The 61,480-nt window shown below is 49.9% G+C and overlaps 2 protein-coding genes across 2 annotated transcripts in view; one reads left to right on the forward strand and one right to left on the reverse strand.

Moving 5' to 3' along the window:
- KCNG4 (potassium voltage-gated channel modifier subfamily G member 4) overlaps positions 1-107 on the reverse strand; it is a gene marked incomplete at both ends in the record, with an annotated part of 11,027 nt that extends 10,920 nt beyond the window's left edge. The window contains one exon of the mRNA XM_084256841.1: positions 1-107. This exon is cut by the window's left edge and continues 643 nt beyond it. Coding sequence (XP_084112967.1) covers positions 1-107 — 107 coding nt within the window.
- Positions 108-36,167: 36,060 nt separating this feature from the next.
- On the forward strand, positions 36,168-51,772 carry WFDC1 (WAP four-disulfide core domain 1; the record flags this gene model as incomplete). The annotated part of the gene is made up of 6 exons (XM_084256842.1): positions 36,168-36,311; positions 45,515-45,698; positions 48,725-48,808; positions 49,805-49,945; positions 51,188-51,229; positions 51,714-51,772. 6 exons carry the CDS (start codon positions 36,168-36,170, stop codon positions 51,770-51,772), a joined length of 654 nt encoding a protein of 217 aa, XP_084112968.1.
- Positions 51,773-61,480: the final 9,708 nt, after the last annotated feature.

A 61,480-nucleotide genomic window follows, 5' to 3' on the forward strand; every position in this document is an offset into this window, starting at 1 on the left:
ATGGACGAGGCCTTCACAGGGCCGGACAGGAGCCGACTTGAGGCGCTGCCCGAGCAGGAGTAACCGTGTCCTGGGTGCAGGCCCCTGCCTCTGGAAGGCACCCGCATCTTTGAAGAGGTCCTGGCACCCAAAAGGAAAAGAGCAAGAAGACGGGGTGGAGGGGCCAGTCTCAGGGCAGATTTGTATACATCATGGACATTTCCTTAGGTCTGCTTTCCTGCATCTGTGTCATTCATTCATCGGTGTCAGATTTACTGAACACCTACTTTGGGATCCATCAGTGAACAAAAGGAGACAAGGACACCTCCCCAACTCCCTGCCTGGTGGAATATATGCTTTTATCTCAAAAGAATCTCCCTGGAATGGACATTAGGTAAACTGGACTTGGGAAGCTCAATCCAGAGCTGCCCCACTTCCAGGCTGTGTGGTCTTGGGCATGTGGCTTAACCTCTCTGATCTCAGCATGGTTCAACCCAATGACAAGACTTGTACTGACCTTGCAAGGTATAGTCAGTAAGAAAGGAAGAGGCTCCCATCTACTGCCAGGTCTGGATCCCCGTACTCCGCCACCACAGGTGGGTCACTTATTCTCTCTGAGCCTTTTCCTTCATCTGTGCAGCTGGGGTGCTTTGAGTGCTCACCTCACTGGGTGTGGAAAGGGTTACATGCAGGTATATGTTCTTAGATGCTTCTGATGAGCCAGGCCCTGGCCTTCCTATATTAACAACTCATCACACCATTTCCATGAGGTTGATATTAGTTTCTCTGTTTTATAGATCAGGAAATTGAGGCACAGAAGGGCAAAGTAACTTGCCCCTTGTTAGCAAATGCCTGACATCTGGTGAAGCCCCAGCAGGCTCATTTATTGAGGAGGGCTGAAGGAAACGAGAATGTGACAATAGCTCTCCCTATTGCTCCAACCCACCCCCACCACCCTCTGCTTCCTCATCTGGAAGAATTTGCTACCAATGACAGCACTCCTCTGTATTCTGTGGGTGCTTATCTCAGCCTCCCTTGCTGTGTGACCTTGAGCCAGTTACTGATCCTCTCTGGGTCTCAGTCTTTTCTGCAGAATGAAGGGGCCTCACAGCTGTCTAACATTTCAGACCAATGGGGGCATTTGACTTAGAATAGGGTTTTAGATTGAGCCCAGGCAATAATAAAAAAAAACCTCCACAATATTTCGCATCCTTAGCATCCTGCAGCCATTTCCTATACTATGCATTCTAGCCAGAATGGTTTCCAAAGTATCTATAACCTTACATCCCAGGATGCATTCCAGTCAAGAGTAAAATTCGGTGGCTGAATGGAAATAAAAGTTCGTCTCAATTTCAGAGCCAGCTGGATTCCGGCAGACGGCAAGGGGTTGACTCACAGCTCATGTACTTCACACTTGCTCACCACACACCATTCTGTTATTCTGCATGCGTTACTTCGCTGACAACAGCGGGCCCCAGGAAAATGAGCAGCCTGCAGAGAGGAGTATTTTGAAATCTGGGGAGCCCTTCCCAAGCATTCTCATTTCCCAAATGCAAAAAAAAACAAGACCCAAGAGAGGCGATGACTTGTCCAAGGTCACACAGTGCCTCAGAATCCACCCAGCACTCTGTTTCCTAGCCTGCCACTCTTTCTCCAACCCCCTCCCCAAATGCCCCTTCTGCATTCACTGCACAAACCCCACTTTACAATCCACTGGCTGCCTGACCCCCAACCACTCACACACAGAGCCCCTTCTGGAGCTGGGGGTTGGGGTGAGGGAACTTCTCAAAACAGCACTTTGACCAAGCTTGTTTACCATCACCCTGCAAAACCCCAGCCTCCAGCAAATGCTAACTTCTTCCCCAAAGTTTGACTCACCCTCCTGTCTCAGGGAGCTGTTTCTCTGCCAGGCAGAGCCCATGTCTCCATGCCCAGGGAAGAGGAAGTTTTGTGGTGGAGATGAAAGGGAAGAAAAGAAGAATCCCCAACACAGCAGTTTCTGGCAGAGTTAGTTTCCAACCTCTCTTCCCTTGCGCCTCCTCCAGAAACCAGAAGTCCATTCACTCTGCATCTCCCTCTCCAGTAGCTGCAGAACAGCCAGGTGTGTCTGGGGTGGTGGTGGTGGGGTGTTAAAAAGACCCTCCTTCCCACGTGAGAGGTGAGGATCTAAGGGGTTCATGCCAGGAGGGAGCCGGACAGCTGTCCTGCTTCAGCAGCGGGCTCTGCCCTCCCAGCCCCACGGGGACTGCCACTGTGGTCCTGCAAGGGGGGGGGGGCGGGAATGGGAAGGGCTTAGAAATAATCTCTCCATCAGTCAGGCAGCAGGCAGGAGCAGCAGCAGCCGCACTCTGCCAACAGCCTGGAAGGCATAGAGAGCTGTCCTCACTCCCCGCCAAGAGGTGCATGACTCTCAGAAGAAGCAGAGGCCAGCTTGGGGACGGGGCATCTGCAGCAACTGTTCCTGGCATCCTGGAGGCAGCTCAGGGTGTGCTGATGATGGGGAACTGCTCAGGTAGAGGCTGCAGAAGGAACTCTGTGCTGCTTTTAAGCAGCCCAGGCCCGGAATGGGTGCACAGAGAACCCAGCCTTGGAGTGCTGGTGGGTGGGAGCAGGGAGCTCTGGACACACTGATGGACCAGGAAGGGGTGTGAGTTTGTAGTCACACCTGACTCACCTGCTGGGGGGAAAATGGCCTGGTGACCTTGAGCAGGTGACTTTGTGCCTCTGAGTGCCTCTGAGCCTCAGTATCCTTGTTTATGAAAAATATAGGAATGAGGGGAATTTCCCAGCGGAAGCCACAGAGCAGTTTCCTTCTGTGAGTTTAACTGTGCAATAGATGTGACAAGGAAGAGGTATAGTTCTAAGGCAGGTCCCAGCCTCTCCTCTGCGCTGCCATGCTGTGTGTCTTTGGTGAGTCACTTCACCTCTCTGGGCCTGTTTTCTCAGAGCACAAAGGAGATTGAGGAAGCAGTGATGGCTGGAGATGCAGAGCCATCTTCTTGTTTAGGCGCTCAGAGTACATGCCTTAATTTTTTTTAGAGGTACTGAGGCCCAGTCTCTTGGCTTCCCAAGTGAGTTATCCTTACTTGGGGCCTGACGGTCCAAGGGAAAGTCTCCCTCAGAGTCTCCTTGGGAGTGGACTAAACAGCAACTAAACAGTAACTTTGAGTTCTGATGAAAGGATCTAGGAGTGAGGAAGTTATGAATTTGAACTTCCTCGCAGATTCCTGGAGGGGGTGCAGGAGCTGCTGGCCCCAGGGGTCGTTCTATGTCCTGAGCAACCCAGGCAGGAGATGAGAAACCAAAAGAATGAAGTTTTTCAAGTGGTATTGCTTGAAACCCAAGGGTTCTGTAGAGGTGATTGAGAATTCTGGAGTGGGGGGTGACCGGAGGGAAGACAGACACATGAGGCTCCCTGCCTGCCACCCTGGCCTCCCCAGGACAGCACCTCCTGATCTGTTTCCCATAGTGAGTTTATAAGTGTAACATCCCAAATGCCACGATGCACAGATGCACAGACCCACCATCTCCACACAGAGACTCCAGGGTACCTGCTAGCAGTGGAGATGCCATGCCCTGTCCCCTGACCCCCAGTTCTCTCAGATTCTAACACCTGTCCTAGATTAGATGCCCCAATTATCTCTCCAGATCATGCTATTTCCTCTTCTCTCTGTCTTTTCACTCCCTCCCCCGCTCCAACTCTTTATTATTTATTTGACATAACCCTCCCCCAGTCCTATCCCCCTGCCTCTCAGTTCTCTTGGGATCTGAAGTGTGTGGGTTGAAATCAGGAATTTTCTACTTCCCTGCTGGATGACCTCAAGCAAATTTCTTAACTTCTCTGTGCCTCAATTTCTTTATCTGTGAAATGAAGATGACCGCACCCGCCTATTGATGTACCAGGAGCACTGAACACAGGAGGCACTTTGAAGAGAGTGAGGCGAGAAACTAGTCCCCTTTAAGTGCTTCTGTGAGTGTGCTTGTTCACAATTTTGTCCAAGTCACCCAGGAAAGAGTGTATTTGAAGAAATGCATTAACAGTATTTTCACAGCTATTACAATTTAAAAAAGAAAATGGACACTGATCTAGTATAAGCCCTGGGAACCCCCAGAGGAACTTTCTCTGACCGGCCAGGCTCGGTCAGGACTGCCGGTTCAGACTCTTGCCTAGATGATACACAAAGGTATCATCTTGTGGTTCTGGAATCCAGAAATCTGAAGTGGGTCTGTGGCACTAGAGCCTGGCCTGTGTTCTGGCTGGGGTCTCCAGGGAAGATCCCATCTCCAGCTCCTCTGGGCTGCCTGCAGTCCTTGGCTAGTAGCTGAGCCCCTCTGACCTCTGCTTCTGTCCTCACCTCTGTCTCTGAACTCCTGCTTCTCTCTGATAAGCACCCTGGTATGACCTTGAGCTCTTGCATCATCCAGGATGGCCCTAATGCAATCACATCTGCAAATCCCCTCTTGCCATGTAAGGTGGCACATTCGTGTGAAGGATTTAGGAGTGAATGTGTTTTAGCCCAGCCAGAGCTATGTTAGACCAAGAAGCCCCAGGACTGCAGGAGAATATACATCTGTGCTGCACTCGGTTGCTGAATTTTTGGTATTTGTTACCAAAATGGGATACGAACAGCCACGGGAAATGAAGCTGAGCCTGGCCTGGGGAAGGGGAGGCAGGTTGCAAGTAACCAGGAGAAATATTTGCACAATGTCAAGGGGAAGCTCCTGCCTTGTCTGTGCGCCAGGTCCCCACACTTGCTTCCAGAGAGTAGGATCCAGCCATCCATGCAACAAACATTTATTGAGGACCAAAGCTCTCAAGGCTGTCACATGGTGGCTGTGTGACCTTGGGAAGTCAACTTTCCTCTGTGGGCTGCAGGAGAGTCAGGGGATGCTAGTTCTGGGATATCATCCAGTGTTGTTGTCAGGAATATACAAGTTCATGCACTTGAAGCGCTGATTCCAGTGCTGGGTACACAGGAAGACCTGGCTAAGAATTTGTTTTAATTGAGGTACAATCGACATATTGCACTGTTTCAGGTATACATCATAATTATTTGCTATTTGTTTACAAGCCCATATGACCAAGATAATGAGTCTAACATTCGTCCCCACATGTAGGGACAAAGAGTTTTTTTGTGTGTGTGACCAGTTTTTTTGTGTGTGTGACTTTTAAGATCTATGCTCTTAGCAATGTTCAAATGTGCATATGGTATTATTAGCTATAGTCCTCACGCTGTGCATGACATCCCCAGGGCTTATTTATTTTGGGACTGGAAGTTTATTCCTTTTTCCCATCCAATAAATTATTATTTTCATCACTGCCATTACAGAAGCTTGAAGTCTCCTGATAACAGAGCATGAGAAGAGCTGATGTAGATCCATCCCCGGGTGCAGTGAGCCAGCTGAGGTGAAGAAGAAACTACGGTGTGGTAATAAATGACTACAGCTAACTCTCTGAGCAAAAGTAAGTCTTGATTTTTAATATTTGCCAATGACTGTGGTGAAAATAATTCTGCCATGGCCAGTTTCTTGCAAACCACATGAAAGCAGAGCGAGGAGGAGATGCTAGTGATGGACTCTTGCAGACTGTGCCAGTAGGTTCAAGTCCATCTATGCAAACAGCAATCATGGGAGGCCAGGGAAGGGCAAATCCTGATGGGCGAGGAATGACCCTGACAGGCAAATCAGAACCAGAAATGATGGGCTTCACTACCTTGATGAGGGCAACCAGGTTTACAGTGGCACGGGGGAGCCACTGAAGATTAAAGTTGAGGTTCTCCACCCTGGAACATTCTAGCATCACCCTGGGAGATTCAAAAAACCCCAACCAACTCCAGTGATGGGGCCACATTCAGATCAGAACTTCAAGGTTTGGCATCCACACATAGGATTGCTTTGAAAGTTCCCTAGGTGACTCTGATGTGTGGCTGGAGGGAGTGAGTGATGGGATGTGAGGGCATTTTCCAGAGCACATTCTCCCTCACTCAGCTACTGCTGGAGGCAGTGTAACTAGGCACAAGCCTTCGAAAGGGTCATTGGAACTCTTGCTGAAAATCAGGTATGTAGACACTCTCTGACCTACACACTCTCACATCTAGGAATCTGTTCTGTGGATACACTTGCACATGTGCACAAAGACTGTATAAAGATACTCATTATGGCATTGTTTTTGATAGCAGCAGATTGGAAATGGCCGAAATATCCTCATCAGGGGACTGGTTAAATAAAGGTCATAAAGGCAAAAGGAAGTTCTGCAGCTGTTAAGGAGAAACAGGGGGATCCATATGCACTGAGGCAGAAGGGCCAGCAAGAAGGTGCCCAGCATGTCACACTGAATGCCCCAGTTTGTATAAAAATAGACAAGAAGGGGGCATACGTGTGCATGCAAGGAATGTTTATTGCTGAAAAATGGGTAAAAAACTAGAAACCATGGTTGCTTCTGGGGAGGGAACCCAAGGGACTTTGGGAAATAGTGAGAGGAAAATTTCCTTTTCATCACATTTTATGGGATGGCATTTATTGATTCAAAACTTCTTTTAAGTTAAATTAAAAGATATCTTGGCAGCAGTGGGAGGAGGAGGCAACCTGGAGGAAAGAGATCATTTATCAGACCTGGCTGGAGGAGATAAGGAAGTGACTAAGACAGTGGCGGTGGGGCTGGAAGGCAGGGAGGGTGGGAGAGGCGCCCCATCAGGAAACAGGGGGAAGGGGCTAGAAACAGGCAGCTGGTGGGTCCTGCCTGTCCTTCAGCTATTTCAGCCCCAACCACAAGATATCAGGGAAGTCAGGTTAGCGTCCAAGGCCCAGGGCCCCACTGGAGTGACCAGATCATGGTCCTTGACCATGGGGTCATTCAGAATGACATGATTGGGGAAACTGAGGCATCTCAGTAATTTCCATTATGGAGTTGAAGTAAAATCACACTCATATCATCTACCACTGAGAGTCCCAATGTCAAGTTGCCTCCAGGAGGATGATACAAAGCAGGTGTGTGTGTGTGTGTGTGCATGTGTGTGTATGGGGTGGGGAAGGGTGGGCAAAATGAGGAACGCAAACCCCAGACTCAAACTTGGAATGTGGGTCTTTGCACTTTGGAAGAAGAGCTGTAAACCTGATTTTTATGCTAAAGCTCCCACATTGTAAATGTGGCTAACTATGTAACTAAATTTATGAACTAAATATATAAACTAAATTTATAAAGCACCATGGGGCTAAATGCAGGGTCGCTTAAGAGACCCAGCAATTCCTCTCCTAGGTGAATTCCCTTGGGAAGTACTTGCACAAAAGCCACAGGTGACAAGGCTTGTCCCAACACTCCCTACAGCTGCAAATTGGAATGTCCACCCATAGGAGAAAGGAAATCATGGAAGTCACCCAAAAGGGTGCATGGCGTAGCCAGAATGGCACCATTACAACATGGGAGAATCTCACGCTCCCTAATGTGAGTGAAAGAAGCCAGACGCAGCCTGGTCCCAGTGATTCTCAAAACAGCAAAACAAATCTATGCTGATGAAAGTCAGGAACACACTTTGGGGGTGCACAGTGGCTTTTGGGGGCTGGTTGTGCTGTCCCATCTATTTCTTCTGGGGGCTGATTACAGTGTGTTACATGCAAGTGACTCATATACTTTAGCATTATCTTATATTTAAATTTTAAAAGTGGTATTGCTTTCAGCATCTGTCCTCCACACCCTGTCCCTCCAACCCCCAGTCTCAGAGGTTACAGCCTGGGCTCCTGCTCCGGGTTTCAAATGGGTTGAATCTGGCAGACTTTCAAAGCTGTTCCAGGTTCAGAAGTCTAGTTTTGGGACACCACGCTGAAATCTGCAGGTCTTTACCTGGACCCGGTCAGCTTGCCCGCCCTCCCTCATGGCTCCTGAGGTGCTGGGGGAGAGAGTCACGGAGAGGTTTGCCCTGCTACCTTCCACCTCCCGTCAACCTTCCGTTTCTGGAACAGAGGAGATAGATGGTTGAACCACTTAGAGCTGCTTTAGCTTTCTGTTTAAAAATATTGCTTCTGCTGTAATTCCCTCGTGAAAGATCCCAGATCTTTTGGAAAGCATCTGCTCTTGGGCAGTTTGCAGGAGTTGGAGACTGTCCGGGAGAGGCCCTGCTACAAGGGGACACGCTGCTGTGTGTGAACACTGGCCGCTGAGCTCTGGCAGCCGCATCTTTTCTTTGGAGGAGGGTCCCCTGGGTGACTGGAATATTTTATATTCCAATTGGGGGATTACAGTGCAGAAAAATGCACTGGGGACTCAGCTCCCTGCCCTCCCTCACCCTAGGGCTTCTAGTTTTTTATTATGACATTTTCAAACAGGAGGGGAAATTGCAAGACTAGTACCCTAGTCACAACCCAGGCTTGTGATGACTGACGTTTTATCAGATTGGCTTTCTATAGGAATATGCTTTTTTTCTGAAACATTTCAAAGTAAACTATAGTGTCTGTGGTTCTGAGATCTTTAGTATAGACATCCAGAAAAATAATTTTCTACATAATTGCAAAACCAAAACCACTATCACATCTAACACAATGAATGATAATTAACAATAATTTCCCAGTAGTGTCAAATACTGAGTCCATAATCAAGTTTCTCTGTCTCCAAAATGTCTTTTATAGTTGCTTTTCAAAAACCAAGATCCAGTTAGGGACCACTTATGACACTTGATATTTCTTTACTCTTTTCATCCCCAGCAGTCCTCTGTCACCCCAGCACCCTATCCCTCCAAACCCAAGAAGCACAAGTCTCTGCACACATCCCAGGGAAAGGGTGCTATTCCAGGTAAGTCTGGGGGTGAGTCAAGTAGACTCCTCTCCAGGCAGGGCGTGAGAATTACTGAGCCCAAGGCCAGGAATCTGGGCGCCTCAGATCCCACATCTCCTTTCAGAGCCTGACGTGAGACGTGCCTCCTGAGACTGAGGTCTGGCTCTTGGAGCTAGCTGTGATTGCTCTACTTCTTGCCTCCTGGATCCCCCATTTCAAAGGTAGCTCTGTACACCATTCTGGGGGAGCTCAGCCTGGTTTCAGTGAGTCTCTGCACCTTCACCCAGGCCCCACTTAGGGGGTGATGGGAGTCTTGGTGTTGTCATGGCCTAGTGGCAGAACATTCTTCTGCAGGAGTGGAGACTCTCCAGGGTTAAAGGGACAGGAGGTCAAAACTCCAAATAACAGGGGATGAGACTTTCTGAGCCTGAGGGCAGCCCTCTGGTGCTGGAGTGCTCGGAGTACTCCTCCCAGGAGACACAGGCAAGAAGAAAAGCAAGCCTATTCCTCACTCTGGAGACCTCATCTCCCAAAATACCCTGTTTCTCAAATGCACCTCATCCCAGATAAGAAGTATTTTGCTTTGCAAGGATATGGGAACATATTTATTTATTATTATGCTTATGAATTCGTTTGGCTGTGAGGAGCTCATTTAATTGATAATTGGCACGGCTCCTCAGCTCACTGGACTCCCAAATGAGACAATAAAGTGGCATATCGCTTTTAAATGTTATGAAATAGTTTGGATGTAAAGTTGGCCGATGGACAGATGAAAGGTTAACCACTGAGATTTATATTAATAACAGTTGTTGTTGCTCATGATTTGGAAGATTCGTTTTCAGAATCATGCTTTTTTTAGTGGGCTTAAGGATTCTGACGTCTTGGAGGCCCTGGGGGCCTGATGGAGGCAAGAGAGGATGGGCCTGTGGGAGCCAGCAGGGGCTGAGAGCCTCAGGTCTCCAGGAGGCAGTGCCCAGGTGGGTAGACAGAGACCAGGTTCAAGTTCAGGATGTTGGGTGGAACAATTTTAGAAATGCTGAGGTCCCAAGCACCTCTGGCAGTGTGTGGCCCAGGTGACTAGGGTTCCTCCCTGTGTCTCCCAGGAGTGTCTGAGTATCCCCAGAGTGTTGAGCTCGGGCTCAGCAATTCTCACCCATGTCATTTGACATCTTGACCTCCTGCCCCTTCAACCCTGGAGAGACTCCATTCTTGCAGGATAATGTCCTGCCATGAGGCCACGGTACCACCAAGACTCCCATCATCCCCTAGGTGGGGCTTGGGTGATGCTGGCATCCTCCTGCCAGAGGCCCACTGAGTGGTGAAGCACTGGAGTGTCAGACAGTGGGTGCTTGTGTGTCCTTTCAGTGTCTCACTGTGGCTTCAACTACCAGGCCAGCCTGGGTGGTACTGATATTCCATTCTCTAAGGAAGCATGCTTTTGTTTGATTGTCTTTTTACTGTTCATTACTATTCATTCATCCTGAAGTGAACATGCTAACTTGCAAATTTGTGTCTGGGAGAGACAAACATAATTTCTGTTGGTAAGAAACCCCCAAAATGGTACCTCCCTGGTGGCCAAGGAGTTAAGCCTCAGCATCATCACTGCATTGGCCTGAGTTCAATCCCCAGCCAGGGAGCAACCCACATGGCGCAGCAGACCCCTCCTGTCTCACCCACTGCTCCCCTCAGCAGTATATTTCAGTCAATCCACCTGATCTTCTCCCCATTCTGTCTCTGGTGAATCCGCTCACCCCCCCACACCTCTGGGCTACACCCCAGTTTTTCTAAGCTAAAAAATTAAAAAAGAAAAGAAACCCCAAATATGATGGCTCCAATTCCCCGCCAACACTGGAAGGGAGGGATGTCACATAACTTGCAGTCATGACAAAGTGCCGGGTTCCTGCACAATTTCCTACCTCTGTGGTCACTTCTAATGACTGAGAACAGCTCACATCTCATAATAAGCTGCCGGGCTTTGTGAGAAGTCCAGGACAGAGTAGGCCTCTGGATGCAATTTTGTTCCCAGGTGGCCCTTGGGGACTCATCCAGTCTCAATATCATCTTTTTGTTGTTCTTCCAGTCGTGGGGTGGAGCTTCTGGTAAGGTGAGTCCATGAACCGAAAAATTCAATAAGAAAAGACGATTCCTGCTACCTTGGGTAAAATCAATGGAAGAATATCCATCAAGGTGCCCAGTTACATCTGAATGCTGTCTGGACTTCTATCATGTTGATGTATAAATGATTTTTAAAAAATATACAAAGCTCAAGTATCATATGGAGATTAATCTTGCAAGCTCTGGAGCCTGAGTGCCTGTGTTTAATTCTCAGTTTTTTTCACGATTATTTTGATTCTCTGAAAACTCAGCTTCCTCAACTTTAAAATGGGCCTAAACATAGACCAATAGTAACTTCCTCAAAGGTAGGATTGTTGTCAGAATGAAATATGACAATGCCTGTAAAGCATTTAGCATCGTGTCCTGCATAAAGGAAGCAGTCAAGGTTAGGGTTATTCTCATGGAATTAGTAATATAATTTAAGAGATAAACTGGCTTTTAACTATTTCTAATATCCTGACAACAGCTTCTTGAGTGAGTGAATGAGAGAGTGTGTGTGTGTATGTGTGTGTGTGTGTGTGTGTGTTTGTGTGTGTTTGACCAGGAGCATAAACCCAGTTTTATTGCTGGAAAAATCCCATAATTTGCTTTCCACACCCTTTAAGAGCTATTTACTCCAGACATATTCTGCCTTCATGAAGATTTGGAAGAATCTAGGGCAGTGATTTTCCTCAGAAGGGAGCGAGAAGGTCACCAGGAAAGTACACCATCCTATGGATCCTCAATATTCCAGAGAGAACACTTAATCAGGCAAGATTGAGAAGCTAAAAGCAACAGAATAATTGACCTGGTTAAAAAAAAATACAGAAGTTTCTCCTCTGCTGGAACACAATAACATTTGTTATCCTAAAAGGAAATGTCTGTTTGCCTTTTTTGGCTATCAGCAGAAATTCTGGCTTTTGTACCCAATACTCTGTCTAGCTGAATAATAGGAAGGACAGACAGACTATCAGTTGTATAGACAGAGCAAGTCTGGATGAGCAAACAGTGGTGGCGAAGTGGAGTGATGGTCTTATCTCAGTAGAGTGGAAGATGGAGACCTTGACAGCACTGTCGTGGGGGCAGGGCTGGCCTGGGTCTGATGAGGTGGACTCAAGTCTAGCTATAGTGCCCTAGTCAGAGCTGGAAGTTTGTCAGTTATGCTCCAGGCATGAGGGCTGGCACAGAATGGGCATAGAATAAGCACTGGGTAGGGCCTCCCTGGTGGTGCAAGGAGTTAAGACGCAACCTATGAAGCTATCCACAGCCACTGCAGTATGAGTTCAATCCCTGGCCAGGGAGCTACCCACATGGCACAGCAGACCTCTCCTGACTTGCCCGCTGCTCCTCTCAGGAATGTATTTCAGTCAATCTGCCTGTTCTGTTCCCCACTCTGTCTCTGGTGAATCCTCTTACCCCCCACACTTCTGGCCTATACCCCAGTTCTTGTATGCATAAATAAAAAATCTTTTAAAAAAAGAATAAACACTGGGTAGATGGATTAGTAGATGGATGAATGCATGGATGCTTGGATGGATGGATGGATGGATGGGAGGATGGGTGGATGAAGGGTTGAATGGATTGCTATGTGTCTGTATGAATTAATGAATAAATGTGTGCATGCATGTGTAAATGGGTAGACGAATGGATGGATATTTGTATATAAGAATAATGGATGGATAATGGATTGGATGGATGGAATGCTGTGTATATGTATGTATGAATGGATGAATAGCTGGATGGATATTTGGATGGATGGATGGATATTTGGATGGAAAGATAATGGATGTATGCCTGGATGAGTGGAAGCATGCATGCTGGGTGAACGGATGGATAAATGACTGAAGGGATGTTTGGATGGGTACATGGATCCATGGTTAGGTGGACACCTGAATAGTGGCTCTAGCATTATTTTCACTACCCAATGCTGCCTGAGGATCTTGAGTCTTGGGTATTCTTGCGAGCTCCAAGACCTGTTCAATAACTAGACTAACTTGGACATTTTTGGGCTAATTGAGATAACTGAATATGTCTTGACATGAGAGGAGGTGAAATCTTTCTGGAATGAGAAGGTTGAAATCTGTTAAGCAGATTTGTTAAGGTTTTTTAAATATGGGTTATGTCTATCTATATACTTAAATACAGATTCTCCAAAAATACTACGAAAATAAGCTATTGAGAAATCAAAAGTGTAGTTGAGAGCACCACCTTGGAAGGGAGAAGGCAAAGATATAATTGTGATGTTTAATTTTATATATCCACTTGACTGGGCTAGGGAATGCTGTTAGCTCAGTATACTGAGGCAGCTAACAAGCAGAACAGCAGCGCTTTCCTAACTCCAGACCCCAATGTACAGCTTGTCCATGCTGTCATTTGTCATTTCCAGAGGAACAGCAGTCATTTTGATGACCTCCAATTCTGTTCTCCAATCAGTGAGGGGAGAATCCAATTTAGCTGTGGTAGGAATTTAATTGCTTTCAGTGGTACCCCTGTACTCTGACTGCAGGTGTCAAGGCCTTTGAAGATTAAAGCATGAAGAGAAATAAATTATTTAAGAAAAAGCACCTTAACTTGAGACAGATGGCAAAACCAGGAGGTCCAACTTGTGGAATATCAGCGGCAAACTCTTTATGTTTGATAACAGATGGAAGCAGCTTATGTCAGCATAACACGTCATTTAGATGTGTGTTTCAGTCTAACTTGAATCGGCAGTTCTCTGATGCAGGTATAGCATCCAGTCCTATAGGTAAGGATGCCCAGACCCAGAGAGGCCTGCCTGAGGTCACACAGCTTCAAAAGACTAGAGCAGGAATTTGAACCCAAGTTAAAATTCTCTATGTCTTTTAGGTCCACTGTTCCTCCATGTTGGGGCTGATTCTAGGCATGATATATTCATTCCCAAGGAAGGCATTCAGGGAGGCGCCCCCAACTCTCACTTTTCCTATTGAAGATTTATCGATTTGAGGCTGAGAAGCAACCATTTGCAAATGGATTTAGAAAGAAAAATAAATCCCACGATGTTGATGGGGTCACTTCAACTATCAGAAATTTCACAGAAGACTCACTGTTGCTTTGGGTGGAACATGGGCTATTAATTACGGAATCAATTGGTCATGACAGCATGGTAATGAGGCGATGTAATGGGCTCCACAGTCTAATTCTGATCCTGTGTGTGTGGAGAAGCCAGATTTCCATTGGTTTTCAAAGTCATCAAGTCTGATTGTCTTCCCGGCTTCAAGTTATTAGACGCCTGGGGTTGATGTAATTTTGAGAGGATGAGCTGGTAACTGGGGTTTAATGGGGCAGCATTTGCAATTTGGTTAAGCACTGGGTAATTGGAAAAACCCACACAGAAGCACCAGCACAGCTCCTCCGAGTGGTATGGTTTCCGGCTGGATGCTTCACCTTTCCAGCTAAGTCTTCATTGCCTCGTCGTCCCAGTGGGACATGTGTCTCCAACATGGCAGTGTTGTGGCAGAGAGGCCTGCCATTGCATCCTGGGTGCATAGCAAGTGATCAGTAAACATTCACTGCTGTTTTCCTTGTGCCAGGTAACAGGTTGTATTGTGCGTGCTTGCACACGTGTGTGTTTGTTAAGGTCACAAGATCAGTTAGAGATTAGGAATGGGATGCCAGAGAACCCACTTCTCATTGTAGTGCAGTTCACTGATGATTCTGAAATCCTGGGAAACTTGTTTATCTTCTTTGGGCCTCAGTTCCTCTGTCAATAGAAAGGGCTCAACCTAGATTATCTGTAAACTTCCTACTTATTTAAGACATTCTTAGAATCTATAATTCCTATCCCAAATAATACCAATGGTATTATTCTCATCAATAGAGAAGGAGCTGGTCACAAACACAGATTGGCTGGGTGGAAATGGGAGGCAATAGGGATTAGAGGGGATTGTGGTGCATATAGGAGGATGAGTCTTATTTTGGGGTTACCCCTACTTAGGAACAGCTAATGGCAACCCTATGGGAAACAGGCTCCATACTACCCAATTTTTCAGTTGGTCCAAGAGAAGTCATGAATGTGGATTGTTATGGAAAAGTTTGCCATTTTTAAATGTCGGCAACTAATTAAAAAGAAAAATGTAAATACCTGACATCTCAAACAACATTGTTTGAGCATCAGATTTGGATTCAGCCTATATTTGTGACCTTGAACCAGCATGACTCCAGGCCAATATAATGCTCTTGGCTGCTGTGGACACGGGTGTACAGATACTTACTTGTATTCCTGCTTTCAGTTCTTTTGGATGTATACCCAGTAGGGAAATTGCTGGGGTTTATGGCAATGCTCTGTTTAATTCTTTGGGGAAACACAGATTTAGGGGAAACACAGATTTAGGGGAAAAGCATTTTTTAGGACTTCTTTTTAAAGATGAACTGCCTATGTCCCCTCTGCTGATATTTGTTGTCTAGTGGTTTATTAAATGTAGTGGACCAGATGTTGCCAGGATTACTTCGCCTTCATGGCCTGGCGGCTCTGATAGCCTTTAACTTTAATCAGCTTCCCAACTGCTGCAGGTCAGAGAGAATCCATGACCCCATGGAGCCAATTTTCTTCTTCTACCGTAATATCCGCTGAGCACATGGCCACCCAGAACAAAGACTACGTTTTCCAACCTCCCTTGCAGTGAAGTGTGGCCATGTGACCGAGGTCTGGCCAATGGGATTTTGTGGACAGTCAACACGGTGGCCTCTGGGAATCTCTTTTCAGTGATGTCTGGCCCGCTTGTCCCCTCTGCTCCCATTTCTCTCTTATCCCTTTCTCCATAACATTGTCTGCAGTTGTCACTTTGGACTGAGGACATGGTCCAGTGTTAGGGTTGGAGGACTGGAGCAGAGCCACCACACACCCTGCACTGCTAATGTTTAGCTTTTGATGCGAGGGTGAAGCAAGCGGCTGTCTGGTTTAAGTCAGTTATTTTGGAGTCACTGTTGCTTGTATGCAAATCCAGTCCTGGCTGATGAGCCGGTCATGCTAGTGGCTAACTCTGTGTCAGATCCTCTCTATGAACTGTTGACCCTCAGAACAACCTTAATAAAATAGGTGTTCTCAATTAGGGATGATTTATGCCCTCCTCAAACCCCCAAGGGATATCAGGCCTGTTTGGAGATCTTCCTGAGTGAGGAGTGCAGTGTGCTCCTGACACCTGGTAGGTCGAAGCCAGGAGGCTGCTAAACATCCTATGTGCCAGTGACAGCCCCCATCACAAGAATGAATTTGGTTCCAAATTTTAATGGTACTGAGGTTGTAAAGCTCTGCTTTTGTTTCTTTCTTTTGTTACAAATAAGGAAGTTGTAGTCAAAGGGAGTAAGTCCTTTGTAAGTAAGGCACAGTGTGTAAGTGGCAGAGCTGGGATTCTGGCCTGGCAGTCTCAGTATTGATGGAGAGATGGTTGGCATGCACCATGAGGCAAGGCTGGGCGCACTCACTGGGGTCTTCCTCCAGCTCCCTCTTTTCCACATGTCTGGCAGCTGCTGCGTTCAGACCCTGGCTCTGCCACTCACTGGAAAACTGACTTGAGCTCGTCCCCAACCCACTCGATGCCCCAGTCTCTTCCACTCTACAAATGGTGGGAGGAGATAATGCCTGAAATCCTGTCTTGAACCACCACCAGGTCAACGCAGCCTCTACTGCACAGAGTGACTAGTCGGGGTGGGCCTGGAGGGGAGCCCAGAGCCCCCGCTGTCTCAGGTGAGCCTTCAGTTGCTGGAAGTGGGGAATTTGAGAGGAGGAAATTTTTCTAACTGAGCTAGGGGATCACTTAAATCACTGGGTTAGATCTCAAATCATTAACACCTCCCTAATCCAGAGGCAGCTCAACCATGCCAGGAGGGAGTGTGTGTGTGTGTGTGTATGAGAGAGAGAGAGAGAGAGAGAGAGAGAGAGAGAGAGAGAGAGAGAGAGAGAGAGGCTAGATGAGGGACTTAGGTGATTGTATGGAGAGGTTTCAATATCTTAATGAGCTATATGGCCACTTTGGAATGCTCAGCCCACACATCAGCTTGAGGAGATGTAGAAAATTCTCAGATCAAGGAAAGGACTGACTTCATTTAGAATCCAAAGAGTCAATTTCCTTTAACCTCTGAGTTATCCAACCCATGTTGGCTTTAATGAAATTAAAACACATCCACCATTAAGATGAAAGGTGAAAGATGAATCCCGAGTGTTGACTTAGACCAGGAGCTTTGCTATATTATTCATGTCATTCCCACTTCTATATTGGGAATGTTATTTGCCCCCATTTTACAGATAAGGAAACTGAGCCTCAGAAGGCTTGACAGCACTTTCAAGATTTTGCAGCAATAAGCAAAATCAGGAGCTTATTCACATAACTACCCCCTTAAACAGACTCATCCCATTTGTTTCCTGCCACCTACCTCTCTGGGACCCCTGGGGACCACCTACCCCAATTGCCCTGCCTGACTGGTGACCTCTGTCAGCCAGCATCAGACCTAGGGTCTCTTCTCTCTCTCTCTCTCTCTCTCTCTCTCTCTCTCTCTCTCTCTCTCACACACACACACACACACACACACACACACACACACACACTCCCTCCTGGCATGGTTGAGCTGCCTCTGGATTAGGGAGGTGTTAATGATTTGAGATCTCTCAGCCCAGGGATTTAATTGATCCCCTAGCTCAGTTAGAAAAATTCCCTCCTTCAAAGAACTGTTTTACCTTCCCACCCCGCCATCACTTTAATTACACTAAGTCCTAATCAGATGCCTTAAACCAGAGAGAATTAAAAAAAAAAAAGTCAATACATCAGGTCCATGCCTGCTTTTTATTCCAGACCATTTGGAACACAATTGCATGTTATCACCCTCCGGAACATTAGCTTTCACCTGGAGAAGAAATGGTGTCTCCCAAAACTACTTGAAATGAACAATAGGGTGCACAAAAGCTGAAGCTTCTCCACGGCTATGAAACCTGGGTTTTATGGGCCATTGTCTCCTCCAGTTTCCAATTTCCCTTCACAGGCCGTCACTCCCCGTAGCAAAAATGGTGCCCTGGGAAAATCCAGTCCTCCACAAAGTGGTTCATGGCACTTGAGACAATTTCAAACTGTAACTAGAATGACATGTTTTCCAAACATTAACCCTTGGGCAGAAGGACGCCACCACTAAACTCAGGATTTATGAGTTTCAGAGCCTTGCAGGGTGAATACTTTTTTTATATATATATATATATTTTTTTTTTTTATAGAGGCATGCTTTATTTATTTGTTTGCTGGTTTGTTTGTTTGTTTTGTTTATACATGCACTGGGTACAGTCAGAAGCGCGGGAGGGTGAGAGAATTCACCAGAGCCAGAGCGGGGAGCAGAGCAGGCAGAAGGACCGAAGTACACTGCTGAGGGGAGCAGCGGGCGGCAGGAGAGGTCTGCGCGCCATGTGGGACCTTCCTCTGGTGGCCGGGGAGCAGCCGGGGATCGAACCGGCGCCGCAGAGGCCGCGCGCAGTTTCGCAACCCAGCGCTCAACCGCTGCGCCACCGGGGAGGCCCCAGGGTGAATACTTTTGTTTCATTTCTGTCAACACAGGCCACAGGAGCAAAACAAACCAGTGGGACTGTCCAACTAAAAAGCTTCTGTACACCAAAGGGAACCGTGAAAATAATGAAAAGGAAACTGAGTGAACGGGAGAAAATATTTGCCAATCATCTATATCTAGTTAGGGGATTAATATCGAGGATATATAAAGTACTCATACAACTCAGCGGCAAAAAAGCAATCAAACAAAAACCAAACCCATGGAGAAAATGGCCAGAGGATCTGAAGAGATATTTTGCCAAAGAAGACATAAAAATAGCTCCAGGCATTCTAAAAGGTGCTCAGCATCACTAATCCTCAGGGCAATGCAAATCAAAGCCACAGGAGATGTCATCTCATGCCTGCTGGGATGGCCATCATCCAAAAGATAAGAAATAGCAAGTGTTGGTGAGGATGTGGAGAAAGGGGCCCTGTGCTCTGTGGGGGTGTTTTGTAAATTGGTGCAGCCTCTATAGAAAGCAGCATGGAAGTTCATAAAAAACCTAAAAATAGCACTACTATATGACCCAGCAAGTCCACTCCTGGGTATTTATATATAAAGCAAAAAAACTTGAAAAGATAGAGGTACCCTCATGTTTATTGCAGGGTTATTTATAGTAGCCGGGATATGGAAACCTGCCAAGGGTCTATTGATGGATGAATAAAGAAAATGTGGAGTGTGTGTGTGTCCATATACACACACAATGGAATATTGTTCATCTACAAGAAAGAAGTAAGTCCTGCCATTTGTGACATTTTGGATGAAACTTGAGGATGTTATGCTACGTGAAATAAATCAGACCAAGGAAGACAAATACTATAGGCTCTCAGTTATTTGTGGAAATTATCCCCCAAAATAAAAACTCCACAATCTCAGAGGAGGGTTTGGGGTGGGAGAAATGATTAAAGGGGGTCAAAACATTCAATCTTCCAGTTATAAAATAAGTCCTGGGGAACTAATGTGCAGTATGGTGACAGTAGTTAATAATACTGCACACGTATTTACAAGTTGCAGAGAGAGTGGATCTTAAGTGTTCTCATTACTAGGAAAAATACTTGTAGCTCTATGTAGTGATGACTGTTAACTAGACTTCCTGTCATCATCATTTTGTAATATATAAATGTGGATCTTTATGTTAGTCTTGAAACTAATATAAGGTAATAGATCAATTGTATCTCAACTAAAACAAAAAAAAGAAACTGTCAATGCTAATCAAATGTTTGTCTTTACCTGTTAGTGTATGCCAACGGGAAGGCATTTTGATGAAAGGGGTCAGACCCAGGGTCAGAGAGCCTGATCAATAATGATACCAGCAGCAACATCTATTGAGTCCTCACAAGCCAGCTCTGCACAAAGTGCCTTCTAGGCATTTTTTTTTTTTACTCAATTCTCCCAACAACCCAGCGTAATAGATGTTATTATTGCCCCATTTTACAGATGAGAACATTGGAGTTTGGAGAGTGCAAAAACTTGCCCGTGAATATGTAGCCCTTGATTATGTTAATGTAATTTGGCCTGAGTCCTTACCTGGCCGTAAGTGTACTATAGATAGATGCACAGGAGGAAGGAAAAGACAGATACCCGCTAGCTGCCACACCCCTTTCTCCCCCGCACCTTCCCGCACTCCCAGTCCTAGCCCACAACTGATCTGTGGTATTGGAACCAAGGGTCTTTGGGCTCCTGACCTGGCCGCCTCTGAGCCTGTGCCACCCTGGTGCACTGGTCCCGCCTCCCGGCTTCCTTCCCTGCTCAGGCGCAGGGAAGGGGTCATGCGGGGTGCCCTGACCCTCTCCACGTGGCCGTCACGGCCGTGACCTGGCTGACATCTACCCAGAAGCCCCCAAAGATGGCGCACCCAGGGTTTTCATGGTTCTCAGCTGCTGCCTCTTGCAAGCTTTGAAGCTTTAAATAGGTTGGAACTGCGCTTCGTGACTCATCCGAGAACCCGGGTTTGCAACACATCCAGGAGGAAAATCAGCAGCGTGGATGCCCTCCCTGGCAGTGCCACCTCTGCAGGTCCTTCCTAGGCCTCCCACCGAAACTTCTAGTCCTCTCCGCTCTCCCAAGTGGAGAAGGAGCATATTGGGGTGTGAGGAGGGGGCTGCAGGACCCACCCAGGAGGGTGGCAGGGCGCCATCCCAGCTGGAGACCAGAGAGACTAGAGGCGGGAGGACACAGCAGGCTGGCCCAGTGGGTGAGAAGACCTTGCCTATGACGCCTTCTAGAAGGTGCTTGTTTCTCTCTCACTTTTGATAGCTAAATCACTTGCATCGTGGCGGACTTTATAGAAGGGAAAAGTCATTTTAAAGGGATAATTTGGTACATTTCAGTAATGTTTATAGGTGGGGACCAACACCCAGATATTGGGGTAAATAACTTGACACCCCTTATTTCCTTGTAGCTCTTGGCAGTCACACTTCCCCCCGACCCTTCACCCTGGACCATCAACCACGGAGCTACGTCCATTGCAATAGCTTTGCATTTTCTAAAATTTTATGTATCTCATAGAGAGTTTCCTCTTTCTCCTTGCTTCTTTCACCCATCTTTGAGATTCAGGCTTTTTTTTTGGGGGGGGGGGTAGTGGTGGTGTATATCGTTATTGTCTTTATTCCGAAGTAGTATTCCTGTGTGGCTCACACCACAATTAGGCATCAAGATGCCAATTGATCGTTATTTATGATTTTTCCTGTTTGGAAAAAATAAAGCTGCCATGACAGTTTAAGCACAAGTCTTGTGTACACTTTGGTTTTAGTTTCTCTTGTGCAAATACTAGCAAGTGTGGTGGTATTGGTCTGATGGTAACTTATGAGAAGTTGCCAGATGTTTCCGAAGTGGCAAGACCTATCTGCACTGTTGTTACTGCATAACAGTTCTAGTTCTAGTTGTGCCACATCCTCACCAACATTTACTATTGTAAGTTGCATTTTGTCAAAAATATTTTAGTAGATGTCTTTGTATCTTAATGGTTTCAATTTGTATTTTTCTGATGGTTAATGAGGTTGTTTGACCATCTTTACAAGTACATCTTGGTCATTAATGTATGTTTTTTGAAGTCTGTGCAACTCTTCAGCCCATATTTCAAATAATTATTTTTTAGGGAAATCTTTTTGAGTTGAAAGAGTTTTTTAAAATGTAATCAATATATGAAACCATTATCAAATAAATATTTTACTAATGTCACTGCCTATCTGTTACTTGCTCTCACTTCTTCAGAGTGTCTCAGGAAAACAATTTTTATTTCCTTTTTAATTGTGTCATTGGTTTTCCTTTTATAGTTTGTGGTTTTTGCATCTTTTTAAAATGAATATTTGCTGAATCTAAGGTCAGGATGGGACTGTGATGACAGTCTTTGTTTTCCTGAAGAAGTTTTATGATTTTGCATGTTAGGCCCATGACTCACTACCAGTTTTTCCATATGCATGAAATAAGGTTTGTGGTTATTTTATTGCATCTCTGTGTCTAGTTATAGCCACACCATTTGCCAAAAAGGTTATTATCCTGTTTGATGAGACTGCGTGTCTGTCACTCAACCTGACTGTGTCCCTGTGTGGAAAGTTGTCATCAAGGAAGACGTAGTTCTTCAAATGGGATTTTTCATGTCAGAATTATTTGGATTGTAATACGTTCTTTGTTGTCTACGAAAAAATTTTATAGAGTTTTCCTCAATTTCTTGGAAACTTTGCTTGGAAATCTTGTTAAGACAGTCTTGAGTCTTTTGAATAGTCTGGCAAGGATTTACATCTTCACATCTTCTGAGCCATTAAAATGTTGTTTCTACCTTTTATTTAGGTCTTTGGTTTCTTTTTGCAACAATGCAGCTCACAGAGCATAAGTTTTATCCTTTTGTTACATTTATTTCATGTTGTGATGATCATGTAAATAGTGTGTACTTTACACTTACAGTTTCCTGTTGCTTGTTAGAAGTATCTAGAACTCCTGTGAATGTGAATATATTGACATTGTATTTGCTCATCTTGTATTTTAGGAGATTGTTTGGAGATTCCCACAGATGGTTGACATACAGTTTTGTTACCTGTGAATAAAGATGTGTTTCCCACTGAAACATATCTTTTAAAAGAAAGTTCCTGAAAGAACCACAGTGCCCCTGGAGGGCATTGTACTGTGTCCCTCACTCCTGTCCTCTCACACTTGCCCTGCTGCATATGTACAGCGTCCCGCAGACCCCCGAGGTATTCAAATCTGTGAGTTCTGGAATAGGTGATCTTTCCAACTGGAATATTCCTTGTCTGTCCTTGCTCCTTCCTGGGAGGAGGTCTGGGTCAAATCTTTAATAAGACCATCCAGTGAGGATGAGGTTTACAACCAGATGTTGAAGTAGACCACCTTCCTTCTGTCCCCACCCACCATACTTCCTGGATGTGGATTCACATCTGGAGTGAGCCTAAGCTGCATGGGAGCCTACCAGAAGAGGCAGCGAGCCTGGACTGGGGGTATAGAGAGGGCTTTCCTGAGGAGGTGGAGCCTCATCTTGGGTGACGCTGGAGCACAGTGGTTAACAGGAAGATGGACACTGGAGCCAGGCTCCATGCCACTTTCAATTGCCAAGAGCTTAGGCCAGTTCCTTGAGCTCTCTGCCTCAGTGTCTTCATCTATGAAATGGGGACAACAAGCATCCTTGCTTCTTAGGGCTGCTAGAAGGACCCAGAGGGGTCTTCCCCTAAAGTGCTCAGCCCTGTGTCTGGCACGTGGCTAGTTCGTGCCTGTTAGCTGTTGTTGCTGTTATTGTGGTTAACACCATGGTGATGGTGTCACATGGATGGAGAGTAGGATTAACCAGGCTGAAAGAGATAGGAAAGTGTGTTCTGAGCAGAGCAAACAGCCTGTGCTAAAGCCAGGAGCAGAAGGAACCTGATGGCCAGAAAGAATTGAGAAGATGCCAGCATAGGAGACAGGAAAATTTTGAGGGGGATGGTGGGCATGGGCTGGAAAGGTAAGCTCTGGGGAGACCAGAAAGCCTTTGTGAGGCTAGAAAAGGACTGGGGAATTCTATTTGGAGGGTAACAGAGGCCTCCTGGAGCAGAGTCTCGCTGGGACCAGTTACTGTGCTGTTGAGGTCTGGCTGACCCCAGTGGGGGTGAATGGAGGAAGCAGGCTTGGGGATGGGGCAGAGAGTGTGGGCAGACTTCTTGCCAGTTTCAATTGCTAAGAGCTTTTGGCAATTGCATCATCCAAATGAGGGGGACGTGGCAGTAGCAGGGACCTGGGAAGCCTGGGAGGGCTTGAGAGCCACGGATGCCGGCCTTGCTGACACTGGCATTTGACATGTGTCAGCGTTCTTGACCCATCCTGGGGCTCTGGTCTAGAGGATCCTTCAAGGATGTGGACAGTACAGAAGGCCCTGCTCTGGGTGGGAGATGAAGATGGCTATAGCCATGAAGGTATTGTGTTAGAGGGACCAATGGGGCCTCCAAACCATGACCACTGAGCTTCAAGAATGGCTTCATTGAATGCCACTCAATGGTGAGAAGGGGTGGATAGCAACATGGGCACTGGAGGACAGCAGGCTCTCATGACTGAAGCCTGGGGAGCAGCATCTGCCCCCTGAATAGATATTAACGCCCTTTGGTGGTGACTAAGTGACAGGACAAGATCAAGAGGAAAAATGTGACTCGCAAGTCAGTTTGTGGCCTGCTTATGGAGCTTGTGGAGACCTTCAGTGGGCTGGGCCTTGCACCTGGCCTCTAAGCCACAGTCTGCTCTCTGAGGGTTTTAAGCAGAGAATCAGTGTGAACTGATCTTGTTTTGTTTTTATTTTCTTTCTTTCTTTCTTTTTTGGAAGGCGGCCAGAGCACACAGGGATTCCCTGGTGGTGGGAGAAGTGAGTGCTTATGCTTTGAACCCAGATTACCAAACTCTGTGATAAAGCCGCTAAATCAGTAGCTACGCCTGGGAGCCGGGCATCAGGTAGGGAGTTCATTAAATAGAGATGTTTGGGCCTCCCTGGGTTAAGATGCACAAGGGTTAAGATGCAACCTATGAAGCAATCTGCAGCCACTGCAGCATGAGTTCGATCCCCGGCCAGGGAGCTACCCACATGGCGCAGCAGACCTCTCCTGTCTCGCCCACTGCTCCCCTCAGCAGTGTATTTCAGACAATCTGCCTGTTCTTTTCCCCACTCTGTCTCCTATATTCATAGATAAATAAATATTAAAAAAATAAATATAGATGGTTGCTGATGAGTTAAGGTGATTATTGAGTCTGGTTCAGAGGATTAGAGGCGCAAACAGCCTGTTGACGTCTGTCACTTGGCAACCAAGGTCCTGATCTGAAAGGTGAGAGCACCCAGGCCCTTGGAACGCGGACGGAAGGGGTCTTTAGCAGCAGCTGTGTGTGTTCAGCTCAGTCTGGGAGCTCCCTCTTGGGGAATCACATCCATCCTTCTCCCCATCCACCTACTTACCCATCGATCCTGTCTTTCCTGCCATCACTTCTCTCTACCCAGCCTCTCCTCCTGCCTCCCTCCCTCTCTCTCTCCCTCCCCCTTCCTTCCTCTTTGCACCAGCTACATGATGTCATGGTCTCCTTCTGTCCTTGCTGGCCATTGTGTGGCTTGAGTACTTGAAGTTCTTGGCTTCGAGTGGGGCCATGTGAGTGTAGTATTGTTGTTTTTATTACAAGAGTTATTATTCTAATCATCATGGTCCTGTGCCTTGCTTCCAACCTGATAGTCACAGAATTCACAACTTCCCCAGAGGGGGTAAAACTTCCTGGAAGGAGACCATTTTCCATGCTCCTCCCCTCCCCACCACCACCCTCCTGGATGGGGGTGGGGGACGGGTGCCCTCTGCACAGGGATGCTTTGGATAGGAAGCTTCCTTGGGCTTTTTTCAGGGCTGTGCCTTTGACGCTGACATCTGTCTCTGTGTCCCAGCCGTGCTCGTCATCCAGTCACTGTGTCGGATTTCCAGTTCCTTCTGGCTGGTCTGTGGCATGAGGTCATTCCTCAGCTTTTTGTTTCCCACTGTCCTTTGTGTCACTGCACAGTCGCCCACGCAGGGACTGTCAGCTCCTTAGACTCACTTCCGGTGTCCTGCCCTGAGATCCCCGAGCTCCGTGCTGGGTAGGAGCATGGGGTGTGTGCCGCGTTCCCGGGAAAGTGTTCTCCATGGTTTTCTTTTTAAGTTTGCACAAGAGTTCCTCGAGGCAGGTGCTTTATTATGCCCTGGATGGGGTAGGAGCGAGGCTCAGAAAACTTTGCCCTCCACGCCCCCCAGGACATTTCTGGGAAGTGACAGAACTGGGATTTGAAACCAAAGCCATCCATGTTGAGTGATATGTGATCATCGTAGACAAGTTAGAAACCAGATAAGTAAAGATAAAATCCACCCCGGCTCTACCCTCCAGAGAAACCACCGTGAGCATTTTCGGTGGGAGAGACAAGGGAGTGGATGGTGTCCGCAGTTCATGCTGGCCTGGGACCTGCGTCCTGTCCACACACTGTGGACAAGTTGTCTTGGCCAGTAGAGACAGGTACTCCTAACGCCACAGTGCTCAACCCCACCCACTCCCTGCACATGGGTTAATGCTCTTGGGGTTGAAAGAAGGGGGACAAGGGTCTCTGGGGTGGGGGGGAGGGAAGAGCTAGCCCAGAGGATGAAGGACCTGGGGGTGGAGGAGGGACAGGCCTGGCCTCTGGTCCCTTCAAGCCTCAATCTAGACTGTCCCCAGGAGAGATTTGGGCTCCACAGAAGCTCATCAGTGACACTGTAATTCTTGCAAAAAGCCAAGCTGGTGGGCCCCATGGACCTTTGACCTGCTGAGCCTCTGCCTGAATGTGCCTTGACCTTCTCTCTGCACAGGGGACTCCCTCTCACCTCTCCTGTCCTGCTAAGGTGTCACCTGCCACAGTGGACCTCCCTGCCCCACCCAGCTCTTCCTCACAATGCAGCTGTCTTGCTTTCGTCATAGCCCCGCCACTTGGCACTGATCTTGTCCGCTCATTTCTTTCTTGCTTCTGACCCGACACCCCTTCTCTTGGAAGCTGCACGCTCCCAGACCCCCAGAGCCCTGCAGAGTCCCCAGCACATAGCACATGCTCAGTGAATATGTTTGACAAGTGAATGGGACATTTCTGCCATCACCTCGGTACTGTCAACTTTTGATCCAGTTGGAGGAAGCGGAGAAAGGGAAGGGAGAAAATGAAGTGTTTCCTGCGTTGGGGGCGTTGTTTTGCAGTGACCTCCTGGGCCAGACCTGGACCTGCTCACCCCTAGATGCACCCTGCTCTCTCTCTGGGGATGTCCCTGGGGGACTGACTCCCGCAGGCAGTGATTCCCCAGCTCACGGGATCCGCCAGTGGATCCCGATGGAGGCCAAAGCTAGGGCCTTCCCAGCCTCTGCATGTGGACAGGGCCTCAAGCATAGCTGTCTCCTGGTGGCTCCAGTGTCACCAGGTGGCCATCTTATGGTCCAGCTTCTTCTGGGTGACCTCAGATACTGGGCCCCAGAAATATTACCCCTTCTCCTTGCCTGCCCTCCCTTGGGGCAGGGCAGAGGACTCTTATTAGTCTCTGGTTGCCTCAAGCTCCCTTGCTTGGTTGTCAGCCTTTCATAGCTGGTGTAACCAAGTACCTGTCACTGTTTTCATTTTCCTTCAAATACAAAACCTGTGCCTTTGTGTAAGAAAAGTCAATATATGAAAGTTAGGAGAGCAATCAGGAGCTGATTCCTGAGGAACAGATAAAGAGGGGCTAGGCCCGTGGGCTGGAGCAGTGGGGACTGGCACCCCATCCTCTGGGCCAGGGGCCCTGCATGCCCAGCCAGGGGGAAATCGCATTCTGGATTTATGCACCCGTTGCGCTGTGAATTATGACAGGACAGTTTGTTTTTGCCAAGTGATAGATTTATTTGCACCAGGCGCTGCATAATGAGGGTCAAGAATTCCTGCGTTTCTTTTTTAAACCTCTGCCAAGCTGAAATGTCCTCGAGGTCCGTGCCAAGAAGGCAGCAGGAAGCTCAGTGTGTGCTGCTGTCCCCCTCGATCATACCCAGCCAAGTGGCCTGAGTCCATGACCTCCAGGAAGGAGGAAGGAAGGGGAGTGATTGGGGGGGTCCCTTGTGGAATTATCAGTGTGTGTGTCCCCATGGCAGAGTGGAACCCCATGTTCCAGGTCCCCTGGGTGGACTCCCGGCTCTGGAGGGCAGATCTGTGCCCTCAGTGCTTAGGTGATGATGGATGTTTGCAGAAAATGGTGGCGCAGCTCAAGGGAGGCTCCCTGCTGGGTAGAGCCATCACTCTGCTAGGAAGCAGGCGGCCAGGTGCCACTCGGAACTGGGTTCACATCCTGGTCCTGCCCTTTGGGATCGGGCAAGTGTCTGTAGCTCTCAATCTCAGTTTCCTCTTCTGCTAAGTGGGGGTAACATAGTAGCCACCTCAAAGGGTTAGTCTGAGGATTCAGGGGAGAGCTATGTAAAGGCCTAGTATAAAATGTGGCGTATAGTAGGTGCTCAAGAAACATGGGTCTCTTCTTCTCTGTTTGCTCTTAGCCTCTGCTTTCATAGGTGCCCATCAGTCAGCCGGATGTGAACTTGGAGTATCAGTCAGGATATATTTGGTGATCAGTGAGAGCCCTACTGGCTAAACCAAGGAGGATTAGTTTATCTTGTATAACAAGATGTCCAGAGGCAGGTTGACTCTGGGATTGGGTAAGTCCAACAGTTCAGCAGTGTCACCAAGAACTCAGGTGCTGTTTTCCCTGCTGTCATTTTAGCATTGGTCTCACCCTCCAGTTGGCATCCCTCATGGTGGCAAAGTGGCAAAATCAGTTATGACTGGGTAGAGAGTCATAGAGGCGCACAGAGGAACCTTCACTTTCCTGCATATCTCTGAGCTATGAGGACCACTTTCCAAAAGCACCTCACCTGGCTTCCCCTCATACCTCATTGGTCCACATTAGATGACAAACCCTTTGCTGAACCAGTCACCATCAGGTGGGGGTGGGATTAGCTTCAGTCAGTTATTGGGGTTGGAAGGTTGTAGGGAAGTCATCCGCCCTCATCACCAAGTGACCTCTCCATGAAATCCTGCTCCCACCATCCTCTTCTCTGACTCTACCCCTCCTTATACAGCAAGAGCCGCCTTCTGACCCCTCAATACTATCCCGAGTTAGCGACCCGGCAGGGTTGGGGCTGGAGGCAGGTGGTTCCTGCCTGGAAGATAACTTCCCACCTCAACTTGTTCATCTCAGGGCTTAGCCATCACCCTGTGGATGTTGCTCCTCACCACCCCCTCCACGGGGATGGGGACACATCTCACTGGGTGCTCCAGTCACTTTCTCACTTTTTTTGTGTCTTACAACCTTTAACACAGTCCATCTCTTTTCTTGATCGGTGTCTCCCCAAGTGATAGTCTCTCCAGCTTGATCCAGTCCCCACATGTAGCAGAACCCTGGCCCTTGTCTCTTGACTTGGACCTCCCAGTCCCTCAGGCCCCACAGACACGCAAGATGAGGCTGGTGTGTAGGGACGTGGGAGGCATTCACCTAGAAAGTCTGAGTCTCCTGTGGGAAAAGATCATGAGATCTCCGTCACCTCCCAGGCCGTGGATTACCGGGGAACATCCTGGTATCTAGCTTTTCTGGAACCAGAGCTTTATTATTTAATGAAATCCTTGGCAAACAATATCCTGGATGGTTTTGTCTGGCTCAGGTTTTTTTTTAAAGATTTATTTTATTTATTCATGAATAAAAGAACTGAGGTCTAGGCCCGAGATGTGAAGGGTGAGAGGATTCACCAGAGACAGAGTGGGGAGCAGAACAAGTAGACTGACTGAAATACACTGCTGAGGGGAGCAGTAGGAGAGACAGGAGAGGCCTGCTGCGCCATGTGGGTAACTCCCTGGCTGGGGATTGAACTTGTGCCCAGTAGTTGACGATAGCTTGATAGTGCTGAGACTTTAACCCCTGAACCACCTTGCGGGTGGGGGGGTGTCTGGCACAGGTTTTGTGGAGTGTGGAGCGTGTGGCGCACTGAGAACTCAAATACCATTCAGCTTACCTGGTTATTTTCATTTGCTTTTCTATTTTATTTGTATTGAGGTAAAATTCACCATAGACATCTTTCAGTGTTTGATTCAGTGGCATTTAACACATTCTCATTGCTATGCAGCTGTCACCTCTGTCTAGTTCCAGAACATTTTCACCTCTTCAGAGGAGACCCTGGGCTCTGAACTGTGACTCCCCTCCCCCCATTCCCACCCCAGCCCTCACTAACCTACTTTCTGTCTCTCTGGATTTGCCCTGCTAGACATTCCGCAAAGAATGTCCTCTCTGCTGTCTGATGCATGGGTCTTACCAAGTGGAGGTTTTGTGGACTTGTGAGAACCTGTTGGAGGGGGATGGGTGATCCTGGAGATCAGAGAACATTTTTGGGAGGAAGGTACTGACTATTTTGCTGCTAGCTGAGATATGAAGAAGCCTTAGCCAGTTTACTCAGCTAAGAAAACAGAGACGAGTGTCAGGGAGAGAGCGCAGCATGTGCAAAGGCCCGTGGCAAAGGGCACATGGTGAGGATATATGTCAGGGGAAGGCTATGCTGCAGCAAGAGAAGCAGCCTGGTAGGACATGTGGGAGGTGTGGGTTGGAGTGGGGAGGGCGGCAGTGGGGGTGAGGCCAAATTGGTCAGGACTCATGGCTCTGGCTGCTCTTGAGAATCAGCTGGCAACTTTGGAAAAATCAGTTATGACTTTATGGATGGGGGTACTGATTCATTTGGTCAGGGCTGGACCTGAAATCCCCCCTAACACTACCCGGCCCCCCACCCCCTCACCCCCGCCTCCACACACACACAGGCTAATTGCAGCCAGGTTGAGAAGGCCTAGGCTGGACTGGCAAGTCTGTGGGATTATGTGTGTCATCCTCCTAACAGACCACGGCAAGGTGTTTGGCTTTGGAGGTGCAACAAGGAGGAGATCACAATCAAATTTGCTTTCAGAGTTGGGGGGAAGCGAAAACAAGTGGCTCAGTCAGGAAGCCTACTTTGGAGGAGGCTCCAGTTCTGGGGAAAGTAGCCAGAGCAGCCCAGCATAGGCTAGGCCTGCAGCTAGAGAGGGGTTGAGTCTGCTGACAGCCTGAGCCAGGGAGGCAGGGTAAGGCCCAGCCAGCCTTCGTGCCTGAACTTTCGACCCAGTGCATACTGGTTTGGCTACGTGGCTTCCTACTACTTGAAAGGGACCCTTTTCCTGCTGCAGTGCCGGATGGCAAAAGGAAGTGTGGGAGGTCATGTTGGCCAGAGTTGGGGTGTCTATTGGAGTATCTAGACCTGGCCCTGTACCTCTGTGGGGCAGGGAGGAGGCCAGCAGCCTGTTGGGAATTGGTGAGAGAGAGCTCCCTGGCAGGAAGGACTCAGACTTCTGGTTAAGGGGGAATTGACAATGAGTGGAGGTCACTAACACCGCGGGCAGCGGGGTGAACTGAGGTCAGGCACTAGCTCTCCAAGAACAGGGTGGTCCAGGGGCCATCTGGATTCATTCACGGCCTGGCACAGAGCCAGGCTGGCCTGCTTTTAAAGGCCCATGGTGCAATTTGAGGACCTTTTCCGTCGGCCTTCCTTCTCTGGCAAAGGACATAGTGACCACACCACTGGGTTTTTATGTACTATCTCATTTAATCTTGGCTTCCTGGCTCAGGGAAAGCAAAGTCTAGTCTGAGGTCACACAGCACAGTGTGACCACTCTTCAGATACATACCTGGGCCACGCGACTTTTAGAAGCCCTGGAAAGTGTCTCAATTTCTCTTACAATCAGAAGAAAAGATTATAATCCAGTTTGGATGATTTTATATCATTGCAACTGTAACATATCCTTATTAATTTTTTTTAATAGTGGAAGGGACACCGGAAGGCAAAAGCATTGAGGGCTATAATGGGTGGCCCAAGTCACTCAAGAAGGGCCCAAGTCAAGGGGGAGCCTGCCTGCTCCCCCCACCCTTCTAACCTGTCTGTTTGTTTGTTTGTTTGTTTATTTTAAGATTTATTTATTTATGCATATAAGAGCTGGGGTACAGGTCAGAGGTGTGGGGGTGGGGTGGGGGGAGAAGATTCACCAGAGACAGAGTGGGGAACAAAACAGGCAGATTGACCGAAGTACACTGCTGAGAGGAGCAGCGGGCGAGTCAGGAGAGGTCTACTGCATCTTGTGTGTTTGCTCCCTGGCTGCCTGGGAATTGAACTCATGCTGCAGTGGCTGCGGATTGCTTCATAGGTTGTGTCTTAACCCTTGTGCCACCAGGGAGGCCCATCTGAATGTATTTAAAGCCCATTATCTCTCCAGCCTATCCTTCACCTCTTAGGTGTGTGGTCACACCCCAGGGAGACCTCTCTAGGCCCTCTTACAGGTTACACCCTCTTATATGCCCTGTGGCATCTGGCTTTCAGTAAACACATGGTGGAGTGCTTTGGGGGCACAAACTCTGGAAGTCCATGACTGGGTTTGAAAGCTGGCTCTACCAACGGTCAGCCATGTACAGTTGGATAAGTTGGTCATTTCTCTGACCCTTGGCTTCCTTGTCTGTAAAATGTGGGTAGTAAAAGTAACTTCCTAACAGAGTTCTAACAGATTATTTGAGTATTTTTAAAGCCCTCCTTCCCTTATCCACTGAGACTCAGGTTCCTTACTTGTAAAATGGGGATGACAATAGAGTTGTGATAGACTAAATAAGTATCTTTAAAGCACCCAGAACCATGCCTCCTACCACAAAGTTCCATCTAAGGGTTTATTAAAAGCAGTTTGATCAATATCTTACTCCACTTAGCAGTAAACCCCATAAAGACAGAGACTATGTCTGGCCTTAGTCTCCCGGGTATCCCCAGGCCTGGCACATAGTAGATAGATACCCAAATGATTGAATGAATGTATTTCAGTCCTCCTTTTTTTGCTCATGTTACTTTCTGTTGGAAGTCATTTACACTTTAGTACGAAGTACTAAATGTATAGTTAATACCACCCTGGTATATCAATACTACCCTGTTCCCTTTCCTGGAGTACTTTTTTGCCTGATCTGGTCACCAGGGAAGGAAATGTTCTGTCTCCCTAGGGAAGGAATGTGATCAGGTTGGGGAGCTTTTCAGGGTTGGAGGGGCAGGATTTCTTTCTTCACTCTGAAATTGTGAGCCATATCCTCTGCATCCTCTGCTTCCTAAAGTGAAGTGCCTGAGCATTTGTGCCCCTTTATGTTTTTAAATGAGATGTTTTCCTCCTTTTTTGGAGGGGCGAGGCCTTTGGCAGGCAGCTGACCCTAGTCAGACCCTAGTCAGCAGGCCCCTGGGAACTAGAGATAAAAGGCCTCACTAGTTAAGAGGCTTCTCAGAGGAAACCTCGCCCACGGGTCTGCAGGAAGTCCCAGGAGGCCAGCCCACCAAACTGGGGCCCAAGCCCAGACCCCCAGCATGCAGATAAACGAGAAGGGCCTCCGCCACTTGAAACATGTAGTTCTGAGGCTTGGCAGGAGCCCAGAAGGAATTGCCGGCCCCCAAATCATGATGGGCCCTAGGCCCTGGCTGTCTCCTCGGCACCAGTGGGGAGTATTGAGGCTGGCTGTCAGGCCAGGATCTTGCCTTGTCACTGATCAAAGGCAGGTTGGTTTTCCGGTAAATTTGTTCTGTTTCTTTCTCCTCTCTGATCTTTCCTCCTTCCACATGAAGCCTCCAGGGCTGCTGTGTTCTGGAGTGGCCACTTCTCCCATCTTGAAGTCTTTATAAGTCTATGTTTGCAAGAAATTAACAGATGAGGAACATCTCTGCATCCCGGGTCCCTGTGGTCCCAACCCTGATGTGGAGCTGATATTTCAGTTGCCGAGCATGCATTGAGCACCTGCTGTGTGCTCAGCCCTGTGCCATGTTCTGAGGGGACCACTTTTGAGTTGGGAAACTATGTCTGTAGATGGAAGATTCCCAGTGGGGTCATCGGGATAATTATATTCATTGTGTGCCCAGAGTTGGTCCTGAGTGTTGATCAGGCAGGAAGGGGCCTGATACTTGACCTTGCAGAGCCTATAGCCCACTTACGGCTGCTGTAACAAATGAGCACAGACTCAGTGGCATAGGCACACACACCTATTGCCTAGGGGTTCTGTAGCTCACATGTCCAAAATGAGTCCCATAGGCTAAAATGAAGGTGTCGTTTGGGCTTCATTCCTGCAGGAGGATCTGGGAGAGAATCCGTTTCTTTGTCTTTTCCAGTTTCTAGAGGCACTCTCATTTCCTGGGTGGCGACCCTCCCTCCCTCTTCAGAGCCAGGGACGTGACACTTTCCCATCTCTCTCGCTGCTCTCGCTATCCCTTCTCTGACTCTGGCCTCCCGCCTCCCTCATACAAGTGTCCTTATGATTACACGGGACCCGTCCAGGGAATCAAGACTAGTCTCCCCACCTCAGGAGCCTTCATCACATCTGCAGAGTTCCTTTCATCAGGTAAGGTAATATAGTTCCAGGTTCTGAGGGTCAGGGCACAGGCACCCTAAGGGGGGCACTATTTTGTCTACCATGAGAGAGACAGGCAGTCTCTAATAAGTACCGTCAGTGACTCGCACGGTCGCTGGAACAGTGGTCAAGCTGTAGTTTTAAATCCCAGTGTTGGGCCTCCCCGGTGGCGCAGCGGTTGAGCGCTGGGTTGCGAAGCTGCCCAAAGCCTCTGCAGCGCCGGTTCGATCCCCGGCTGCTCCCCGGCCACTGGAGGAGGGTCCCGCATGGCGCGCAGACCTCTCCTGCCGCCCGCTGCTCCCCTCAGCAGTGTACTTCCGTCCTTCTGCCTGCTCTGCTCTCCGCTCTGCCTCTGGTGAATTGTCTCACCCTCCCACGCTTCTGATTGTACCCAGTGCTTGTATAAATAAATAAAAAAAATTAAAATAAAAACAAACAAATAAATAAATAAATCCCGGTGTTGCAGAAGGCCTCGCTGAGAAGACAGCCTTCCACGATGATCTGGAGGATGGGGTGGGTGGGTCGGGCGGCCAATGCTGAAACAGCATTCAGGTGAGGGGTAGCCAAGAGGCTGAGGGCAGTGGAGCTGGGGAGTCACTGGGGCGTCGTCCCCCTCTTGGCAGAAGAGTTGGTGCTCTTGGCAGAAATGGCATTCCAGGAGAGAGTGACCATGCATGCCATAATGGCATCGTGGCAGGGAGGGGTAGAAGCAGTGGGGTGAGCGGAGCCATCTGGGGGGTGTTTGCTGCTCCCAGAGAGCCCAGGATGCCAGGTGCCAGCAGCAAGCGGCTTCCCTGACGAGCCTGGGTTGGACCCGAGTGCAGCTCCATGAACGAGACCCACAAAGCGGCGATGTCCTGCCAGCAAACCTGTTCTAGCCCTGACTGCTCTTGCAAGCAGAGCTGATCCTCGCGGCAAAACTGCAGGATAGGCTGCAGCTCCGTCCCCATTTTACAGATGAGGAAATGGAGGCACGTCAACAGGCACGACCTTAGAAGTGCTGGGCAGCTTGCAAAGCCCTTGGCCTGATAAGGCCTGCCTCACCACCACCCCTGCGGGGCTCGGCAAACATCTCCAGAATGAAAGAATGGAGGCTGTTCTAGAATCTAGCCTAAGGTGACAGTCAGGCCAGGACTAGGGTAAGGCAAGGAAGGCACCTGAGATACAGGACTGAAGCGACACTGGCTCTCACACTGGTTCAAGTGCCCCGGCAGGACTAGCCCTGAGCACTTCCCCATGTTTTGAATTTCTGTCTGTTCATGGGGTGATCAGCACCCACTTCACAGGGCTGATGCGGCACATAAATGCATTCCGGTGTGGGAGGTGCTTCCAGCAGCACCTGGAGCACAGACCAGGTTGATTTGCCAAATGGCCGAGAGTGCTGGTGGCTCCCACCTGGGAAGCCCTGAGGCTGCCCTGGCCGGTAGGTGGGAAACATGTGTCCTCAGGAGGGGATGAGGCTTTCCCAGCCTTCCACAGACACGGAGGCTGGGCTGGGACTCTGTCCAGGGCACCGAAGAGTAGAGCTTGGGTTCCTTCCCTTGGTCCATGGATTGGGGGTACAGCCCTTGCTCCCCCACCACCTCCACTTCCACCTGACCTCAGGCAGGGTCATTCCTCTGTTTCCTTATCTGTAAAATGGGTGTCAAAACAGTCCCTTGTCTTGGGGTTGCTGAGAACAGGGATGGGATAGAAACTATGTGAAATGCTGAATCCTGTATCAAAGGCGCAGAGTGCCATTTATAGTGCTCTTGTGACGTACGTGCAGTGCTTTGCAATTTCTTGTAACTCCCCCAAGAGACACACGACCACATCTCTTTACACGGCCACATGCTCAGCCAGGCCTGTTCAGCAGCATCTTCCCAGGAAGCTTTTATGGGCAGACGGCGTTGGCCAGCCCAATTCCAAACTTGGAGGAGGTAGCAGCCGCCGGCCCCCACCCATCCGCCGGGGCCTTCCCCCCTTTGGCTGGAGTGCCGTCCCCACTGCCCCGCGGCCAGGATACCTCCGGGAGGAGACGGCCCCAGCCTGCAAGGAAGCACTCATTATCCCTGAGTGAGCAGCCACTCCCGGCCACGTCCCCAAGCAGCGGGTGCCCCCTCCTCCTGCCACCGCCCCCATCTGAGCCGCCTGGGCTGCGGACTTCTCAGTTGGAGTCTCTGGGGCCAGATGTTATAGGGCCAGCTAAAACCAGGCGGGCCGGCCGCCGTCGGGGTGGGGGCAGGGTGGGGGCATGTGCTGGGCGCTGACACATGATCCCCGGGACCCGGCTGAGGGGAGCTGAGACAGTCCAGCCAGTGTGCACACGTCTGCTCCCCACTTACAGCACCTCTTCTCCGGACATCTGGGAGGAAATGCCTCTTGCCAGCCGTGGGATGGGCAGCGGCCGGAGGAAGGTCATCTGGGCTCTGTACTTCCTGCTGCTTCTCCTCGAAGCCAGTTCTGCCAAGAATGTTTGGAAGCGGGCACTGCACTCGAGGCTGGCCGAGAAATCCCATGTAAGTGTCTGGGTGGGGAGCCGGGGGCAGACAGGCAGTGGGTCCCCGGCGCTGTGAAGTTCTGTGAGCGCTCCCAGCACACAGGGCAGGTGGATTTCCTCATGGGGAGTCAGTGGGTGGGTGGGACAGATGGGTCTTGTGGTGCTTTGCCTGCGAGTGAAGAGGCACAGGGGGCCAACCGCATGCAGGGCGGCTGTGCCTCTTGCATCACCAGAGTGGACCGCAGGTGGAGTCCACAGACTTACCATGAGTGTTTTGTCTCCACTATCAATAGCCAGATATTTATGAAATGTAATCAGGCACTCATGTAGCTATTCGTTCAGTAAACATTCAGCAGAAGCCTCTCTGGGCCAGGCGCTGTGGGAACAAGATAGAAACACAGCTCCTCCCACTGAAGGTGGCATGGTCCCGTGGGAGAGGCAGCTGGGTGACAAGTGGCAGCACAGACTCATGGGCAGTATCGCATAGCCAGTGGTGAGGAGCTTGCTCCTGGAGTCAGGCATCTGGGTTTGAATCCAGACGCTCCTGCCCCTCTGCTGTGTGACTCCAGGCAAGTGGCTGGACATCTCTGTGCACCAGGGATCACATCCAAAAAAGAGGGATGAGTTCCTTTCAACAAAGGTGTTTGCTCATCACTGTTTGCCAAGCACCATCCTGGGCTGTGGGGATACAGACATCAGACGCCTGTCTTGGGGATCTCACCTTACTCCTGTGACCTGGGGATGGCTGAGAGTAAGTGAGAATTAATTGGGAAACCGTTTAGTGGCATGTACGGGCGAGAAGTAAAGCAGGAGGGGGCTAGCGGAGTGGGTAGGGATAGGGGAGGTCTTCAGCTGGGACCGCAGGCAGAGAGGGTGCAGGAGGAAGCACTCTGAGCACCGTGTGAAGTTAAAGGACTCCAAATGCAGAAAGCACATAGTGCAGACAGGTGGTCAGTGCATCTTGGTGACTTTTAATTAAATCCTTGTGAGATGGGTTGGTGCTGGCCTCCCTGGGTAGAATGTGGGTTCCTCAGCATGGGGTCTGATTTGGTCTCATTCAGCGCAGCGTTCCTGGTGCCTGCCATTAAGTCTGTGTCCAGGACATTCTTAGCGGCACACAATGGGAGGCCAGAATGAAAGCAGCTCTGCCCCAGGAGAGTCAGAGAGGGTTTTCCAGGGCTTCAGACGTTCATCCTGGAGCTTTGACCAATCTATAGGAGTTTTCCAGATGGAGAGGGAGTTTTCCAGATGGAGAGGGAGTTTTCCAGATGGAGAAAAGAATGTTTAATGACACCCCCCACAAATACCCTACTCAGGGGGCTGTGTAAAACTGCATGGAGGCCTATATGTGAACCTCCCAGGCTCACATTCTAGTAGGGCAGCTGCTCATGTGAAGAGACAGGAGGCCATGTGGGACTGGAAAAAAGCAATAGAGTGAAATGATGGTAGGTGTTTGGAGGAGGGAGAGTTCACGTGACAGTGTAGTCACAGAGGGCTTCCTGGAGGAGGTGAGGACCCTTGCCAGGTCATGAAGAGCAATTAAGAATTAGGAGGAGGGGGCCTCCCTGGTGGTGCAGGTGATTGAGCGCTGCGTTGTGAAGCTGTCTGCAGCCTCTGCAGTGCCGGTTTGATTCTTACCGGCTATGGAGCAACCCACATGGCAAGGCAGACCTCTCCTGCCTCACCTGCTGCTCCCCTCAGCAGTGTGTTTTAGTCAGTCTGCCTGTTCTGTTCCCTGCTCTGTCTCTGGTGAATCCTCTCACCTTCCTGCGCATCTGACCTGTACCCCGGTTCTTGTATAAATAAATAATAAAATCTTTAAAAAAAAATAATTAGGAGGAGGGATGGCATTCTTAGAAGAAGACTTGGTGGGTGATGAGGCCCCAAGGTGGGAGTGATATGTGCCAGAAACCTCAGAGGGGGCTGATGTATGCCAGGAAGGAGGAGACCCTCTTGGGTGTGACTCCTCCATGCTCTACACCAGCTCCACGGGATGTTCAGTTCTTTGGCTCTAGCACTCCAAAGAGATTTCCAGTCCAGCATCTGGTCTTGTCTCCCCCTAACTCCTAAGAGTCCTAAAAAAAGAAGCTGTGACTTCCTCACTAAGAGGAATGGGTTAGCTGGGAGGGTTGGGGGCCGTGTGCACCTGGGCTGGGGGATCTTTAAAAACACAGGCCTGGGGGTGTAGTACAGAAACTGGATTAGTTCTGGCAAACTTTTGTCAGAATGCAGGTGCTCCGGGTCTGCCCCTTGCTGAAGTCTCCAGTTATCAGTGACCTCTCGTCCTCCCCAGCACCCATTCTCAGGAGAGGCTTGTGCCAGAACAAGCCTTGGAGAAAGCCCACGGAGAGAAAGGGGTAGGGAGACTGGGCAGGGCTCCAGGCCAAGGATCACAACGCAGTCAGCTGTGCAACCTTGGGCCGCTCTCTGGACCTCAGGTGGTGAGCTGGCCGTGAGGCTGAGACCAGATGACCTCCAGTGCCCTTGCAGCTGTGATTCTAATTCCATGCAGATGCCCAGCAGGGAATGGCAGAGTCACAGGAAGCAGCCCCCATACACTCAGAGACAAGACCTTCCTGTGTGGCTCCCAACACACCCTTCAACCTGGGCCCAGGACCCTTGGGAGCTGTGGTGAGGGCGAGGGTACAGCAGCTGCCTCTACCACCTTGCACAGTTAAGCTGACCCTTATTAGAAATTAAATCATATTAACTTAGAGCTCAATAATTTACATTTAAAAATTAGAAATGCATCACTTCCTAATTATGTTGTCATATCTTACTGTTCTCTCTGCTCTTGAGGTCATGTCTCTGGTATCTGTGTTAAGGCATTGCAACGAGTAAGGATCCCCTTGCAGAGTGAGTGCCTGCCAGTAAGTGGGCACCCAGTATGTTCCTGTGGGTGAATTATGGGCAAATGCATGGAAACCCAGAAAAACGTGTGCAGTGCTGTCCCAGGAGAGTTGGGGAAGGTTTGCTGGTGTTGTGGACATTGAACCTAGGGCTTTGAAGTATGAACTGGAGTGGAGCCAGGCTAGTTTCCTAATTCTGCGTACATTTTACTGCCCGAGGACTAGGAAACATGGGAGACAAACTTGGTTTTATAGTCCCACGAAGGCCTACTGGAGGCTGCCAGGAAGAGGCTTCTCCTTTCTGAGCCTGTTTCCTCATCCACAGCCTGGGAAACAGCAGTGTCTGCTTTGCAGTCCAATGAAAAGATCTTCAGGCCCGTGCCTGGTGCAGAGCCACCCTCGCTACATATGTGCCATTCAAAACAAAACAAAAACAGAACCAAATATTTGCAAGGCTGGACAGGACAAGCAGAGTATCTGCAAATAGCCCGTAGGCTTTCGGGGGGAGCAGGCATCCTTGACTCCACCTTCCTCGCACTTGCTGTCCCCTAAGCGCTCTTCTTCACGGAGCATTACTGCGCCCCAGGGCAGGTGTTTGCCACGCACTGAGGCTCAGGAAACTCTTGACAAGTTTACCCGTTGGGGTGGGGCCAATGCCTGGAGACCGGGACATCTGAAGGTTCCTATGTGTCGCTGTGCCTCTGAGTCTGCTTTGTCCCCTCAGCTCCCATCGGGGCAGCTGGGAGTGGTCATGCACTTTGCCCTCTGCCCAGAGCGCCGGCCCAGCCAGGGGGCTGCAGCAGCAGGGAACAGGGTGCCTTCTTGCACTGAACCCTGCCAGGTGGGCACCCTTTGCAAATAGTCCCCCCACCTTATGCTGCTGGGCACAAAGGCCTAGCAGGAGCCGTCCTGTGCACCACCTGCTCCTCTGTCTCCCCACCCTGGTTCTCTATTCCTCCATTACTTCTGGGAGCTCAAGAACCTTCTAAGGCATCTCTTGCATATTTCGCTAAGACCTAAGAGTAGGCACGGTACGTAGACCAGAGCTCTGCCTCCTGCCCTTCTGCGCGACACTCCTGAGTGGGCTTCCCCTACTCTTTGAAACTTATGAGATGACACCCCCATGGGGTCCATCATCAGAGCCACCAAGTTGCATCCCCTGTGAGCAGAGGTCGCTCCCTGGGCCCCTGGGGCCCTACCCAGAGGCTGGGAGAGGGGAGTGGCCTGCTATGAGAAGCCACCCCCAGGCTTGGCCACACCCCTGTGTCTAGCACAGCGACATTTGAGGAACAGGGAACGAGCTGGCTGGCTGAGAGCGGGTGGAAGGAAGGCAAAGTAGAGCACGGGCGTGGGGTCACCTGGGACACAAAGCTGTCTCCCCTCGGGGCCTGCCTTCTCATCTGAGGCTCAGTGCCGCAGTGACTGCATGATGGAAACAGCAGAGGCGGCGCGGGCGCATCCCCATGTGCTTACCATCTGGGAGCTGCAGCAAGGGGTGGGGCACGGCAGCGGGAAGCTTCCCAAAGGCTCACGCAGCACCACTCACGAAGGCAGAGGTGGGGCCGCCCAGTGTCTGTGAGCTCAGAATGGAGAGACACAGGCCATCCCCACAGTGACTCCTGTGGTCACAAAAAGGCCGGGGGTCCTGCCCTTGCTGCAGTGTGGCCGGACCTGCGAACTTGTTGCCGAGTAGCAGCACCGAAAGGCACATTTCACAGGCTATTTGTATGAAACAAATTAGCAAGAAGCCAGATCCACGGAGCCGGGAAGCGGCCAGCCGTTGCCAGCCTGGCGGGAGTGGACAGGGAGGACCTGCTTGATGAGGACAGTGTTTGTGTTCGCGTGACGTAGCGTCTTGGAAGGAGATGAAGTGCTACGCTGCAGTACTGTGAAGTGGTCAGCGCCCTTAAGCCGTCCGTGTGGGTTATTAAGAAGGGCACATTTTACCTTATATTATATTTTACCACAATGATAGAAAAGATACTGGGAACCCAAGGAACTTCTGTGAAGGTGGGGGGAGTGGATGGTGGTCCCCACTGTGTCCCCAGTGCCCCCAAGGTGCTCCCTGGTGCTCCAGGTCATGCTTCCTGTAAGCTTCAAGGTCTCCCCTCAGAGAGCCCTGAACAGGGCATCTTCATTTCCCTTAGACATCTCATAACATCCTGCCTTTTTCTTCACAGCATTTAGCTCTGTCATTATAACTATCCACACATTTGCTTTTCTTTTACTGTGGCTTTGGTTAGTTTTTCTTTAACTACTTTTGCAGATGAGTCCTCAAAATCACTCATTCACTGTATTTGTGTGATGTTTGGTTTAGTATTCATCACTGTTCAAAGTTGAGCTATGGATTACTATTAAATGAATGAATAAATTACACTAGGTCAGACTAGGTGGGATGGAAAGTTCCAGAAGACTCTCAGGTGCACAGAGGTGCTTGGGGGATGATAGTTGAAGGAACTGATAGAGTTTGGGGTCTTGTTTGTGCCCTGTGATGGGGTTGCCTGGACGTGAGATCCCGGGGTTTTGAGTAACTCTCTGAGGAAGCCTCATTAGACTGCACCCAATTCTGCTGCCAGAGGCCAGGCTGAGGTCCCAGGGCATCAGGAAATGGATTTCTGAACTCTGAGCTCTGTGTTCCAAGGAGAGACATATTTTTAGAACTTTGACGTCCACATTCCAGAGGAAGAATTAGCAATGCTTAGAGGAAAATTGGCTTTCTTCCTGCACCAAGCCAACCAGTCCTGGGATGCATTTTTATTGGTCTGGCCATTGACTCTCTGGAACATTCCAAAGAAGGGTAAAGCTCTTCAGGGGAGTGAAGGGTCTGGGGAGTGCCGAGGAGGGACGAGGTAAATTGGGGCAGCTTTGGAGACTGGATTCTTTCTCCTTAAATGGAAATGGTTTAAATTTCTTTCCCTGATCATAAAAATAATGATGTTTACAGTAAAAGAAACTGAGACAGTCCAGAAGTTATAAATAAGTAAAAGGATGTAAATTCTTCCTCCAAGACACAGGTCTGTTTACGTTTTGGTGTATCTAAATTCTTCTGTGGTGTAGTTAAGCACAGCATACATTTTTTAATTTTAATTTTATTCATATTGGTTTAAATTTTTGTTTTGAGATGAAAATCACATGACGTCAAAATCATTTCAAAGCGTACAATTCAGTGTCATTTGGTTCACTTGCAATGTGGTGTGCGCTGCACCTCTGTCTAGTTCCAGAATATTTTCATCAACCCAAAAGGCAACCCCGCCTCCATTAGCAGTCTCTCCCCATGCCCCCTCCCGGGCCTGGTGCACCCTGGGCATTCGTAATAATGGGATCAGACAATGTGTGTGTGGTTGCTTTGTGCTGCTTTGTACCTTGCTTTTCTTCATCCAGCAGTATATGATGAGTTCATGCGTCTGCCATATGGCTGGGTGGTAGATCTCAATCCTCTCTCCAGAGACTTCTGTGATGACCCGGGGCCATTATTTACCAAGCCAGCCTGCCTTGACTGGCATCCAGTGTCTGCTTCACTGGGATCTGACTTGGGCTTGCAGGCGTGGACTTTCCACTGAAGGGGCCCAGAACTGGCCTGTCCCTGGCTGCTTCCTGAGATGTCACAGCAGAAGGCAGTGTAAATCTTCCGAGGCCTCCAAAAGTATTTACCTGAAAAATGAGAGAAAATAGCTACCAGGGAGTAGCTAGTGCCACAGAAGGCACGCAGACTGGGGACCCATCTGATCGGCACCCGGGATGCCTGTCAAAGCAAGTAGACTTCCCACGGAGGCCTGAGCAGGAAGGAAGATAAAAGATGGACATAGTGGTTATGCTGGGATTTTCATGAAGGATGTTGTCCGTCTCGTTTCTCAGGGATTTGGGGTGCTATCCTCATCAATGTACAGAGGCTCAGGGTCCAGGGGGTGAGGGTCGACACAGCTTCAAGGTCAGAAAGGTAGAGAGTGATGGGAGTGAGGTCAGAGAAAGCTTTGACCTCTGACCCTCTCACCTGGTGGGCTGGGAAGCCATTGGCTGGGGGTCTATTTGTTTTTTTGTTTTTTTTTTTAGTAAAAGTCACTTTCCTTTCAAAACTCCAGGGAACATCCTGTGTTTAAACCCTCTTGGAACATCCCCTTGCATGACATAAAATATTTCTCAAAATATTGAATCCTTTAATCTGGGTCCCTGGGCGAAACCAGTTCTTTATCACCCACGACCATCTGGTGTTTCCACTCCCCGTAAATAACTTGGGAGATTGGACTTCTAAGGCGCTTATCTCTTTTTTTCTCCAAATTCTAAGAAATGACATTTGAATATTCCTGGCAGAGCAACCTCATATTTAAATTGGTCTCCCTCCATGCCCCCCTGCTGGGGGCGTCACTGGGAAGTCAGCAGAGGTGGGTGAAAAGTGATTCATGGCTGATCTCCCAGTTCCATTAAATTTCATAAATGAGACGATGTAAAAGCAGGCTGGGTGGGAAAATCAACGGTGCCCTCCATGGAGGCCGGGCCAGCTGCCGCATTTGATCAGGATTAAAACGGTGCGGACCCCACAGGGGTCCAGTGTCATTAATTCTGAAGAAAATGAACTAAGAGCTAGTGGTGGGAGATTATGTCCCCTGCTAGCAGCTTGGAAATTATTCATAAATGTACTGGGCTGAGGAGGAGATGGTGAAAAGGCTGAAGCAGGAGTTGGACCAGAAGACCGAGTTCTGGTCTCACCCCTCTGGGGGAGAATAGGCGGTCATTTTCTTATCTGCCAAATGTTGATTTGTGTTCGTTTGCTTTTCACAGATTAAATCATATATAAGATACATATCTAATATGTATGTATTATATATAAATATGTAAGGATATATTTATGTTTATACTTATATTTTAATATAGGGGAGAAATGATAAATTCTCCAGGATATTGCCAGGATGGGCGCCCCACCTTTCTTAGTCACTGCTTTCACCACCCCAGCCCCTCTGCCTTGGTCTCTCTGGGGGATTGGATTCCAACTGGCAATGAGCCAGGTGTAGCTGGTGCTCGCCTGGTGAGCAGACGCCCCCTGCAGGGCATTGGGAGCAGCACCGCCAGAGCCTCGGTCAAGCATCCTTGACTCTTACTCATGGCAGACCAGACCCCATGGGCCCATTTATGTCTTGCCTTTTTATTTTAATAACTCAAGGTTGTATCAGAAATATGTTTCCTGTCTTTCAAAATTCTTCATAAGCACTTCTACTGTTTTTACAATTTTTCATGGCCTTTAAATGGAAAAAATACATGTGCATGGTTTAAAAAAAATGTTAATCGGTGTAAAAGTATATACTATCATGAGGAGAAATCTCCCTTGGCTTCAAAACTGAATACTTCTCTCCCAAGGAAATCATGGGTACGTTTCTTGTGCGTGCTTATGCATCCTTCCAAAAGTCTCTAATCCCCTGCAAACAAATGCCTCTTACGGTGTGTGTATGTGTATGTTTTGGAACATTTGGGGCCCAGCACACTGTTCTGCACCTGCACTTCCTACCGGGCCAGTGCACCTGTGCTCTGCCCGAAGCAGCAGCACGTCAGGTCTTATTTCATGTTTTGGTTCACACACCGGGGCAGGTGGTAAGGGCTGCAGACACTACATGGGGGCAGAATTTAGAAATATGTACTCGTGTTCAGGGCAACTGTGCTAGGGGCTAAATAGGTCAAGTTTTAGGTGAACCTCCACAAAGTGACCACAGTGTAGCCAGCACCTGGACCCAGAAGCAGCCCCTGAGACCAGGGCCAGCCCCCAAGACCCCTGTCCCTCCCACTCACTGCCCATCAGGTGACTCACTGCTGTCCTGACTTCACACTCAGGTAGCAGCTGTGCCTGTTTCCAAACTAAAAATGCAAATGGCACCAGGTTGTGTCCCCTTGTGAGTTGGCTTGTTGTCTGTTCCATATGGTGTTTGTGAGATTTGTTCAAGTTGTGTGAATTTATCCATTCTATTTGAGACTTATAAAATCCCAAAGCTTTATATAAACATATGGATGATAAGAAACAAATATGTTTATAGGAATGTCTGTGCGTGCATATACGTGTGTTTGTATAGACACTCAGATACCCTGTCATATATGCTTGTACATATACGCTCGTCTATGGCAGCGACACTACCGAACAAACTTTCCTTCAGAGTCATAGATCCTTTTTGCCTCTCATGGCTTTTCATTCCTTGCATTTGGGGGCTGTTACAAACAGAAACAGCATCTTTTGATCCTTAGAGCAACCCACTGAGGCTGGTTCGGCTGTGGTCATGACAGGACCAGAGGCCTACACAGGCCCAGCAATTTGCCCCCAGCACACAGTTCAGGGGTGAGAACTCCAGACCCACTGGCTGCAGCCGCACCCAGCTCACGTGCCCTTTTCCTGCAGGCCGAGGAAGTGGGCGCTCCCCGGCAGCCCTATGCCGATCGCTGCCCTCCGCCTCCTCGATCGCTGCCCCCCGGTGCTTGCCAGGCCGTGCGCTGCCATGCCGACTTGGAGTGCCCCCAGCACCGGCGCTGCTGCTACAACGGGTGCACCTATGCCTGCCTGGAGGCTGTGCTGCCCCCCCCAGGTAGGTGCCCCCGGGGCTTGGGGAGATGGAGGTGGGCAGCAGGCACCACAAGTGAACTTCCGGGGCTTGGGGAGATGGAGGTGGGCAGCAGGCACCACAAGTGAACTTCCTGCTCTGCCCGTAAGTGCCCAAGATGAAGAAACAGAGCTGAGCTGAAACTGAGGGTGATCTGGGTGGGGTGCCTGGGCGGGAACCTCTGGGCAGGCCACATGTAAAATGGGAATTTAGGTCACCAGCATGTCCCTGTGCTGAGTGCCCCCTGCCGACGCAGACTTCACTGTCTCCCCATTCCTGGACGTGACTCCTCCTCTGAGGATGGAGGTTTCTCATAGAAAATCCATTTATGACTTTATTTATAAATGGACCACCACACTCCCAGGACCAACACTCATTGCAGCTTCAGGTGCCCCCAGATGCCCAGACTCCTTCAGTTTCCCACCCACCTGGCTCCCTTCGCTCATGATGCCTGGCCCTGGGGGTACCGGCTCTCTAGAGACCCAGAGAGGGTGCAGCAGCAGGTCAGAGCCATGCAGACTCCTAGTCAATCCACTGGCTGCCTCAAATCCTTGTACCTGTAAAGCCCACTGCAATGAGAAAACAGACCCTTCCTGGAAGTCCTCAGAAGGAGCCAGCTCCCTCCCGGGAGAGAGGGGAGGGAAGGGGCAGTGGGGAAAACGGAGGGGGATGGGCATCTACCTTCCCTGGGGTGGGGCGCATGTCAGTAAAGTCTCCTCCACTCTCAGTTCTGCTTGGGGCTGAATTTTTAGAAACCGCAGTCTGATGGACTGTGCCTCCCCAAGGAGGCTGCAGGGACCCTTGGGCTTTCGTAACTGCTCTGACAAGACAGCCTGGGTCCTCCACCCAGGTGGAGGCAAGAATGACTACACTTTGTTTTCTTTGGTCATGTGATGACAAAGGACTCAGGGTCCTTAAATAATGCTCATTAACTGTGCTGCGCTCAGCCTCTTGGCCCGGCAGACTCCCACCAGCCCCTTTATAAGAAGAACAAAATGCTCCCCCTCCTGGTGAAAAAGCACATAAAGGTGTTCCCCTCAGGGCAGGCACTTCAAAAAAGGTGTCCCTTCCTTTGGCCTTTGTCTGGGCTTAGGAATTCCAGACTCAGCTATGGAGGGCAGGGCTTGCACATTGATACACACACAAACACAGAGTTAGATATACCTAGCCATGTGCTTTTGAACAGTGTGTACATTGTACAACTATCCACAGCATTCCTAATAGCCTTTCCGTAGACCATCTCCTTTAATGCTCACACTGCCCCATGGGGCGGAGAGACTGTGATCTGTCCTGTTTTATAGCTGAAGACACAGAGGCTTCAAGACGATAACTCGCTTGCTCACAATCACACTGTGGGAGTTTCAATGCAGTCTTCTACTGTGGAGAAGTGCCTATTGCCTAAGGCCCTGAGTGCAGGGATGTTGGGGCCCTGGGGCTATTTGTAGGATCCCTCGCTGCCCAGAACATCCTCCCCCCAGACACCCACAAACTCATTTCCTTACCCCCAGATCTCTGGTGAGCAGGTGACTTGAGCTGTACCAGGCTCCATCGTGAGTGCTGATCCATGTCATAAGCTTCATTTGGGTCCCCTCCACAGAGAACCTGAGACAAGGACTTGGGTGCAGGGAGTTTTTTTTTAGCAGGGCCTGAGAAAATTTGAGTGAGGGAGCTGACAAGTGAGGCCCTGGGTCTCCAGGCCTCTAGCAGCCTGCAAGTCGATGGGGGGACCTGGGGCACGTTTCAGTATTACAATGTAGTGAAAGATATGTGTTTTATTTCCTGCTGCTCAGAAACCTTTGGTCAATGCAGAGAAGGATGGAAATAGCCAATATTCGTACATTTCCTCTTTGGTAAAAAAAACAGCATGGACAGCATTTTCTCACCCACAGTTCAAGGTGATGGGGAGGAGAAGGGAAGACTCTGAAGACTGGGAATAGTGGCTGCAGAAACTGGTCATGTCACCTCTTGAGTTGGAAGCTGCTAACTGCTGCCTCGCTTCTTTGCTGTTTCAGTTTGAGGCCCGAGTCACCAGCTTATCATGGCCTTGTCCTCTGTGAAAGCCAGACCCAGCCAGCATTTTTACCAGTACCCACCTGTGCATTCATGGTAGACAGCACATCACCCTCTTTATTTTTGTCATGTTTTGGAATCAAACTAAAGCACAGATCATACGTAATATGATCCCAGACCACTTTTATTTGATCTCCAAAGTGCTTAAAATTTAAAACATTAATTGCCAACATTGCAAACCCAGTAATTGATTTTTTTTTAATATAGAAGTAAAAATTTTTTAAGCACCCAGAGGCTCTGGGACCAGTGGGCATGGTTGACCAGGACTGATCACCAGGTGGCCCATGCAGGCAGGAACACACTCCTACCTGGCCAGCTTTTCTCAGCTACCTTACCTAGGAGGCATTTGGACTTTTGGCCTCTGTTTTCATTTTTTGAAGACCTTGCTGCCCATTGCATAGGTCACTCTTCCTGCTAAATGTGCATTGGTTAGCAAACATCCTTACACAAATAACAAAAAGACCCACCAACCCAGGGGCTCAGTCTCTCAGGCATTTACTTCTCTTGTGGTTACTAGGCCAGAGGAGACAGATGGTGGATGGCACAGTCATCAGAGACCCATTTTTAACCCATCTTGTTACTCTGCCTGGTCCAAGTGGCTCCCACCTGCAAGAAGAGGAACAAGGGGAGAGAGCAAACAGGCATGGATGCCAGAGTCAGAGAGGAAGCTGCAGCCTCACTGCTGCTCATACCCCATTGGCCAGAATGAGGTCACATGGTCATACCTTGCTGCAGGGGAGGCTGGGAAATGTAGTCTTCAGCTTGGCCACTCAGCATCCAGCTGAAACTCAGAGGTTCTATTACCAGAAGGAAGGGGTACATGTCTGCTGGAAAACCATAGCCATTCCTGTTGCAGGGACCTCCATGTTTGTTGTGAAATATAAGCTCACCCACCCCCAGGGATAGCCTGAAGGGGCTGGATCTAACCCTGGATGGTTTAGTTTTAGACTGGCTGGTGCAGCCGAAACCTCGATGGCTGGGTGGCAATGGCTGGCTCCTGGATGGCCCCGAGGAGACACTTCAAGGTACTATCCAAATGCGTTCTGAGCCAGGATCCCTCTTCTCTGCATTTAGCACATCAATAATACCCAGGGCTGTGTCTGCCCCAGGAGGCTGCCTTTCCCCAAATTCTCAGCCCTCTGGCTCCTCCCAGCCTTAACACATAAGGGGGAAGCCAGGCCCTCAGCATCCCCCAAACATAACAGAACTGTTGTCCTGGGAATGGGGTCTCCTTCCTGGGTGGAGACATGAAAGGGAGGGTGCTTGTGGCTGGTTTTCACAACTCTAAAATCATAATAAGGGGTTCACTGTACCCTAATGCTGAGGCCTCTGGGGGTGAGCAGTTTCTGAGAGAATGACAGGTCCAGGGGTGTGAGCATGTACATTGAGTGTGTGCAGCTGTGCTTGCAACTCTGTGGGCATGTGTGATCCTGCTCTGGCTGTTGGGGTGCGCAGCGATGATGCACAGGGGAGGCTGGGAAATATAGTCTCCAGCTTGGCCACTCAGCATCCAACTGAAACTCAGAGGTTCTATTACCAGAAGGAAGGGGTTTAGCTGTGTGGGTGTAGCTGTGGCTGTGTGTTGAAATTTCTGTGTGTCTGTGTGCATGCACACAAGTGTGTGTATGCTAGCATCTGTGGGCTGTGAAATGTGTGTGTCAGGATTTGTGTACGACACAACTGGCCATGTGTCTGTGTGTACAGGATTTGTGTGTGGGTGAACATGTCATGTGACATGCACATGTGGTGTCAGGGCTTGTTTGTGAAGCTGTGTTCATAAGCGTGATGGTGTGAGCCTGTGTGTTTCAAGATGTGTGGGTGACCGTGCATGTGCATGCCTGTGTGTGTGAGGGGGTATTTGGGAGTAGGCGACTTTGGACTGTGTGTGCCCATGTGTGTGGACAGCATTCCACTGTGAGTAAGACCCAAGGAACTAGGGGTGCAGATGAGAGGCAGCCCCTCTGGGCAAGGTGCATTCTCAGAGGATGGCATGGGTGACCCTGGCTGTGTCCCTCCCCCAGCAGAGGCATGCAGCACTACAGAGGATGGGGCGGAGCCACTCCTCTGTCCCACAGGCTATGAGTGTCTCATCCTGAGCCCTGGTGACGTGGCCAAGGGCATCCCCAACCGCGGGCAGTGTGTCAGGCAGCGCCAGCAGGCAGGTGAGTGTGGGCTTCTGGCCCTGCCCTTGGCCTCTTCCCTGGCCCACTCTCCCTGACCCCCACCTTGGAAAACCCTCACCCTTGGAGAAAGCCACAGCCCCTGAGCCTGGCTGAGAGCCCCTCCTACCCTAACCCCCGCCACTGCCCTGCATCTCCATTCCAGTCCTCACTTTGGCTCCATCTTGCTGCGATGACAGAAACCCCAGCCCTTCCCCTCCCACTGGTGGGCCATCCTTGGGGTCAGTTGCTTCAAATCTGAGTCACTTTGGGGCTTCCAAGGGTTCATTTAAATCATACATGTGAAGCTCTCAGAGCAGAATCAAGCAACCACAGTGCTTGATAAACAGGACATTTTATATCCATCTGTATGTCTGTGTAAAATGGTGAAGAAGGGGCCTCCCTGGTGGTGCAAAGGGTTAAGCACAGCACTATGAAGCAATCCATAGCCTCTGCAGCACGAGTTCGATCCCCGGCTGGCCAGGGAGCAACCCACATGGTGCAACGGACCTCTTCTGTCTCGCCTGCTGCTCCCCTCAGCAGTGTACTTCATTCAGTCTGCCTGTTCTGTTCCCCTCTCTGTCTCTGGTGAATCCTCTCACCCCCGCACCTCTCGCCTGTACCCCAGCTCTTATATAAAAATAAATAAATCTTTAAAAAAAACCCACAAAACCTATATATGAGAAAGAAAATAAATAAATAAAATGGTGACGAATCTGAATTGTCAGGGAATCCTCAATTTCTCAGGACCATCATGAACACGTTGTGTAATGACATTTGTCCAACAACAGGCCAAATGCTACTGACATTTCATCTGTGAAGACACTGGTTCTCAAATGTTTTCAGGCTCAGAACCCCTTTACACTCAAAAAATGTTGAGGATGCCAGAAAGCTCTCCTCCGGGGCTTGTGGCTATTATGCTTACCATGCTTGAGACTAAAGCTGAGGCATTAAAAATATTAATGAAAAACAGCAAGGATAAACTCACATAGCAAATAGATGACATTTTTCTTAAAAGTAACTCCATTTCCCAACACACACACAAACGTGAGAAGAGCAGCATTGTTTTACATTTTTTGCAATTCTAGTATGAAAACTGGATCCTCACATCTGCTTCTGCATTTGGTCGACTGCAGCATCACATGTCATGCAGCCTCTGGAAAATTCCACTGCAAACTCGTGAGGATGAGAGTGAAAAATGAAATAAGTCCTTGATATTATTAACTTCTCTCCCTTGTTTTCCAGATGGGCGATTCCTACAGCACACATTTTTCAAGGAATATCCGGGTAAGAGAAGAAACCATTCTTTCTTTGCAGAGTACTAAAAAGGGCAAAGATACAGAAAACAAGCAGGTAGTTCTAACACGAATAAAGCAGAAGTGGTTATTTTGCGGTAATAGTGAAGGCTGATCAAGGTCACCTCCAGGACACCTTGACTATCGCATTAAGGAAGCCTTCCCACTGGGGAACCATTTAAGCCCAATCTGAAGAGTCAGGGACTGGGGCAGAGACGCAGCAAGTGTACAGCTCTGAGGCAGGAGCGCACTGCCACCACCGCAGGACAGTGTCTGCAGAGCTGGGGAGAGTGTGCGGACATGAGCCAGGAGTGCAGTCCTGGCCAGACTGCAGGCTGCGAGGCACAGCAAGGAGGAGCCAGCAGTGGGCGTGGGGTGACCTACTTGGGGGAGGAGGCGGCCAGGGGCCAGGTCTGGACTGGCGAGCCTGGAGTGGGAGCTGGCACACCTGCCTGACCAAGCCCGTCCTTTTGCAGAGGGTGACTCCAAGAACGTGGCAGAACACGGAAAAGGACCGCAGAGGTGGTCTCGGTAAAGAGAGGACCGCCAGATCGGCAGGAGGCGTGATGTGCCCGCGTGGGGGTAGGTTCGGGAGAGGAAGGGCAGGGCTTTTATCATGGGCAAGACGGGTAGGTTGCCTCGTTCCCTGGAGACTATGTGAGAAATGTATGTGAGCAGAAGTGGGAAGTTTCTAGACCTCTCCATTTACACCAAAACACTGGGCTGTGTTGTGGTTTCCCTTCTATCTGTCTCAGAGCTTCTGCACACACGTCCTCCACGTCTGTGAGGTCTGTCCCTTCTACTGACAGCACCCAGAGTGCCAGGTCTCTGACAGGCAGGGCCAGACTCAGCTGCGTCTCCAGCCACCTGCGGTGTGCGGGGGGGGTAGAGTGGGGGTGAAACGGTGAACAATAAGAGTTCCTGCTCCCTTCCCCACCCTCCCGCCCCCCACCCCCACTGCCACCCCAGGGTGGACATCTGAGTAGGAGACTCAGCAGGTCAACAAGTGAACCCACAGGAAAGTGACCGACTGACGCAGCTGTCGTGAAGGAGCAGGACGGGTGGGCAAAGGAAGTAGCAGGTGGGCAGGGAGCTGCTTCAGATGGGCTCAGGAAAGTGGCTGTGGAGGTGACGGCGGAACTAGGGCCCACAGTGAGACAGGCTTGTCATGGAAGACCAGGCAGGAGCAGCCAGAAGAGCAAAATCTAGAGGCAGGAAAGATTGCCTTTGAGGAGCTACGGGGAGGCACCGACGAAGGAGGGGAGGCGGCACAAGATAACCAGGAGGCTCTGCGGTCAGACTCTCCAGCAGGCCAAGGTGCAGGGAGATGCAAAGGGCCGTGGACAGGAGCCACTGAGGAGTCTCAACTGGGCAAACTGGGCAAACCTGGGTGCTCACCTGCCCTGTGCCAGCCGCCGTCTCTGCGTAGTAACAGAAACCCGCAAGAGCAGGTGACTGCCGCCCTCAGGCAAAGCTCAGGTTTCAGATGCCAGGTTATTCAGGTGGCGCCCTCCAGAAGACCGAGAGCCCATGGGGCTCGACGCCAGCGTGTCTATTACCTGCTGATGACAGCGCGGGCCTTGGCGAGGGGCTGACCCTGAGGACTGGGAAGCTGCCCTGGACACTCTGGCCCTGGGGAGGAGAGCGCTTCAAGGGTGACCTCAGGGCAGTCAGGTCCGGCTTAAAGTGCTGCTCTGCCACCTCCATGTGGCCTCAGGCAAATACATTCACCTCCCCAAGCCTCAGTTTTCTCATCTATGAAATGGAAATGGTGAAGGGTATGTAGGATCATGTGCCCGTGAAGACTTGAAGTCAGTTAAGAATTTACTCTGGTGTTTCGTAGGGGAGGAGAGTGGGGGTGACACCTCTGTGACCCCATGTTCTGCCCCAGCATCAGCTGGGCTCACATTCATTCCTTCTTTGATTCCTTTCCAGCCACTCTGAAAGAACATCCCTTCTTTTTCTGCTAAGCCTTGGAAACAGCCGGGTAAAATGATTTGACCCCCACATGCCCAGCTCAGCAGAGCAGGACCCCAGAGGTACTTAGAGACAGGACACCTGATTCTTAATCCCAGCATCGCCCCACCTGACAGGGGCTTTGTGGGAGACACTAACCGGCGCGCGGTCCCTGTTTAACATCCTGAAAGCCCCATTTGGCCCTGAAGCTCCACTTCTAAATCTTACCTGGAAGAAGGCACCGCCTATGTCAGCTGAGGAAACTCCTTTCTGCGACAGAGTTCAATGTTTTGGTTATTTACAGATTTCTCTAGATCTGACTGTGGGAGGCCTATCCCAAATGTCTTCAAAATAAATTTATTACTCACAAAGTAGAAATAAAACCCACTCATGCCTGCTTCACCATTTTAACCAGTGGATGATTTTCTGATTCTTTTCTGTTACTTGCGTGGCACAGAGTATGACCCTCACAAGACCTGATAAAGAGAGTATGACATCCTCCTTTTGCAGTTGTGGAAATTCAGCCTCAGGGAGGTTAGGAAAGCTACGAGGAATCACCCAGCAAGAAAACAGCAGAACTGGGATTAAAATCCAGGGCTGCTGACGCCCAAGCCAAGGAGGACAGTGTCTGCTCTGTCTTAGGCCCAGCTGGTCACCCTCAGCAAGTTACCAAAATCCCTAAGGCTTGGGGTTCATATTTCAAAAGTGTCGATGAGAATTCAAGGTTATTGTGAACTTAAGATCATCCAGGTGGGAGTAAATTATGGAATAAGATGCAAATATCAGAGCAGGGAGGGGTAGTGGAAGCTCAGAGAAGAGTAAGACCTGCCTTTGCCCTCAGGGAGCCACAGCCCACTGGAGAGTCAGACAAGCAGAGTCAGCCTGGACGGAAGATGGGGGGAAGCAGTTCAGGGAGGCTTCCTGGAGGTGGTGATCTGAGCTGATCATGCTTACTATCTGAACAGTCTGGGAAATACTTGCATGGTAAGGGAGAGCACTGCCTGTTTGGTTTTTACCCAGGGAGACTTATTGTTGATGTTTTGAGCCAGATCATTCTTTGCATGTATGTTTGGGACAGGGGGTGTCCTATTGCATGTTGGGGGTTGAGCAGCATCCCTGGCCTCCACCCACTAGGTGCCATGAGCACCTGCCTCCCAGTCTCCAGACCTCACCACATGACCCCTGGACCCACAGCTACCCCCACTTGAGATCCTCTGCTTGGAGCCTAAATAATGAGCCTCTAATCTGTGTGACTTCATCTGTCAGTACGTTCCAGTGGGGCATTTTCCCTTAGGCTCCAGTTAATCAATTAACTTCCCCACTTGCTCTCACTATTCACTCACACATTCATCCCTCCATCCTGTCAAGAAAGCTTTACCAGGTATGCTTAGATTCTTGGCATCTCTAAAGAATGCTTTCCTCACCTTCCACGTTCCTGGAGTTGTGGCACATCACAGGACCTATGCTGGGCTGTGAGCACACTCAGTGGAGGCATCAACTGCGCAGGTGGAAACTTCCAGGCCCCACAGAGGAGCCAGGTTCTGAGAAAGGCTGCGTCACCGCACTCTGGGGACTCAGAGGGCCCTGCCCGTGGAAAGTCCGAGAGACTGAAGACTCCAAGGGGGAAGGGATTGGGTGGAGTTGATCCAAACTCTAGCGCCTTCTGGTTATTTCCTTGCCCCATCTATTTCCTTTATGTTTTCTTTCTGATGTGGGCACCAGAGCGACCCACAGTCAAAGCCTATGTCAGGTGATTCTAGGTGGGGTTTTCAATAATTCTGAAGTAGAAATGAAAGCATCATATCAGCCTGGCTTTCCTTTCAGCTACAGATGGCATGCGTGAGCTCTAAGGTATGCTGGCCGTCACGGTTCCAGCCTGTGTGGTGGGGAACTGCACTCAACATCACACCATCCCTGTCTGAAGGGGGATGCCCTGATGGCTGGGGATGGGGGTGGGGGAGCAGGTACAGGCCCATCTGAGGTGTCTTGGCTTTGAACCCAGCGGGGAGTCTCTGCACCTGATGGGCTTGAAAAGCAGCCCTTCCCTGCACCTGATGGGCTTGAAAAGCAGGTGACAATGGGTACGTCTCACCTGAGCTAGGTCTGAGCAGAGGTTCCACCTGAGCTAGGTCTGAGCAGAGGTTCCACCGGCAAGGGCAGGAGAGAGCGCTGGGCTTGGAGCAGAGGCCTGGGGGTAGCCCTGCTGGTCAGAGCCATGTGCCCCTGAACTGAGAGCTCAGCCTCTCTGAGTCTTGGTGTCTGCTGCTGTGGAACAGGAGTAACTCCTGTTGTGCCTTCCACCAGATGAGGGTGGGGGGTGAAGACAGTGGGATACTTGGAGGAGCCCGTCCAGGTCTCCCTAGAAATAAGAGGTAGACGAAGGCAGATGCACATTCCAGGAGTGAAGGGGCGGCTAAAGGTCAGGGAGCTGGTGGCCATGTCCACCTGCAAAGGCCCCATTTACATGTCAGTGCACACTCACTGCTTCTGGGGTTAGGCTGACATGTCTTTTGGGGAGACACAGTTGGCTCCACTCCAGGGAGCAGGAGAGCCAGACTAGGTTGGAGACGCAGACTTGACAGGCACCACAGGCAGAGGGAACATGTGTGCAGAGTCAGGGGCCAGAGACAGTCTCAGAACTGCAAGCTTCCAACTGGCTGGACTAATGGGTGCTCGCGGGTGAGGGGAGGCAAATGTGGGGAGGTGAGGAGGAGGCATAGGTAAGAAAGTTAAGCAGGTGCCAGCCGGTTCACATCTTTGAACCTGTCCCCGAAAACAGTGGGTAGCCACTGAAGGCCACCTCTGGGCTTCATCTCATTTGATGCCCGCATGCCCCTGAGTAGTAGTATGATCCCCACATACACGCTCAAGCCAGGAACCCGAGGAGTGGGTTGAAAGGGGTGAGCCCCCTGCCCATGAGGCACTGCCCTGGCCAGGCTGGGCCTGGGCACATGTCGGAGCAGAGTGAACTGGAGTCATTATGACTTTCCAAGTTAAGTGCTACGGGTCCAGCATCTGCTGTTTCTTCAACACCCGGGTTGGAAAGGCCCCATTGCCTGCCGGATAGCAGAGAGGACCCAGGTTCTGCATGGGGTCAGGGGGGTGTTTCTCCCTCAAGGAGGCACAGCTGCTAGTTGGAGGAGTCAGGCCTCTACTCCTCCGTGAAACCAACAAGCTGTCAAAAAAAAATGAATTGCTCCCAAATAAAAACACAGCTTTTTGGACTTAACCAGTCCAAGTCTATATTCTCAACTTTGGGCAGGGATTGGGGAGGCTCAGTTTTTGACTTTATTTCAAAGTAGATCCCAGACGTCCTATACATCACTCATGAGGGCTGCAGAGGCTTCTCAGGTACCTGCGGATTGATGGATTTTTAAGGTAACTATAAGGTTGTGCTCGCGAAACCACCACTGAGAGGGGACAGACCGTCCCAGCCAAGACCTGTTCGAAAATCCATTGTTCACAGGGCAACGGTTCCTAAAATGGGGTCCCCAGACCAGCAGCATCAGCAACACCAGGGACCTCCCTAGAAAAGCAGGTTCTCAGACCCCAGCCCAGACCTACTGAGTCAGAAACTTAGCTTGGGCCCAGCAGTTTTTGAAACCCCCCATGTCTCCAATGCTGGCTCTGGCAGCACCATGCTGCCCCTGGGAAGCAGTGGTACAGGTGGCAGTGCCATTCTTGTCCTGGGTGGGCTTGTGGTTGATGCAGGTTCTGGTTCCTTCTTGAAGGGTGCCCAGGTGTGAGTCTGCAGCGGCACCCACTTCCAGTTTGCATCAGTGACTCTGAAGCCCAGTCAGTGGGTGAGACCTGGGCCTCCCCTCACTTTCTAAGTGACCCTGGGGCCAAAGTCTCCTCTGTAAATTGTTCAGCCCACAGCACCTGCCCCTTAGTGATATGGGCAGGGATATGAAGCTGGGAAGCTCTTCAGATGTTTCCTGGTGCCGAGCTAGTGCTGCCCGAAGACAACTTTCTTCGTTTCTTCCCTTAACAAAACACAGCGGCTGTTACCAAAATGGGGTGGCAGGGACAAGGCAGATTTGGGAATGAGCTCGAAGCCAGTCACCAGGAGTCTCATTCTCTGGACAGGGCCTGGCTGAACCTCTCTGCAGAGAGTGGGGTGGAGATTTGGGGGCTCCCCTTCTAACTCTTGGGATTAAGTGGGTCTGGCTCTGCCCCCCACCCCCCTCCAGGCAGCAAGGCTGCAGGGAGCAGCAAGGGATGGTGAGGGAGGAGCCCCAGGTTGCCCGGGACGACAGGCTCCCCAAAGTCCCAGATGAAGGGCTGGAGGGGCCCCTGAGCTGCCTCAGCTGGGAAGCCTCTGGGAGCCTCAAGAAGGTTCTTGTCACCAGCAGGAGACAGGAGGCTGGGATAATCAGGGAGGGGGGGAGGGGCCTGGATCCCAGGAAGGCTGAGGGGCCTGGTGGGCACAGCTGGGTTCTGAGCAAACACCCATGTGATTGTCCTGGGTCTGCCTGTCCCTAAGGCTCAGGAAACATGAGTTACATATTGTTCATTTAAATAGAGCTCATACTCTGGAATCTTGTTTCTTCCTCCATCCTTTGAGGGAAGATAGAGCTGCCAATCAAGTCGCAGCACCGCCACCAGCCCCGAAAGGGAGTGGACAGTGCACGTGTCAATGTCGTAGTGTTCAAGGTACGAGATCCAAGGGTATTTCATTTTTTAAAATATTTTATGTTTGCTGGTTCCACCTGCTGAAAAGGGAGTAGAAAAAAGCATTTGCCTCTATAACCTAACACAAGTTTATGGTCGTGAAATACCGCTTCCCATTGAAAAAAAAAATTAAAATGCGGGCTTTCTCGGAGTAATAGCCGATTCCAGGGCTGCAAATGTATAAGACCAGACTGGACTATTTCGTTCTCCCAGGTGGCCAGGGCTCCGTCAAGGAAGGCCCCCAGCACGATGCCAGCAGAACTGCTGGGACTGTTCCCCAGCCAGGGGTGTGGCAGTTAGAGGGGCTGAAAGGATATTATACAATGGATTGAAACCCATTCACAAAAGTATTTTTTTAAATGAGTGGATCAGTGGCTCACCTTCAGAGGATGAGGAGGAGCCGGGGCATCATCATGAAAACAGGTAAGAGAAAGGGATCCAGCAGGGCCCTGCTGTTCCGGTACCGCTTGGTGACCCAGTGGTAGACACAGGGAACCATCGTTTTATGAAAGTATTCCAACTAGCAAATTTAAAGGATATGATGGAATTGGAAAATCACAGTTTTGCAATACCTCCCCCCTCCCCCCACCCGGGAGCTAATGGCTCTAGACTTTGGATCCAACAAGTGCTCACATCCTCACATCGCAAGTAGAGACAACCAGATTTCAGAGCCCCCTGCAGGAAGAACACAGGAGCAGCAGCGGCACTGCCAGTTTGCAGGGGCTTCTGGGGACAAAGAAATAGGCAGGTGGGCATCAGGAGGGTGCCACCTGCGGTCAGGATATGGGGGTACACCAGGGCAACACACCCCAGCTTCTCAAATTTTAAGGGGAAGGGAGAATTGGGGAAGCATTAAGCAGAATCAGAGCCCCTGAACATCTATATCCTACCCCCCTGAACCTCTGACTAGGTGACCTCATGTGGCCCCACAATCTTTGCAGCTGTGATTGGGTTAAGGCTCCTGAGCGCGGAGAGGCACCTGGATTACCCAGGTGGGTGTAATGGATTCACAAGCATCCTCATAAAAAGGAGGCTGGTGGGTCAGAGTGTAGGTTCACCCGCATTCCTGTAATGAAGCAGGAGGAGGGACTCCCGAGCCAGGGAATCCATTTGGATGACTTCTAAAGGCTGAAAAAAATCAGGGGATGTATTTTGCCCTTGAGCATCCAGAAGGAATGCAGCCCCCACAGATGCCTTGATTTTATCCCGTGAGGCTGATTCCCACATGCGCCCTCCAGAACTGGCAGACAGTCGTTTGTGTTGTTATAAGCCAGCAGGTTTGTGAGCCTCTGTTCCAGCAACTACGGGGAATGGATGCAGATGGAGCCCCGAAGGGTAAAGAAATGTAAAGAATGTTCACATTAAAAACGCAAGCAAGACCAGGCGAGAGCGACTAGGTGTGCAAGGAGGTGAGGAGTGTGGGAACGCAAGTCAGAAGGGCACCTGGGTGGGAGGAAGGTCAGAGCCCTCTTTTGTTCCAGCTGCTGCTTTCAAAGGGGTCACCTGATAACAGTTCAGATAAGCTGGTCCTTTGTTTCGTGTGGCTTCCTGAGACTGCTCGTACACTCAAGAAGGAAAGACAAGAAGAATTGGAAGGACCACGAGTGGTGTAGAGTGTGCAGCTGCAGGTGTAGAGGAGGGGACATTTTCTCCTGGTCTTGCTGAGATTTATTTCAAGAGATGGGCACGCGGGCATGTCTGCGGAGCTCACAGCTGATATTACGCACAGACCAGGGCAGAGGAGACTTGTCAACGCAATGAGTGCAGGGCATGGAAGGACTACTCCTGCATGCCACTAAAACCCAGGCTGGCAGTTACCTGGGTGACCGCCCCTGGATCCTCAGCATCCTCTCTCCTACGAGAAGCAGAACATAATCATGTCAGTAGCTACTGATGGGATGGGTGGATGGGGAACAGTGTCCTGCCGCCGTGGGAACATGGGGAGAAGGAGGACAGCTTGCTCTCCCTGCCCCTTGGGTAGTCCTGGTGCCCAGGCAGGACCATGGCAGTGCTTCCTGCTTTCCTGGCTGCCCAATCTTGCACTCCCAGGCTTCCATCCTGACAGACCTCTGCCCTTCTCAGCCCCCTTCTGGGATGTGCTTCTTCTGTTTGCAGTCACGTGATTTCTGACAGTCCAGCCGGGTGAGGCTTGGTGGGAACCAAGCCAAACAGGAAGTCAGTGTGAAGGAGTGGACTGTTGAAAGAGACACGAGCTCACTTGCTTTTTATCTTTTGAAGTTCTATCTCATGGAGCTGAATGAATAAATGGAAACAGTGGCTTTTCATTAAAACAACAAATTATAGAGACGAGGGCAGCGACTTAGGGAAGATGGGTTTCCCGAGGGGAGGCTTGTGGTTAGCCATTCCACTTAGCACAACCAGCGGGCATCAAGCTGGGCACCGTTGCCTGCTTTTCTCTTTCGCAGCTCCTGTGGTGAGCATCACTACTTTTCTGTTGTAACTTGTAAGATAGAAGCTTCGAAGTAGGGTGATGTGTGGAAGAAACCCAGATGTCTGTGGTCAGTGACAGAAGGAGAACTGACCCAGAGGGGGTTTATTTCCCTGGGTCTATGCCAATCCTGCCATTGGCCACCAATCCAACCCCAGGTTCTCACTGCCCAAGGCTGGGTCTGACACTATGGCTCCCACCAGCCACTCAGTGTGGTGCTTCGCCGCCAAGCAGGCCCCAGCAGCAGACCTAGGAGCAGTAACCATTCCATAGAAGACCCAAACCTCTGCTGTGTGTGTCTGTGAACCCCTCGGAGTGTGGCTGGTGCTCCCTGGGTCTCTGACCAGCCTCCCTGGCAGCCCTGGGTTCTACAGGACTTGCTCAGGGCCAGGTGATTCCTACTTGACTTTCATGGCCACCTACAAGGCTCTTTCAGAGATGCGAGAGGGCCAGAGCAGAGGCTGATCCATGGGCCAAGCACTGGCAGAAGAGTCAGCAGGGGTCTGAGCACTGGCCTTCCCTGAGGGGCCCTCACGGAGGGTGTCGGGCAGTCGCCCTTTCACAGGCATTTCCTCCCAGACAGCCAAGTGCTGGCTGCTGGGATCACATGGCCAGCTCTCAGCACCCACCCGAGCCCAGGTTGGACAGCTGGAGACTCTGGCCCCACCCTCCTCCTCCAAAGGACATCTTATTCTGCAGACCTGCCTCTGCAGTGCCTGGTGGGTGGTGTCTTCTCTGAACCCCGCCTCCCGGCAGACTGATCCATGCGCCTTAGTGACATGGTCCCACATGAGTGACATTGTCACAGGCCATGTGGTCTGCTCCCTCTCCACCAGCTGGAGGGCTCTTGGTGGTCAGGGTCTGTGTCTAACGCATCTCTTCCGACACCCCACGGGATGCAGGCACAGTAAGTTGTTGGGAAGGATGGTAATCTTCCTGTACCCTTCCAGGCCCCTGGGGTCACAAAATAACTAAAATTGATACAAGAGAGATTGGCAAGAGAAAAGATAAATTTTAATTACATATGCCCAGAGGCCCACTCTTAGAACAATGGACTCTGCCTCTGGTCCCTCCAGTGAGATGATATAGTCTCTACATCGAGGGCAATAGGTTTAGGTGGGATAACAGAACAAAGAGCCTCCAACTGAAAGAAAGAAGGAATTT

Source organism: Talpa europaea (genome assembly GCF_964194135.1).
Source record: "Talpa europaea genome assembly, chromosome: 16".
In the NCBI taxonomy this organism is placed as follows: Eukaryota; Metazoa; Chordata; class Mammalia; order Eulipotyphla; family Talpidae; genus Talpa; species Talpa europaea.